Here is a 72,089-nt window from a genome sequence, read left to right as displayed (position 1 = left end):
CTTAATCCTTGCCCTAAGAATTGAGAAAATGTCTCTGAAGGATATCAGATTCTGTATCTTAGTTTCCTTGAACACTGAACTTACCTATGAGACCATTTATGATGAAAGTACATATTTTTTTCTTTTTCTTCAGTAATAACGTAATAACCTAGCCACATGATTATTCCTTTTGGGGGTCTCATTGTCATGCAAGGTGTTTCAGAGGCTAGGGGCTTAATTTTATAAATAATCAGTGTTGTACCAATTTCTGCCCAGAACGATTTTGTGTTCCCTGCTCTTTTAAACTTCCTTCATTTAATTACAGATGAGCACAGTTAGTGCGTACAAATAGCAGAGAAGATAAATATAACCTTAAACATAGCTATCACAACATACAGAAAGGCAGCTTTAAATCAGTAAAAATGAACTGAATAAATAAGCCATTGAATTTATATACCATGTTTAATACTTTCTAGATTATTTCAATAACATTTAAATTTGTTGAATTCTGTGTAATCAAACAAATGTCACTGGATAAATAGAATGACATGATTCCACTTTTCATGGAGTTGCCAGATACCAAATGCTAACCGCTTTTTCCTGTTGGACAGCAGGTATGAATTCTGATTGCCAGTAACTGAATTAGTCCAATTATCTAGTGCCAGATCTTACTGATCCTCACAGAACCTTGTCTGGTTTGGTTTTTTTACGATATATCCTAGAACACAAAGTTTGACTCCAATTCTCCATGTCTATAAAGCAGCTATTCAAAGATTTGCCTTACTGAACACATCCTCCTAAAGCAAGCGAAGTAATATGCTAATATCCATTTGAAAATGTTAATGTAACAATTCTCATCAGCTCTCAAACCACTTTTCAATTGAAGTAATTATCATTTATCCCAATTTTACAGATGAGGAAGCTGAGGTAGCAGGCCAGTGTCAGAGCCACTAATCTAACCAATGTCTTCTGAGTCCCAGTCCAGTGCTCCATTTACTAGGCATCACCATCTCCCTATATGCTATGTAGATTATAGGCTATATGAAATATATAATAGGGCACTTTATACTTAATACTTAAAGTGGTGCTACTAGGTCTACATATAAATAAAATACTGAATGTCTGGTGTTTCCTCAGCAGGACAGTAAACAGACATTGGAGAAATGTGGTCTGAGAAACTGCAACCAGAAAACTTTACAGTACAGAAATGCCATTCTTCTATTTTAACATGAAAGTATATAGAAACATAGTAATTGCTGTAGTGCATTAGATCCATTGGTCCATCTACTCAGGTATCCCCCCACAGCTGTCAGCACCGCCTTCAGAGGAAGATGCAAGATAGCCGCCAATATGCTGCAACAGACCTGTTATACATCATGTCTATTCAACTCTTCTCCTGTGTTTAGCCTGCAGAGGCATAATATGACTGTTTACGTAAGTTGGTCCATACTCGTTCAAGCATTATCTGCATTGTTGATATCTTGCATATTTATTTCCCAGGGCTCTGTGGGTTCCTTCTACTATCCACAAGAGACTGCATATATTAAGCATGTGAGAACATGCAAGAGCAATGACAATTAGTGAGAAGTGGGCACAGCAGTGGCTGGATATCAGCTTTTTTGCAACAGCCAGTATCTGAAATCCCAATTCCCGAATGCATAGCTAAAGTCCCAGCTACTTCCATGTTCACAATGGGGACTGAATTTTTAAAACTCCAAGCATCACCAATTCACCTTTGAAATTATCATGGTTTCCAGAATGTTCAGAGCTGAGGGAATGCACTCTCTAATGTGCTGCCCAGATCTTCCCTTTAAAAACCCACCTGCACCATGGGACACGAAGCATGAAGGGCTCTCATATATTCACCTTCTTCGCCCAGCACAGACACTGGGACTGCTTGAAAGTATAGAGGTAGATGGAAGTCTGTGTATCATAAAACGACACTTGACTACATTTTTCTGATTTTTCTGTTATGTTATTTATCTTCTATGAATTTGAAAATTTGCAAGTTCTGAATCTGATATATTTAACAAGATTAATTTATTATCCACTACTTTTTTATTTGTTGGGGGTGGGGTGTATAAACTAATTAATCCAAATACTTAAAATTTGAGTGGCTTTATGATTCCCAATTGAAGTACCATCATATCCCTGAAAATAAACATTACAAAAATTATTTTATTTTCCTTGCAACACTGGAAGCTAGGGCTTCCCCCAACTATACTCCTTACCCGTATATAGTTGCCTGCTACTATTAATTCCCAGTTGGTATCAGAATTTAAAGGTAGGTTTAATGAGCTGTTGTGGGTTCTGCATTTAATGTTTCTTAATCACTATCTTTCTGTTTCAAACCACATTCAAGGCAGCCCTTACAAACATCTTATCAGCTACATTTTATTGACTTGTTTGATTATAGAACAATATATTTTTGTCCCTCTATTTTTGATGAGTCCGCACAGCTGTTAAACTGGGGAACTGAAGAGAACAGTCACTTAGCCTGCTGGGCTCTCTTATTTATTTTATTTTATAATTTTTACACTTGTGTATATATGGAGAATTCTAAATGACAGTTTTCCTTAACCTGTCTCCGAAAAAGACAATTACATTGCCATGATATATGACACATGTACATGTTTTGCCAGGGTACTATATTGTAGATTGCAGGTTTGATGTATCTTTCAAGCTTTCTATTTTTTTCCCATTGCTAAACTCATTCAGTCAAGACTCTCTTATCGTTTATATGCTTTCATGTTTGAAGTAGTTCGTCTATTTCACTATTCAATTTCAAACTGATTATTTCTTGCTAGCTAACTGTCATTTTGGTCAGCATATGCTTCCCTCCTTCTCCTCAACCCGCCTTTGCTAATCTGAAATCTAAATCTTAAACTGGTTTCATGAATTTGATTATCTGGTCTTAAAATTCAAGTTAGTGGGTTAATACACTCTAGAAATCTGAGATTAGCACTTGGCAATTCTGTTTTAAACTCTCATCTCAGATGTACTCATAAAGCATGGTTAACTAGATGAGGTGAAAATAAATGTCTGAAGAGGAGTAATTGGTGAGTGAACTGTTAACTTTCACTGTGCATTCTTTATTCCTGCTTAAGTCAAGGATAATTGTTATTAGCTTTCTGGGGTACTATAATGCTTCAAAATGTAGAATAATTCTTTTTGACACATACTATCAAATGTCTTTTTATTGATTTAAAAAAAAAAAAATGTTATGCTTAAGAAATTTCTCTGTTAGTTGTGATAGAACAAATATCTGCTCTTGGCACGAAACCCCCACTTGTTGTTCTGCCAGTTGACTCTTGATGTGTGGTTTGAGTCTACAACATATGCCTCCTAGGAATAATCCTGTTGGCATGGCTCAGATACATAATATCTTCATCCATTTCTTATATTTTGAGAAGTAAATACAAGGTTTACAGTCCCATGTTTGAGTTATGTAGTCATATCACATCTGGTATCCTGTCTTTTGATTTATTGCATTCCTACAGTGTATTTATTTCTGGGATCTTCTAGTTAAAGTCAAGACTTGATTTTAAAATATTTTGAAAGGCAATTAATTAATCCAAATAATTCAAATTAAAGGCAATTTAAAGGTTCCTTTAACTGTAAAAAAAAATCTTAATACATGTCCTCACCGGATTTTACACTGGTGTAACTGATGGCAGACTTTCACCTACTTTTTCTTTAAACTTAAAATATTTCCAATCATATTCCCACTCAGACCTCAAGCTGTTCCTGATTTTTTTATAACAAATCTGACTAAAATTAATTCCACCTATTCATCCATAGTTTTAAAGCTAGTATTTAAAATATTAAATAATTAAACAAATTACCAAAAGTATACATATCATTTAATTGAACAGAGCTAAATCTTTAAACCTGATACACATTAGGTAAACATGCTGGGGAACAGCTGCTTATCTATAATGCAACATTTCAACAGTGCATATATTAAAAAGATAAGTTAAAACAGAAATATACTTTTGTGCTTTCCCTTATTTATTTCTCCAACATATCCTCAGGACTGTTAGCCATTGTAGCTCACTCAAACCAAACCAGACCCTGTGTCACCTCCACTTTTACACCCAATCTACCCTACACATGTATATAATCTCTCCTTTTGTCTCAGCAGTCTCCCTCTGACTCATCCTCAGATGAACGGAAATAAACAAACTGCCTAAAGTTTGTCTTCCTCTTCTGAAAGCTCATTTTTATTTCAAGAGCATGGCACTTCATGGAAGAGCATATGAACATAACTAACTATAACAAAGTGATATCAAAGAGGGGTTACAACTGCAATTATTCCATGATGTCTCTGCTTATGCCTTCAGTTAAAGAGGACTTTTAAAATTCTGTTATAGTGTTATATGGTGACTGTCAATAATATTCCACCTTGAATTAGGTGATGTATAATCTGGTACAAGATAACTACATCAACACATCATTATCTGACAATCATTAATTAGTTACTACTAGTAATTTAGTGGTAATGTGAAAAAGAAAATATCTGGGCTCTGAGTTCTGGGGTGGGTTCCTGGCTTAATACTTCTGATCAGCCGCTTCCCCATGTTTCATGTGCCATGTATTGGGTAGTAACATGAGAGAAGTCCATAGTACTTCCTCCAAACTCTTCTCACCTGCAATCTGTACTGTTCCTTTCAAATTCCATGCAAGTTGCTACATCTTTCCCTTTGAGAAAACCTCAACAACAAAAAATGTTAGTTTGCTGATTTGCTGGTTCCAGATGTTACTAATACATTGCCCATCTTAGGGTCATGGCTTTTAAAGCCAGCAAATAGACACATAGACTTTAAGTTCAGAGGGACCATTGTGATCATCTAGTCTGATCTCCTGCACTTTGCAGGCCACAAAACTTCATCCAGGCACTCCTGTAATAGACCACTAATCTCTAACTAAAGTTATCAAATTGTGGTTTTAAAGACCAAGCTTCAGAGAATTCACCATTTACACTAGTTTAAACCTGCAAGTGTCCCAGGCTCCATGCTGCAGAGGAAGGCAACCTGCCCCTTTCCCCCCACTCCAAGCTCTCTGCCAATACGTATCAGGGGAAAATTCCTTCCTGACCCCAAATATGGCAGTCAGTTAGACCCTGAACATGTGGGTCAGAACTTTCAGGCAGATACCTGGGAAAGAATTCTCTGTAGTAACTCCAAGTCCTCTCCATCTAGCGTCCTGTCTCCAGCCATTGGGGATTTTTGCAACTGGCGGTCACCAATGGGTCATGTGCCATTGTAGGCCATCCCATCATACCATCCCCACCATAAATTTATCAAGCTCAGTGTTGAAGCCAGTTAGGTTTTCTTGCCCTCATTGCTCCACTTGAAAGGCTGTTCCAGAAATTCACTCCTCTTGAAACCTTTGCATAATTTCTATCCTAAACTTGATAGCCAGTTCATATCCATTTGTTTGTGTGTCCGCATTGGCTCTTAACTTAAATAACATCTTTCCCTCCCTAGTATTTATCTCTCTGGTGTATTTGTAGAGAGCAGTCATATGTCCTCTCAGCCTTTTTTTGGTTAGACTAAACATGCCAAGCTCTTTGTCTCCTCTCATAAGTCTTCCATTCCTCAGATCATCCTAGTAGTCCTTCTCTGCACCTGTTCCAGTTTGAATTCATCTTGGTTAAACATGGGAGACCAGAACTACACACAGTATTCCAGATGAGGTCTCACCGGTGTCTTGTATAATGGTACTAGAACTTATCTGTCTTTACTAGAAATACCTCACCTTTTGAAACCTAAGACTGCATTTCATCTCTTTTACTGCTGCATCACACTGACAGCTCATAGTCATCCTGTGATCAACCAATACACTTTCTCCTTCTCTGTTGCTTCCAACTGATAAGCCCCAGTTTATAGCAAAAATTCTTGTTGATAGTCCCTAAATGCATGAACTTGCACTTTGCATTATTAAATTTCATCCCATTTCTATTATTCCAGTTACAAGTTCATCCACATCTTCTTGTATGATATTCTTGTCCTCCTCCATATTGGCAATAACTCCCAACTCTGTCATCTGCAAATTTTATTAGCACATTCTCTTTGCGCCAAGATCAGGAACAAAAATGTTAAATAAGATTGGTTCCAAGACTGATCCCTGAGGAACTCCACTAGTAACCTCCCTCCAGCCTGGCAGTTCACTTCTCAGTATGATCCATTGTAGGTCTCCCCTTGAACCAGTTCCTAATCCACCTTTGAATTCTCATATTAATCCCCATCTTTTCAAATTTAATGAATTTCCCATGTGGAACTCTGTCATATGCCTTACTTAAATCCAGATAAATTACATCTACTGCATTTTCTTAGTCTAAAAATCAATTATCTTAAAGAAAGAGGTATAAAGTTGGTTTGGCACGATTTACCTTTTGTTAAACCATGTTGTATTATATCCCAATTACCACTCACCTTTATGTCCCTAACTATTTTCTCTTTCAAAATTTGTTCCAAGAACTTGCATACAATTGCGGTCAAACTAATAGGCCTATAGTTTCCTGGATTACTTTTTTTTTTCCCTTTCTAAAAATTAGGAACTATATTAGCAATTCTCCAGTCGTAGAATATGATGTGCCAATATCATGTGCCAATTCCTTCAATATTCTGGATGGAAATTATCCAGGCCCCTGGATTTAGTTCCATTAAGCTTTTTGAGTTTAACTTCCACCTCCAGATGTGGTAATCTTTCTACCTCCATATCCTTGTTGCCATTGGCCACCTTATCTCTACTCCTAAACTCTTCATTAGCCTAATTAAAAATGGAGACAAAGTATTTGTTTAGGTGTTGGGCTATGCCTAGGTAAACTTTAATCTCCACTCCAGCCTCCGTGCTTAGCGGTCCCACTTCTTCTTTCCTTGTTTTCTTCTTTTATATGGCTATAAACCTTTTAATATTGGTTTTAATTTCTTTTTCATGGTCTAACTCTGCTTGGCTTTTTGGTAGTTCTCATTTATCCCTACACTTTGACCTCCAAGAGGTAGCTTTCCTTGTTGATATCGCACATCTTTCATTCTCTGTAGGCTTTCTGCTTTCTCTTTGTCAACTGTTTTTAGATGCTTGTTCATCTATGACTTTTTCCCCTAGCTTGGGATGCAACTTCAGATAGCCTCATAGAACTCCTAGTATGCTCTTCTTTGAACCAGTTTCCCACTTGTGTTATCGTTGGAGGGGAATTTGCTTCCATCCTCTTTCTGCCATCATTCTGTTGTGTGGCATTGTACTGGTCCTTTGCATTTCTCAGATACCTTCTTCTGACTATGTATAATTATAAATTTGAAGATGTTTAATTAAAGAGCAACAGAGGCTTGTGCATTACTAAAAAACACCACTTATTACTGAATAAGATTTCTCAGCATGTATGCATTTGGATTTAGTATCCACCAACATGGTGTTTTAAAGTGGCATCATTTTATATTCTAAAGAGATTCTTTTTTAGAGTAACACAACATATGTGCTGTAGATCAATGCCTCTAATAATAATATCACCTGGTCTGAAGTATCCTCTGACTTGTCTAGATTTTTGCTTTCTGCTTTAGGGTGTGAAAGTTTTTTTGTTTTGTTTTGTTTTGTTTTGTTTTGTTTAAAAAAAAAAAAAAAAAAAACTAAACAAAAAAAATACAGTAATAACACAGATGGCATGATATTTATCTGCATTGCCCTGAAACTCCTCAGGAGGGTGCATTTTTGAAATACAATACCTGATGTCACTGACTCAGAATCACTCACCCCAGACAGAAGTGTTAAATGTATTTTACCACCACTCTTTTAAACAAACATGAAGTCTGAATCTGTGAAATACCTCCAGTGGTAAGTCAAATTTTTCTCATTTGAAAATCCATGTATGATGAAGTACTGCATACAATGGGAATAACCAGCACAAAAGCATATATGATAAGGTGTGAATTTGTGAGAACAGTAAGAATGCAACTCCAGGCACCTGAGAAATGAGGATGTCTGAGATAATTGCACTCTGAAATTTGCTATTCCACTTCAAAAGTGCTATAGTTCATTTTGAGTGACAACACGGCCTTCCAAAGGGCGAGTAATTTTAATTTGTAGGTTGTTGCCACTTAACCATATAGGCTGACTTCTTAGTTTGATTCTGCCTTCAGATCCATCAGTTTTCTAAATTAATGAATGAGTGGGTCCATCCTGCTATCTGAAATGTGCATTGTGGTTTCAGCTGTGCATCACCTGCATATGAATGTGCATTGACTGTTTTTGTAAATGCAGTACACAGCTATACCAGTACCCCTATACTTCTGATTATCTACTGTTGCTCATCATTGTAGTAGATTAGCACTTCAGAACAAAATCAAGTTCTTCTTTTTTTAAAGCCTTAATGTTTTTTGGGGGTTGGGGTGTCCACCCTCTTTCTTCTTCCTAGATTTTATAGATTCATACCCATTGTTTCATACCAGTAGAATTAGATATAGGCAAAAGTACACAAGTATTGGATAATGAAACATGCAAAAGATAATGTCATTACATCTGAAAAAAATAAAATCAGATTAAATCTCTGTTTGGGCTTTTATAACCTTTTCTAGAGTTAGAATTTTCCTTTAGAATAGCAATCTCTAATTCTCTATTTTGTCAGTATGCAAGCATAATCAATTTTACAGCTTAATCATCTAATATACTAGTGCACCAGAAGAATTTCTTTCAGTGTTTTTGGGGTGCTTTTTAAATTTTGATAATGAAACACTAGATACACCAAAGTCAGGTGCTTTCCACAGCAGCCAGAAAGCAACATTTTTTCTAGCACTGTAAGCTTGACGTATACAGTTATGCACTAAAGATGGAATTTCCCCCCAGTGCAGAGGTCCCACACAAGATTGCATGGGGCTTACTTTGTAGCAGATTATATATATATCTTGTATCTGTTATTTATTTTTCCATTTGCAGGACATTTAAGATGAAATCTCCCTCTCTGCTTGTTGCAATTTGCTTTTTGTTATGTGCTATTAAAGGATATACACTTGCTGTGTGCCCTCCCAGGGAGACTTTACTTATCTTTGTTCTTGTTTTTAGGTTACTCTCAATATAAAAAAGTAGATGTTTCTTTTTTGTAGAAAATATCACATAGGGCCTTGGGTTCACCCTTTCTACAAGAATGAATTTCACCCTTTCACCTGATTTTTGCAATAAATTCATTTTCTATATTGTAAAACAGCTGACAAACTGAACACCTACTGTAAGTGTTGTATTTTATTTTAGCAAGATACAGAGCACAAACATGTATGATAGAATAATGCTCTATACTACACTGTGTAAAATGTAAGCTTGGAAGCAAAATGTAAATAGTGAATAAATTATGCATGTGTAATAGTCTTTCGAGAGGTGATGTACCAAAACAGGATTTGCAATTATGTCTTTGAATAAACTGCAAAACTTCACTCTGCTACAATTTGTTGGTCATATTGTTCATTATTTATATACTTTTGGATGAAAACCAAATATTCATGAAGATATTTGCAACTCTGAGAGATTCAGTGATTTCAGCATGAATGCTTATTCAGCCAAAAATTCATATGAGACATTTGTACTAGTCAGTATATGCCATTCATTATTCATTTTAACGTTTCAATCCAACAATAAGGAAGCAGAAACAATAGCATGAGTCAGTCCTCATTCCCTGTTCTTGCTGCATTTCTGAGGCTGTATAAAGCAGCAAGACCACTGCCATGAGGGCAGCTGAGATTCCCATGAAGGAATCTTTGGATGGCACAATGCCTGTGTAATGGCTTTATGCCCTCTTCCTTGACTTTCTTTCTGATAGGGTGGATCAGAGTGCTTCAGCAGATGTTAGGTCAGGAAAGTGTCTGATTGTGCTCACGTACCTTAGAACAGCTTCACTTGCCTGCATACCTCAAAATCAGTGAATACTTAGTGAACTGTGAATGCCCCACAGGCTGAAAATTATATGCATTCATAGAAATGGATTGATTTTTGCTAATGGAAAACGGACAAATTATTCTAAAGGAATAGTTAAACTAGTTCTTATCACCATCATCTAGTCATGACAATGGCCAAGATCAAGATCTGGGTGAAATCCTAAACATACTGAAATCAATGGGAGTTTCCACTGAGCCAGGATTTTACCCTTGAAAATAACCATTAATCCTGCTGTGTTCAGCCCAAGCAAACAAAGAAGAAACACACTTGTTTAAGGGTGGGCACTGCTATGATCACTCCTTATCTGAGCCTTAAACGAACTTTTTGGAGATTGGTGTTTATAAGTAAGACTGAAAACAACGGACACAATTGTATAGGCTAGATTTTATAGACTTTTTAATGGTGGAACCCCTTCAGACAAATGACCTGTTTATAGTATGAGCCTCTTGAAGATCTCCATGGAAAACAGTTTTCCCATTTCTGGAAAATTTGAGATTTTTCAAAAAATTTCCAATCCCAAATAGAGATGAAAAAAGAATCAGAGTCTTGAGTTTTGGTTTTTTGTTTGTGATTTGAGAGGCCGAAAACTCCCCCAAACAAACAAAAAGCCAAAACCACATTTTGGGTCAATTGAAATGTTTTGATTTGAAATGTAAGCTATAGAAAAAAGTTTTGAAAATATCAAAACAAGTTTTGAACTTTGACAATATTTCATTTTGAAAATGTCAAAAGAAGGCTTGACAACCTTCAGTTTTTTCCAAACATTATTCAAAATGAGAAAAGTGTTGAAACCGACCCTTTTCCATGAACAATTTCAGTTTAAATGACTCAGCATTTTCTAATGATAAAGCATTGCATCAAAAGTTGCTCAACCTGAAGATCTGTCAGCAAAAATCTTGATGGTTCTTAAAACTTGCCTCCAAGTTAAAGTGAGGAAATGATTTAGATAACAATTCTGACCTTTTGTAAAGTGCTGAGAGATATGGATGAAAAGCACTGTATAGGAGCTGATGATGATGATTATATGTAGTAATTCTATACTAGTCTTGGATTTGTTTGTTCAAGCCTTTTACATATTACACACAGTGACTCCTAGTCACTGTCTGAATGCATTCAGAAAAAGGTCACATTTGTTGTACCACATGATCTAATGCTGAATCTATTTGTTTGAAAGGAGGTTAATTAGTTTAAGGTCAGATTGTATTAGGAGAGGAGCAATGTGAGAAGTCAACACCCTAAAACAGTTCATTTCAAAAGAAGTCAACAGTGCCCACACTGTTCTCACTGAAGCTGAAGGATTTTGAAAATCATACCTTTTAATGAGAGAGAACTTTAGGATCTCCAAGAGGCCTTAAAGTTGCAACCCAGTACGCTAATCATTTCAGTTAATTTTTGATTGTATGTACCTGATAGGGCTATTTCACTTTAAACAAATTACCTTGCAGATAACAAGCAGAAATGGACATTTAGCCAAGAGAGATTTTTGGACATGTATCAATGAAGACACATCTACTGGTATGGGTGAATGAGTTTTGCAAACTTGAAAACAGGCATATTTTGGTGGTGAAGTATTTCACTACAAGTGTTTTGCCAAGCCAGCACTACTGTTAAATAAATCACATTACATCTCCGCTACAAAAATGTAAGTCTTAATCTTATGTGATGACAGTTGGCCAGCGTCTTCCCTGGGGTAACTCCGCTGAGATCATTGGAATTATCACAAGTATAAATTAAGGTATTTCTTTTTAAAAAATGCAAAGATGTTAAGTTTTTTCTCAATTTGTTTAGTTTTAATTCATACGTAACCGATAACTTGAAACCCCAAATGTTAAATCTTACACTCAAAATTAGTTTATAAGGTTAAAGTAAAATGAGAAAAAATATACTATTAAATTGTTATGGTGCTCTACTCGCGCCTCCTGGCCATTCTGGGAATTATCTTCCCAAGGTCAATGTCCCTCCCCAAAATTGCATGCCATCTCTCATTGCCTCATTCTCAGGGGCTGCAGCCCCTCTCTTGCTGCATAAGTTACTGCTGCCTTTTTCTGACTCAGCCCTCTGGCCAAGTCCCTATATACATTTCCCCCTTCCAGGATATTAGTCTTCCCATTCATTGCTGCATCCTCAGTGGCTGGCAGGGGAACCTGAGAACACCCTCTGGTCCAGGTTCCGGTTCAAGGACCTTCTAGTCAGCAGTCAATGTCTGTTCCCTTCTAGAGCTTCCCGCCTTTCCCTGAATCCTTTCCTTACCATCTGATACTCCCTTCTCCTGGATTTGCTAGCCTCCCAAGTCCCTCCTTCCAGAGAGGAACTATAAGCTCCCTGTCTCTGCAGCCTCCAAACACTTCTCCCTTCTTTCAGAGAGTGACTGCAGACTTTCCTCAACTACCCCCCTTTGATTCCAATTTCCTGTCTTTATACATCCAGCCCAGCTAGTTCTCACCCGCGGGGCTCCCTCCCTGAGTCAGGGGATTGCTTAGCCATCTGCTTCCTCTTAGCTGTGGCCTGCATGGTTAATTAGCCCCATTTTCACTCTACATTAACCCTCTCACAGCTAGTGTGGGCTGACCAGCTCATTTCATAGGCCTACTTGAATTTACATATCTTCAGAACCATGTATTGTATTTGTGTGTGTTCAGATAAAAGCAGGTAAGAGAAAAATGCTGCTGTACTTTGCCTCCAGCCTTGTAGTGTGTTTATATATTTATTGAAAGTACAATAGGTTAATGTTATAAGCCCAGGAAAACCTATTCTGGGTAAGTTATTAGGAAACACCACTTAACTGAGGCCTCCTGAGGATTACAGAGCTACCCGTAACTACGACAACTCTAGAATGTAATGACAATTTGAGCCTTCTAGCCTTTTGTGTATACCAGCTCCTCATTCACCTTCACTGAAATGCCTAATTATGTCTGAATACTGTAATTTTTAAAGGTTGCAAAATTGTATTGAATGTCCTACAGACACTTCCTCTACCAGCTTTGTTCTGTAAAATACTAAATCCTTATTCCTCTTAAGTTCTGTACGCATACCAGTCCCCAGGCAAATGTTGTTCACTTGTTTCTTAAACTGTTTGGTGACTCATCAGATATGTAGTCCTAGCCAATCCATGTACAATGATCATAAAAGGGGAATTAACTGAAATTTTCCTTGGCGGGAGTGGGATAAACATTCCCACCTTTCCTAGCTTTCATTCACAAAACATATTCTTAACAGGAAAGTGTGAATTAAAGATGAGCCTTCTGAAAAATTATTACAACCAATCCACACTACCTAACTACTGAATTCATAGGCTGTGCGCTTCACGGGCCATGATACCACTTAATGGTTTTCAACTTTCTGCCCTCTGTTCTAATTACATGCCTTTCTTTGGTATCGTCTTTGCTTAAATAGTGAAATATATAGAACTTTGGGAGGGTGTTAAACTAAGACAGGACCTGTAAATCATAATTGGTATCTAAACCTTGAAACTAGACAGGGAAATTAAGGGTGCTGGTGCAAGTCATTAGTAAAGTACTTTAATTAGAACTGCACATGGAAATTTCAATAGCACATGCCCATAGCCACTTGATCACTGATTCTCCAAAGATTTACGCACATGTTTAATTCTACACGTTGTGAGTTTACCAAAAAGCTAGGCATGTGCAGATGTTGCAGGAACAAAGCACTATGAGGATGAAATTTATTTTTTTAAATAATATTAAAGAACTAATCCACTACTTACACAAAACAGAAAGATTGTGAAGAAACTGAAGTACTCGAAGTTAATTCCATTTTCAGCCCTAGAATGTCTTTACTATTAAATATCTAAGCTGTCTTCTAAAATATGAAGAACTAACTGAAATTAAGTAAAGCAAATGGACAATGAATTATAGTTAATCACTGATTTGAAACTATACCAAATTCTGAATTTGTTCATTTAGTAAAACACACTTTCTTACGTAGTCAGTGCATTCTAATCTAATTATGGTCATGGAAACTATTAAACTGTGCACCCTTGCTGTTTACATTTCTGAAGATATTTATTTTGGTATAATTATTAGACTTTTAATATACTGTGAGAAATACTGTCCTAGGATCACATTTAAAACAGTTTTTATTGCAAGCTAATAATTCTGCCTGTGGCACACTCCATAGCACACTCACACCATTGTTTCGATTTGGAGTTACTTAATTGCAATTATTGAGATTAGTTCATAATCCTTCAAGTAAATAGACTGTAAATGCTTTGGAATAGGCATATGGAGTGAAATTCTGGCTCCTTTAAAGTCAATGGCAAAACTCCTTGGGTATGTCTACACTGCAATAAAACATCCACACCTGGACCATGGAGGCTGATTCGGGCTGCAAAGCTATAAAATTGCTATGTATATATCCAGTCTCAGGCTGTGTTTTCCTGATCCTGGATGTCTGCACTGAAATTTTATAGACCCCCGGCCTGAGACCCACAAGCCTGAGCCAGCTGCCATGGACCATCCACGGGTGCTTTATTGTAGTGAAGACATATCATTAATTACTTTAAAGGGGCCAGGATTTCATCCCTTGGGGAAGATCCTCACCACTGAAAATGGACCTATGAAAATGTACACCAGCATGCAAATGCAGTAATATTATTAATTCTTGGTACAGCTGGATAATACATCTATTTAGAAGGGAAAGAAAAACATAAACATACATTTTTAAATAGTTTATATATACAGAAAATTCCAATACAATAACAATGGAACCAAATAAAAAATGCCTGATTTCCATAAAGGCAGACTTTTGCTGTTCATACATTTGTATGCCTATTGCTGGGCACATACAAATCATTTACATGCTTAAATGTCTAGCTAGCCTATGCTATGCTACTAATTGTGAATAGCACAGTGTGTAAATACACAAGCACGTCCCAGAGAGAGGGGGAGAGAGAGAGACTCATACTCCATATGGCATAGAAAATAGTGGTAACACTGTGCTGATACCTTTACTGAAGTAAACTCTAGCTATTTGGAAATGAAACTCCCATCCCACAAAGAGCTGTCCATAACCAATGCAGACCAACCCAGCTAAGAATCCAAAAATTAAGGATCATTTACATGAATAATGGTGCCTTTTAACATGCTAGGCAATTAATAGTAGACACTTGAGCACTTCTGTTTTAAGTGGGAGGATCATTACTTGCATTCAAGTGGGATTCCTTTGGAGTTGGAAAGCAGCTACAATCAAAGAGAGCAACCTACGTGACCTGTGTCCAGAACTACACTGCTAAAACATGCTCAGTTTTTAACATCAATAAGTGGCTTTTTTACCAAGAGATGTGGTAAATAATAGGTAGTTGGAATGGTGTTTTATCGAAAGAGAAGGCACAAAAATCTATCTAGCGTTCTGAACAGGAGAAAGTGCTTGAAGTTTGTGACTTTCCAATTGTGTAGGTGTTTTATCCAATATTTCTATGCAAAAGTGCAAATAATAATATAAGTGGACTGGCAGTGGGAGGGGAGGGGAATAATTTTGTGCTCATGACCACTGGTTTTGTTGTCTAGTAGGATATAAACCAACCTAGGAGCTGGTCATTCCTGACCACTTCAAAATGATGGAAATATTTTATTCAGATGCATTAATTCAATCTTTTTTTAAACATGTTATGTCTTTCTGTTTGGTTTTGTTTGTTGTGAGATCTATGAATCAGGCCTGGTTTGATGATCAGGTGACCTGTTCAACGTCAGGGGTTGAGTTGGGATAAGAACCCCAGTCTCCTAGTTCACAATACCATGTTCTACTCACAAGACAATGCTTTCTCACCATTTAGAGAGATGGTCTAACCTTTTACTGTGGTACTAGATCATCTAAGGAGTCCCACGGAAGGATTCCAAATATGAACATATATTATAAATAAGAGATTAATTCTAAATTAAGAAAAAATCTAATTGAATTCTATTTTTTAAAAAGTCAGAACTCCATTCTTTTTCAAATTCATTAGCTGAAATATATTCAAAGAATCCAATCATTGTTTCAATTCCAAAATTCTTCTTTTCCTTCCTAATATAAAGGAGGAAAAGGGTACTGACAACAAGGAAGTAGAAAGGAGTGAAGATGTGAGGGGGAAAAAGAATCCATATCTTATTCCTGCTGTCTCTCTTCTTTGCTCATATCACCACTCCTTTTTCCTTCTTCTTTTCTGTTCCATTCCCTTTTCTTCTTTCTTCCTTTTCTCTCCTTCCTCAGCACCACTAGTTTCTTTAGTTTTCAAAAGTCTCACTGGTTTAAAATTCTCCATGCTTTCATTGTCATTAGCTCATTGATCATCTCCTGTGCTGAGCTGTTCCATCTGGAGGCAGCACCTCCTGTCATTGACTGACAGGAGCTGTTACTTTCAGTAATTCCGATTCAGTGCACTCAAACAGCAATGCAATCAAAGCATCTTAAGGCCATTGTATAGAATGAATCAAATTTTCAGGACATTTGGAAACATACTCTTTCAATCTATACAATTGTCTGGAATGATAAAGTGACGCTCAAAAGGAGCCAGCTGAAACTTATTTGTGTCATGAAAGGTAGGCAAATGACACAGAAATTAATAATTTATAAATTTAGTTAGGAAGTGATTGCAATATCTTACCTTATCTTATATAGCCCACTCTGATTGTTTTATCTTCCATTTTTTCCTTTTTTGGAAGATTTTTGGGTTTTTTTAAATGTTTCTGAGATTTTTTTGGTGTCCTTTTGCCACCTTCCCACCCACTTGCCCAAATCCAACCTCAGTGAAGGGAGCAGAGGGCAAGAATCTCAAACTCTGCAAAATACTGGGATGCATGAGAAAATCAGGGGCCATCCCTATAGCTTTTGGAGCCTCTTCATGAAGGCTTCCTCCACTATGCTGCTCTTTTGGCTCCTTTCCCCGTGGCAGCATGTCTACAATGCATTGTAAACTCAGATCTGGGGGACTTGGATTTATGGACTCCGTGTTTCTCAGTTGGACTAAGTTGACAATGCATGTAAACATGAGCTTACAATTGCTGCTTTTGTGTCTTTAAGCTGTGCTAATACATTCATACTGCGCTACTCAGACCTTCTGACTTGGGTCTGCAGATTGAGCTGCAAAATGACAGAGCTTGGATATGGGTCAAAGCAGGGCTCAGGCTCTGACCCTGCTTCCCGCCCTCCTGCATGGTCCTTGTACCTGGCTGCTTGCTGACCTGAGTTAAATTGATTTGTGAGTGCATGAAAGGGGCGTGGGTTTGGACTTCACTCAGAACCCGGACTTTGTGTGCAATATAAACGTACCCTTAGAAGCTGTGCTGCTATTGGATCATTGGATGTTTCCCATCCCTGGTTGGGCAATAGAAGTCGCAGAGGGAATTCTACTGTAGTTAATGTTACTGAAAACAACGACTCCTGATTTAACTCTGGTGGGATCATTCATGATTCTTGTAGGATTTCTGTAAAATCTATTCCAACAAATGTGATGCAGATTCACCAGTTTAATCTTCCACACTCCCCTCCTCTGCCCTCCCTCACCCCAGTTATTCACTTTATTCTGAGTTTAAGGTTGGGCTCAATATAAATGTTGGGATTTCAGGGTGCGATATTAAAAAATGCTCAGCATTGATACAACTCTGGACTTACTGACATCAACAGTAAAACTCCTTCTGATTTCAGTGGTAACAGAGTTAGTCCAATGTAGGCAACTTTGAAAAATCCCACCCTCACTGCCTTCATAGAATAATGATGCATTTTAATAGAATTAAGCCGTTCTCATATTTCAGCCCATTGCTATAGAATGGAAGCCAAAATATTTTCATACGTTCAAAGATTTTAAGCAACTCTTCCTCCTGCAGATTTGGAAGTAAAAACCCCTGCAGATATTGTCAAACTCCCCTCTGCTGTCCCTGACAATGATTCACCTCACCATTCCAAGTCTGTCCTTTTCTTCATGTAACCCTTTAATCCAGTTTCTCTTGCAGTAATTGTTACTGTTACAGACATTCTGTTAACAGGGAGCACCTAGTGGGGTCCTGTATAGCAATGTATTGATAAGGCTTATGTTTTGTCATATCATGTAGACAACCTTCAAGATTTTTGTATGCATGTTGACTGTTTTTCTTGTAGCTCAGAGTGAAATTCAGCCCTCTGCAGAGGGCAGCACTAGGCCTGGCACTATTTAAGAACCCAGGAAAGCCCTAGTTTGGTGGTTTAAGAGGGGCGTAGGTCTTGGGCTGGCCCACTGCACAGGTTGAATTTAGTCCAAGGAGAATTACTTTGCAACAAAGAGTGGCTGAATTTTCAAACAGGGAAAAGTATAGCCAGATGGATGAGTGTCTGTAGTAAGCATGAATGCACCATAAACCCATCAGTTTTCAGAAGGAAAATTGTTGAAAATGTTCAGCTGCAAAGAATGTGGGTGATGTCTTAACATTAAGTGCATGCAGAAGAAAATGCATTAGCTGTGCTACATCTGCATTGTAAATAGCTGGTTCCATTGACATTTACAAAAATGCACAGTTGATAGGAGATGATATTCTTGTGAAATTAAAGGCTTCAGTGCCAAGTCACAGGGAAGACACCAGTTTTCTACATCTGTTTGTGAACTGAATCCACCCCAAGAACATCATCTCTATGTCCAGAGGAAGGAGATAGATGTTGTGCCAACAGGATAAAAAGGTAACAGGAATAAAAAAGCACCACTCCACTTGTCAGTCGCTGAGTGCTAAAAAGAAAGGATTCTCTGAAAGTGTCAGGGAGCAATTACCAGCCTTTTAGTCAGTGACCCAAATCCTAAGCTGCCTCCAAGGAGTTCAAGTGCAGGCCAACAACTTTATCCTTTCAACTGTAGTGATCAGTGTACACCAGTTTGTATTTACCAGGGTATCTTCACAAGGTAACAAGCTAAAACTTTTAAAAAGGGAGCAGGCTGAGATTCTTATTTATATTTCTTGTAGGAGGATTGGTTGTGCTTATGTAAACAAATTATTTTAATCATTTTCCAGTGGCATGAAAGATCAGTGTTAAATGTGTTTCCTCAGGATTCTAGTCCTCTATTCAGCTAAATTTTAAAGAGATACTTTATCTTCAAAATGATCAAATGTTATTTTTACATAAACTCAGTTTATTCTGCTAGAAATGGCATTTCCAAATAAAATATTATTTTACATTATCAGGATATATTTTTGGACAGACACTGAATCAGGTAACATAAGTCCTCTGGACTCTAAGTTCAGTCTCCCTTACCTGCTCAAGGAAGCACATTTCTCCAGGAAAGAACAAACACAGAAAATAAGTTTGCTGCCCTGGTATCTCTCCCAGGTCGCCTCCCCCCAATAAAAACCCCTCACATTAAAATACCAAATGAAAAAGCTTGGATTTTTTAGAAAAGTAATAGGAATACAACATTTGGAGTAGATCTCAGTTGTCTGGGCTGCAGGACATTATGGTCCAAATCCTTCTTTCATTGTAGTTAGTGGGAATGTTTCTATCAACTTGAGGGGAGCAAGCTCAGACCCCATATGAGCAATGGCATTTTGATGTATTATCCTCATATATCATCCTATGCAGCTCTTTGATGATGTATTGCACTAGTGCTTTATCAAAGTGTCAGATCTCTGATGAAGGTGTAACACCTTCTGGCAATGGCCCATTATGAAGATTACTATTATTACTCTTAACTTTGGAACCCATGAGATCCTATAATGGCTTAGGTATACTAATGAACCAGTCCAAACCTTAATTCTAAAAGCAGGTAATGGGAAGTGGTCTGCCCTAGGAGATTTACAAGAGTTCACCAGAGATATCCATTTACAACATTGGAAAACTCCCTAGACCTGCCTGCCTTGGTTTACCCTTGAGAGGACACGGATACAGCCCTCTGCTCATGGATCAGAGCTGTCCCTAGGGTATGGCGAATCAGGTGACTACTTCTGGTCGAACGCATTGGGGGGCCCTGCGCCTTATACCAGGACTGGTGGGGAGGTGAGTTGCAGCTGCCTGCCTCCCAGCTGCACGCCAGGGTGGGCAGGAGGCAGGCAGCTGCCGTCAGAGTCCCGGCTTTGCCCCGGGCCCCCCCAGGGACAGCCCTGTCAAGGATTGACAGACAGTAATTTCTTCTAAACCAAAAATCTTTATTAAATACTAATTCTAACACAATTGGACTTTAAATTGAAAATCAACATGGTGTAACATATGAAATAAACTGCTTTAGACAATACAAGACACCAGAAACCATATAACCTAATGTGACACAAAATCAAATATAACACAAACCGTAAAATTACAATGCAATACTCACAATACAATGTAATGTTTCCTTAGCACATACTGCAATGTTATGAATACTTAATTGTGATGCAGCATAATAAACATACAAATGTTGCAACATCTAACAAAGAAATCCTGCATACCTGTGTATGAAGCCTTAATACAATTGGAATACCATACAACTCCTTTATACACCTGTATATGGTAACCTTGTACTAATACATATTCAATACTATTACTACAAACTAACTTTCTATGAATGTTGATCAGGCAATCATAGAATGGGTGGGATGGGAGATAATCCAAGTGCAGGTATCAAGGTTTATTTACAATCACACGCATACATTCCTTATTCTAAGAAAAATCATCCTTCCTTCCTTCCTTGACTGAATCCCTCTGTTTTGTCTATGGTCCTTCTGTTCTGTCACTCTGATGTTCTGCATTCTGCTGCTGTTGCTGATATTCTCTAGATGTTCTCTCCTGCTTTTCTGCTGCTGATGTCTTCTCCTCTGCTCATGATCACATAGACTCAAGCCTGTCAGCTCTCTGCTTATATGTGATTTTCTGACCCTTTTTGATTGATGTCAATCAACAGCGTCTTCCCCACCCAAAGGTGATATACTTTTCCACCAATCATCTGTCCAATATGATAATTAGCTTTCCTTGTTTACTTCAAACTTGGACCTCCTTCCAATCCTCCTTCCTACCTACTGACCCCTTCTTGCAGATATTAGGAGTGATCTTTATTTCACCCTAATCTGCTTTTCTGCTATTGGTCAGTTTCTTAACACGTCCATTTTGTTGCTCTCTCTCAGCATGACATCATTGGTCATCATTTTAGATTTCTAGCTAAACTTGCTTTAAACTATCATTATTTACTACTTATAAAAAGCCTTAAACTTAAAACAAACTATATCTCTATTTATGTCTAATCACTCTGATTCTGTCACCATCTTTATTTAAATCAGAACAGATAAAATCCACAATGTTTTCTTCCCCTCTGCTTGCTTTTCAGCTGTGTGGCTAAACACTGTCTCTGGTGCTGATCTCCTTATATGGACTAGAGCAGCTTTTAAAAAATCTCTTGTATCACTATGTTGTAAGACTTTAAGGAGAAATTCGAGACAAAGAGGAATATATTTCAGAAATAAACTGCAGAAATGAAATACTAGGTGGTAAAAATAAAGAATAATTCAAGAAAAAGTGCTCAGTGGCTTGTAGCTGCAGTGGGCTGCTGAAATGCTAAATCTAAGGACCTACCCTTTCCTTCAATATCTTTCTCTGTTGTTGGTCAGAAAGAAAAACGGTCATGTCCTTACCACAAAATTACATTTATTTGTAAATATATGAGAAGAAATGTTAAAGTTAAGCTAAGAAATAGAAATCTGAAGACTGATGAGGGAGAATGGAGATTTGCTCAATAAAATTGGTTCGTGAGAATGTGAGTGTATGCGATCAATCTGGCAAGATTTATTTTCTTTCCAATTTTTATAATTACTTATAATACAACTAATTGTATGCACAGTTGAAAATGAGTCACATTAGGATTACCAGGTAGGATTTTCAAAAGCAATCACAGTTGGTCTTACTCTGCTCCCATTGAAGTCAAGGTAAAACTCTTTTTGACTTCAGTGAAAACAGAGTTTGGCCAATATTGAGTGCTTTGGAAAATCGCCCTTACAACAATAAATGCAGTTCAACATACAGAAGTAGTGACCTCTTATTTACACAAACAATGGGGAATTTAACAGATGATAAAATAAAGTTCCAGAGCTTTCCAGAAGATCATTTACAGCCTGAGTGTGCTACCCTTAGTCACATTGAGTAGTATCTTATTCTTCTTGCAGTATCATTGATTTCAGTGTGAGTAAGGATGGCATTTATTTGGCAGGTAGGTCTGGGGGGCATTTTTTAAGGTGTAAAGAAAGAATGGCCAGCCTAATTCACAATTGCACTGCCTCTTACCAGATTTTCACATGATAAGGTACTACTGAGTGTAGTTATATTAAGTTGTACTTTGAGAGCGCACAGTGCAGCTTCAGAAGTGGGGGTGCTTGGTGTGGGCCAGTAGGTAAAGAAAATCCTTGGTCTCTTTAGAGATAGTAACCGCCTCCCAACCTTGTTGGCACTCAGCCTCTTTGTGGGGCTTGAGGACTGTATGTGGTTCTTTGGTTGGACAGAAAGGTTCAGCATAAGCCAGTTGGCTCCTGGACCCCCCAAGGGGAAGGGTTATAAAACTTTCTCTTTCCCATTTTGTGCAGGGAAGTAAAGCCCCTTGTGACCTTACGCAGGATACAAGCTGGATCAATGAACAGCTGTGTTCCCTCAGGTCTCCAACCGGGGATGCCTTTTACACTGGTTTGCTATGAAGGGAACTACTCCTAGTCTGCTCTCACACAGCCTCCAGTATGAAAATTACTCCTAGTTATATTGCAAAAGTGATACAGCCAACCACTCTTGAATTACACTGCAGAGCAACACCAGGAATTCCCAGTCTTTCCCATAGAAATGTGTGTCTTGTACTGCCCAACACCCTCCTGAACAATACAAGGTCATATAAAGGCTGTCATTTTATTAATAACGAGAGTCCTGTAGAACCTTAAAGACTAACAAATTTCTGCAGGCAATTTGTTAGTCTTTAAGGTGCGTCAGGGCTCCCGTTGTTTTTGCTGTATACAGACTAACATGGCTACCCCTCTGGAAATTAATTATTCATTTATTATTATTATTATTATTATTATTAATAGAAAATTATATGCACAAACCCTGTTATCCCAAATGGAGCTTCCCAAACACTTCAATCCAAACACATTAGTCTAGGTAAAACAATAAAGCAAGTTTATTAACTATAGAAAGCCATCCACCAGGTGGAATGGATGGGCCTAGTTAAACCACATTGCTGGTATCTTGTCTTATTCACTGTGGTGCCTGGGACAATGGCAGGAAATAATGAATTGTCTTTAAATGGCCTAACACTTAAGATTTCCTGTTAGAGCTACCTTTCAGGTTATATCCTTTCCTCTGCTGATCTCTTTGACAAGAAACACTTATTATTTCTCACGCAACTCTTGCTGCTTGCAAAGAAGCATTTACAATCTATTTTAAGGTATTCTCTTAAAATAAGCTTACTAAATCAAATTAGCAACATAATTTTATGTGTTGAGTGATGTTAATATGAATGGGCACTTTTACTGATGATGAACTAACACTAGGCTTTTGTTTATTAATGGAGGAGTTTAGTGGTATTTGGTATGGTACTGTATGCTATGAATATTATTTTATACAGTTTATATGTACACTAATGAATGAAAGCTCTAATTTTGCCTGGATCACTGGAATTTATTTTAATTTATTTTTTTTATTTCTGAACTTATAATTTGATAGTATTTGGTATGGCTTGCTTCAAAATATCATACATTTCATATGTATTCTAATGGATTACAGAATTAGCCTAGCTTTGTCTCAGCTTGTGTTATTTATTTGTTTTGTTTGTTACAATGTGATGGCTTAATGATATTTGTTATGACGGACTTCAAATATTATACAATGGATTCCAATGAACAATAGATGTAGCCTAATTTTCTTAGAGCTGTTGGAATTTATTTTAGTAGTTCTCTTTTATGTGTTGTTTTCAAGTAATTTTGAAAGAAATTTTCAACATTCAGCTAGCAAAATGAAAAGCCAAGAATGAGAGTTACAGTATTATCCGCAACAGGTTGGGATTGTAGAAGAGATTATTTTTATTTTGGTTCTATATAGCCAGCTGATACAGAGGATAAAACAGATTAGCCTGAAAATATTGGGCCATATTCCGATGCCATACTCCTCGAGCTGTCCTACTGTAATCAATGGAGCTACTCCCAAAATAAACTGCTACTCAAGTTGAGTAAGGGTGTGAGGTCTGAGAGGTGCTGAGCATACTCACCTCCCTTTGAAGCCAGTGGGGACTGAGAGTGCCCAACTCCTTGTAGGATTGAGTCAGATGGGAGAAGACTCTAGTCCATGAGAGTTACATACCTATTTCTGGAAATAATGTATATTATGAATATTTTTCACTTCTGGGGTAAGGAGAATTTGCCTGTATTCTTTAATAGATTCAGAGGTTGTTTTCAAACTATAAATGCATTAAGAAAATAATAGAAATAAGTAATTCATACATATTTTCATTTGGCACAATGTATTTTAATATAAATGTATTTAATAGTGCCAACAGACAGATTAATGCTTCTTTCTATTGTTTCTGGTGATGCATGCAAATCCATGCCAGGTTCTTGTGTAATGTAAATATTATAACAATGTAATAACTGTTTTCGTCCTGATTGTGTTCACTTTTGTGATTTTGTGTGTTGTGATACCCCAACATTTTAGGTCCCATTCTCCCCCAGATAAACACATGCATAATTTCTTCTGAAGTTAGTGGAGAATCATATGCCTGTATCTGATGGCACCATTGGTCCTTTCATCCATTATGTTTTCTCAGGTGATTAATATGTTAATTGCATAAAACTGGATGTCTGTTAGCAATATGCCCTCCCCAGCTGTTGCAAGTTAATTACCTTCATTTTAAATGACTGCTTATGTTTTTGTTTTGCTTTGTTTTTTTCTTTTGTTTTAAATTTAAGCTATTTGTTTATTACTTAATTACCCAACATAATTTATTTCTAACATATTTGATACCAGGAAACTGTATAATTTTGGTGTTGTTTTATGATCAGTGTACAGAGGTAGACAAATACAAAATGAAAGACCATTTAAAAGGTATTCAGTGGTAGAAAAATGCCTCATTAACCAAAAGTTTTAATGAATGTAAACTAATTTGGCACTGTTTAGTAACAGGTGGTTTTTACTTTTAAAGCAAGGCAACTTTCTGAATTTTGAAGTCCTTCTAACCCATTATTGTTCTTTATTATTTGTCTTGGAATGGTGCCCAGATTTCCCACTGAGGATGAAGGCCACTGACAATGAACAAAGTAAAATATAGTCCTTTCCCAAGAAGATGCATGGTTGAAACCCTGGTAAAAGTAGGTATAACAAATTTTGAAATGGGCACAATGCCCCTTGACAGACAAAGAATTGGCATATACATCAATTTGAATTTCAGAAACTTCTTTGTCTTCAGGGTTGTCAAATGACAAGCCAGTCTGGTAGAGCTTCTGTTTAGGGGATATATCATTCCAGGTCAGACATGAAAATGTCAAAATAGTTTCCATGGTATTTTACAAAACAAACAGATTTTGGCACTGGTGAGCTAGAAATCATGTAGTTTTGAACATGGTTAGAAAGCATTAGGAAGAATTTATACCACCTCTTGTACCACATTTGCATGATGGGGAAAATCTAGATTACAGTAGAAATGATTCCATGACAAATCAGATACTGGCTATATTGCTTCTTAAGACGGAAAAGACAAATGACATCTATGTGCTTGTGCCTCAAAAGCTTTTTATTCTGAACTGAGCTCTTGTGCAATACACCTTTATGAAATATGTATAAATATATTCATCAACTTTAAGTATTAAGTATACTGAAAAACAATGCTTCATTTTGCCTGAAATAGCTTAATAGCAATTTTGACAGCAGTAGGTGGACATATCCCACAATACCAGTGTATGTTTCATTAGCTCCCTGTCCCTTTTATAAATAGCATGCAGTGAAAAGAAAAATAAATAAATAACATTCATCACAGACTCCATTAAGTTCAAATGTATGCTACCACAGTGCACTGCAATTCCTTATTTTTGGAAAATCAATTCCCTTTTTCACTAAAAAGTATCCACTAAATGGCATTATGGTTCAGCAAACTGCAGCATTCATTAATTTTTCCTTGATATTCGAAGCAAACAAACCCACAAAGGTTCAATTCACATCATAGGTTTGGTTAAAAATTTCTGATTGCACCTTCTATCCATTACATTAGTTTATGTTTGTCTTTTTCAGTCTATTAAAGGTCTAATCATAGCAGGCTGAAAAGAGGACTTTCCTATATTAATGCAGCTGCAACATCAACTTACACTTTTTTTTTCTTTTTTTTTAATCAAGCTGGGGTATTAGGCCTTAGGAACTGTAGGCCATATGGTGTATAAGCATTTGTTTTGATATATTTTAGTATTGAATAAAAGGAAAGGTGAAACAATCATGTTCCCTCCTCCTAACCACCCTTCTCCTTTTGTCTCTCTCTGACTTGTATGAAAATTCTCTCATTCCTGAGTATTATTTTCTGTTTTCACTGTGCCACAGATAGAGATGATGCTTTACAGAAATTAAAGCTTTTCCCCTTTCATTTTTCCCTATATCATATTTCCTGGTCCTGAGCCTTAAAAGTTACTAATCTGGGTCATGGGGTTTATCTGCTATCAAGTCCTTTTGACTTACTAGGTACTCTGTCGTTCAAGTCTAATATTTACGGTATGTAGTTTGCCTTAGTAGGAATATTTTAAAGTCTTCAGTTCTCTCAAAAGGAAAGAGGGAAAACAATCATTTATCTTTGGAAGTCTGTGCATTACTTTTTTGGTGTGTTTTCCATCTATAATTTTGCAGACATATGTAAGTGGAATTGGATTGCAGAGATGAGGTGGTGTACAGACTAAGTAAGCTTGTTTAAAATGAGGCAATGCACATATTTATGCACATTCCAAACTTGATAGACAGATAGTTCCATTGATTCCACTTTGAGCTGAGTTAGACCAATGCTGAGCACTTTTCAGAATACCTCTCATAGTGTCTTTGAGTCACTGGGCTGCAGGCTCATCCAGATCTACTATCCCTTTAATAATTTATAGAATAACCTTTAAATAAAACAATTTAATGAAACCAAACTGTGATTAATGCTACTTTAATTCCAGAAAAAGTAAAGTTTTACTCTCTTAAATGAATTGAGATGTTAGGTATTTTAGTGATTAAAAACGAGTTTTAATCTTAAATTCTTTATTTTCCTTGGCTGAAAGAATTATTTATTTATTTATTTTAAAATCACAATTGTTTTTTTCCTTTGACTAGCATTAGTATTTATTCTTGCTCAGTCAGTTCCTTTGTTTATTTCAGTTTGGAAAGTGTCTTCCAAAAACAGACTATACTGATCCAATAATGACAAGTTTGTAAAGTATTTTTGAATTCAGGAAACAAAATTTATTGAAAAACATTTCAACTGTTCCTGAGCTTTGTACAATTTTTTTCAAAAATTTATAAAAGTACTGAGTTAACACACGTCTCAAAGCTCTGCCATCCGCAAACAACATCATGACATCATGGTAAAGCTATATCATGTCTTCATTTTTTATATATTGAGGCTATGAACAACAATCTGCAATGTTTAATTTATATCACATTATACACATCATACTGACACTTTAATTATTATTTCTAAAATCTGGGTTTTTTTATTGGATAGATTTTAAGGGAGAAATTTACAAAAGGTTGCTTTAATCTGCCTGCAATATTCGCAAATGAATCAGTTTGCACATGCAGAACTTGGTATTTGCCTGTCCAGGTGAGTATTTTGCACACCTAGGAGTCCTATCTTGCAAGATTTATTCATGTTGATTATTCATACGTCCAAGACTATGTAAGACTGGGCTTATGCATGCTGATTTGTACTCATTTGTGAGATCAGATGAAAGTGTTTGCTTGGAGATACTGTAGGCATCAAAAGAGCTCTTTGAAAATGTGACCCTGTATAAGTTGCTTTTTTATTAATTAAACAACAGTATTTGTTGTTCATGAAATTTTTCAACATTGTTGCTTATGAAATAAACTCTTCATTCAAATTTTTGCTATGAGGCAAGGAACCTTGGTTTTATTCTGAAGGGTTTGACTCCTTTCTAAAAATGACTTTTATTTTCCATTTGAACTTTCAATGATAAGAGATGCAAATCTTTAAAGCTGCAACTTATCAACCTAGACAATGATTAGCCTATGTCAGCTAACCTTGGGAAATTTAGCAACAACTATTTTTCAGCATACAGACTGCATTTTGGAAATTGCAATGTCATTTATAAATGCAACAACAGTCAAGAAGTTAATTTTGAAGCACTTGTGACTGATATTGCAACTGTATGCAGTAACTTTGCAGACAATATTCTATTTAGTTTATGGTTTATGTATCATTGTGGGCAAATGTTAATTGTGTGCAACTCCATAGGAAGAGGGTTATCACTGTTTCTGGGAACTAAAAACAATGGTGATGGAGGGTGATTAAAGTAAATCTCTCTGCTGTAAACACCTCCAGAGAGACTACGCCATGGAGATTTGCATATGCTGGTTCGGGCTGAGTTTTCCAGAGACCAACAGAAAAAGAAAGGGTTGTTGATATAAAAAAGCTGAGTTTAAACTAATAGAGGGCCTTTTTTTTGACTCAGCGAATGCAAAGGACCTTCTGTCCAAGGAGAAGGGGGGAGCAATCTTTGCGGAAGGGTTGGAAAGACTTTGGCTTACTAAGGCCCTATAAGACTGATGGGTGACCTCTGGTAAACTTATAGCATGTTTTCGGAAATTTTATTGTTTTTATGTGTTTCCTCTGTAATACCTTTACTCTAAGAAGAATATATTTTGTTTTGTGAAGGCTGGTTAGTTACTGCTATACAATGTTGTAGCCCTTGGAGAAAGCTTAGCCACAGATGCTGGTGGACCCCGGTCAGACTTGATACAGAAATCACAGTGAAGCACAGAGGGGGACTGCAAACCTAAACCCTCAGTCTGGAGGGAGATAGAAGCAGGTCTCTGTCCAAGAGAGGTGACTGCTTGGAAGCCTGAAATCTCTAAGTGGGTGCATTGGCAAATGAGTGGGGTGGAGGGTGAGCAAAGGTGTAGTTAAACCTGTAATTATGACAGGACGGTATAGTAATGGCCTGATTTTCAGTGATGCTGAATGTCACCTTTTATATGGACTTGGCATTTGCCTCTCAACCTCAAAATAGTGCCTTTGCCACGTACCAAACACCACAAACAAACACGGCATCATCCCACATGGGGAATATGCCAGGTGTTTCTCCTAAAACTGATGCATAGGAGTTATCCACTCCAGGAGAACCAGTCTTGTCTAAGACATAGGAGATAAGAAACCCTATCACTTCCCCACAATTGTCCTAGAAAGGTCCATCCTGCAAGCTTTACTCATGTGGATTATTCATATGTCTAAGACTAGGTAAGACTGGACTCATGCATGCTGCTTTGTACTCATTTGTGAGATAAGATGAAAGTGTTTGCAAACAGATTTGCTTGCAGATACTGTAGGCATCAAAAGGGCTCTTTGAAAATGTGACCCTTGTATAAACTGTTTCAAGAGGTTATGCCTAGGGTGTGAACGGCAAAAAGGGTTGTCAATATGGAGATGTGAATAGCCAAGTAACACATTTTAGTCTAAAATACTAATCCTGAAACACACACAGGAGAATGAAGTCAGGTTCTGCTCTGCATCTGTGCTTTCAAACAACAAATATAAACTTCACCTTCCTGGGTTATTAAATTATTTCTTCCAGTTGTTAAATCAGCAGGGAAACCCTATCCGATTTTTTGGTGTTGGGCTCCCATATTGCTGGTATTGCAAATGAATCACTGGAATGTTGCAAAGTCGGACTCTTGGTTCTCTTGTAGAAGAAGAGGAACTGGCAGTTGGAGACTGAAGCACTTTGTGTACCACCTTGGGTTATATGACAATGAATCATGGTTATATGGCAGTTCCAAATTTTTAGCTTCCTAGTCAGCTTCAGAATATCAACCCTCAGGCTTGAGATAAAAGCACAGGGATTCGTTATGAGAACAAGTCTTCTGGGAAAAAGAACTACAGGCAACTTATTCCCATTTTTAAAAGCACATTTTGCAATAGAGCTCTTCTCTTTAATTTGTTCTCCCATTGTGTGTCTAGTGGCAACTCCCATAGCTTTAGAATTTGGAGGGAAGATAACTCCAACCCTCAAGTATGATGTACAGTCAATCTCAAGAGGAAGAAGTATAAGAGATCCTTTTGTCCCTGTCGCTGCTTTAATTTTGCAATTCACAGCTTCTGTTTGTAACAACCTCTGGCTAATGTTCACTCTTCTGTAGAGAGATATCTCTGTAGCTTTAAAGTTTCCAAGAGTGAGAATCAATTTCTACTGATGCCCTCAGAGAAGACAAAATTACTTCCTGTAAATATTACTCTCTGAAGGTTAAGTTGTTATGGGTTGACAACGACCCCACATTCCCACCTGAGCTCGAAGCTATATATTTGCATATTTTAATTCTTTTACTTTCAGCTTGAAAAAGCTGGACAGTAAGAGTTCCATCAGAGTGTGGGAAATTGTATATATTAAATATATATAATATTTTCTTATGGGGTCCCATATGGCTGGTATAAAAAATTATGACAACTACTGGAGGTAGGCTCTGAAATGTCAGTCATTTATTTATTTATCTTTATACACTCTCTCTCTCTCTCTCTCACACACTCTCACTCACACACACACACACACACACATATAATATAAAGCATCTGTCTATACACACTAGGTACCATTGCCATAACTTGAAACTACAAGAAAATTAATACCCAACCATAAATAAAGTGCAATAATACAACTTAGTATAACTCACTACAAGCAAATCAGGGAACTCAAAGAGCTCAGTTTAAAAAAACAACAACTTTATTTTTAAATATAATACAATACTTGGTGAGATCTGCTTTTTAAGCTATGAAATCCAGTGTCCTTTGCAATGCTTTCATACTGTATTTGAACTCATGAAACTTAGTGGAGTAGGTTGTAAAATGCATTTCAATGAAAAATAGAAACAAATGTTAATGAATGTTTTCCATTTTGAACCTAGCTCTGCTACATAATATAAAATCCTTCTGCATTAAGATCTATCTTAATTAGACAATAAAATATTAGTTAATATTTACCAATATATAGGGTTACATCATTATCTTTGATTCGCTGGCAAACTAGGAGAACATATGTAGAGGGTCTATAAGGGATCTGTCCTGGGTCCAGGCTTCAATATTTTTATTAATGACTTGGATAATGTAAGGGAGAAACCTATAAAATTTTCAGATAACACCATACTGGGTGGTGGTGTCCTTTTGAGGACAAGATTAGAATTCAAAAAGACTTTGATAAATTGAAGAAGTGGTCTGAAATCCACAAGATGAAATTCAATAAAGACAAGTGCAAAGTACTACACTTCCAAAGGAAAAATCAAATGCACAACTACAAAATGGTGAACAACTAGCTAGGCAATAGTACTATGAAAAAGATCTGGGGATTATAGTGGATTATTTAATATAATATAATATTTAATATAGTGGATTATTTAATATGAGCCAACAATATGATCAAGTTACAAAAAAGGCTAATATCATTCTGGGGTGTATTAACAAAACTGTTCTATATAAGACACAAGAGATAATTGTTCTGATTTATTGGGACAGGTCAGGCCTCAGCTAGAGTACTGGGTGCCACATTTTAAGAAAGAAGTGGATAAACTGGAGAGAGCCCAGAGGACAGGGACACAAATGATAAAAGGTCTAGAAGACTTGACTTATGATGAAAAATTAAAAAACTAGATATGTTTAATCTGAGAAAAAAGACCAAAGGGAGACCTGATAAGTCTTAAATGTATTAAGAATGGTTATAAGGAGGACAGCAATCAATTGTTCGCTATGTGCACTGGAGGTAGAACAAGAAGTAAGCATCTTAGGCCTGGTCTACACTAGAGAGTTTTGTCAACAAAAGTCAACTTTTGTCAACAAGACAATGCTGGTGTACATGCTAGTCACACCCCCCGCCCCCCCGCTGACAAAACTGCCCTGTTTTTTCAATAAAATTAAACAACCTTGATGAGAGGTGTAGGGCTTTTGTCGGCAAAGTTAGGGTGACACAGTGTCAGTGTAGATACTGAGTCCCCTTATAGCATTGGAGGGGCTGTCATACTTGTCAATTTCATCGCTCCACTAGAGTGGTGAAATTGACAAGAAAGCTGGTGCAAACTTCCGACTGGGCACCAGGTGAGATGCCCTGGTTCTTGCAAGCTGCGAGCTGGAACTGGGAGGGACGTGAAAGCTGCCACCCGGCTCCCAGCTGTGAGCCCAGACCCGAGTGGCTGCAGCCTGGCTCCCTGCTGCAAGCTGGGAGCCAGGTGGGATGCAGCAATGAGAGGCTGCCACCTACTACAAGCCAGGATGCAAGCAGCTGGAAGATGACATAACATATGTTGACAAAATTTTCCAGTGTAGACATGGTCTTAGTTATATCTACAGTGGAGAACTTATAACTGTATAGTGTCCCAATCACACCTGCACTGTAGCTTCTGTCAGTAAAACTTATGTCAGTCGGGGTGTGTTTTTTCACACACCTGACTGACAAAAGTTTTACCAACAAAAGTACTAGTGTAGACATAGCCTTAACTTAGGCTGGGTATTTATATAATTTAGGTAGTTGCACACTGGAATAGGCTGCAAAGAGATGTTGTGGACTCCCTGTCATTGGATTTTTTCAAGAATAGGTAAGAAAAATACCAGTCAGAGATGGTCTAGGTATTCATGTTCCTGCTTTTGTGTTTGTGTGTGTGTGTTGGAGGTAATGCGGAAGTTACCTAGATGATCTTTGAGGTCCGTTCCAGCCCTACATTTCTATTATTCTGTGGTTAGGGCCATGGTTCAAAACTGTGTGCACAGGATGCAATCCCAAAATACATATGCACCTTAGGCACACGAAGGATCTTCAAAGAGTGAGTGTGTGAGTATGCTGAGGGAGGGCTGAAAGAAGATCAATATACATAGAGCACGGCTTCTCTAACCATTCAAAAAATGGCTGTTAGAAAATTACAAGGACCCAATCCTGCACCTGGTTGTTTCCCCAGTGGAACTTCTGCATAGCTCTTGACCTTCTTGAATTGTCAAATGAAATTGGATCAACCTGAGCCTGTCCCTGAATCAATGCACTGAGAAGAAGGGTCTGGGTTAGGAGCATGCATTTTCCTTCCCTCCCTTCCACCATGTGTTTGAAAATCTTGTCACTTTGTGCTGAGTAAATTCCTTTCCACCCCTCCACCCCCGCCTCACTCCATCTTCAAGAAGTCTTGGGGGCAACTTCTGGCAAAGGAGCCTCTGATAACATTGTTCCCAGTGGAGCCCAGTTGCTAGCGAACTGTGAATGCTGCAGTCCAGATACTAGCTTGAAGTCACAAGGCCTTTTTTCCTTCAGGGGATTCCATTATCATTTTCACAGATGTCAGGAATCATCAGTGATGAATGGAAAGACCTGCTACCGCTTCTATTGAGAGGTGCCCTACCCCACCTATGCAGGAAAATAGAGGCAATGACATGAGGGAAAATTCACTGTTTTACTCATCCCAAATCTCTCCCCAGTGACTGGCTTTGCAGCTCCAGGGATGCTTCAACTCTTTGGGGCTTCAGTTAGAAATAAGGATGCTCAGCACCTCACAGGAGGTACTATGGCCCAGATCAAGCCATATGTTTTCTTGCAGAAATGAGTTAGCATAAAATGTGTTACCTGATCTTAATTTTTATGGTGTATAAGAATAAATTAAGATCCCTTGAAATAGTTTGCGACCCTCTGGTGGGACTCACTGTGTTCTATTTTTGCAGAAGCTGCCTGAAACCAGTCAGAGTAGCAGTACTATGTATGTAGGCCCTGCATATTTTTCTGTATTTAATAAATAGTTATTTGGAACCCAACTACGGCTCTGTAGTTTATATGTTTTGTTGTTGTTGTGTAAGGAGCAATAGACACAGGTATAAACCTAATTGTCCAGTCTTATTTATTCCAAAGGGAATTATTCCAATTTTACTAATGCAAATTTAATTTTGCTATTTTGTAAAAGTATAAACAGTGATAATTGATACATTATTACTTATATTGTAAGAATAAGGTATTACAATTATACAATTATTGCTATTGTATGTGGGCAGTGTAAGATTTATGATGTCTTAACTATCCATTTGCTTGCTTAAAGGGTTTCAGTTCTCTAAGGGATGTGACAAGTAACTACACTATTGTCACTTAGCAAATTTTCTTGGGTTTTGGAATATTAAATACCCCCAAGTTAACCTGAATTTAAATCATTGCAAGAAAAAGGTACTAAGTATCTACCCAATTAGAAATGTTAACTCATTTTTCCCCGATAAGACTTAGACCACATTATAGAATATAATATTTAATTAAACAAAGTGTGCACAAGCTGAGATGTTTTTCCAAATGTAGCCTTCAGGAGAATGTTTATGGTTAAATAATAAACTCTTGAAAATAGGGTTATAATGAAACTGCTAGCAAAGTTAAAGCAACATTCATACCAAAGAAGCACAAATGTGTCTGTGTAAAGCGCACAGACAATAAAGATAAGTCCCGTTTTCATTGATAAATTCTCCCTTTCATCTTTGAGGAATTTAAATACCAGGAAAACTTAAAAGGTAGAGAAACGTAATCTGACAATGAAAATAAATGTGTTGTGTTTTTTTATCTCCCATCCACCCCCCCAGCAAAAAAGAGCCATTGGATATAACAATAATAAAGTGAGAAATGAAACATCTAGGAACATATAGGACTAAGGCTATGTGTACACTGACTGCAGCAAAGTCACTGCCATCAGATCGACTTATCTGGATCGACTGAGTGGCCAGTGAAGACCCGCTTAGTTGATCCAGAAGTCGACGTACTAACATCACCTCCACAAGTGGTGTAGCGCTGCGTCGACGGGAACGTAGTTCCCGTCGGCGCAGTGCAGTGAAGACGGCGTGCAGAAGAGAAGCACAGAAGTCAACAGGAGTTACGCATGTTCTTTGCATACTTTGCGTAACTTCCATCGACTGCCACCAAATCCCTGAGGTAAGTGTAGACCAAGCCTAAATTGGTATGGGGAGTGATGTCGAAGAGCCAATGATTTTTGTTAAAGACATCTGCAGTATATATATGCCTATTTAATTACTGCCCTACAAAATGTGAAATTATTTAATGTTAATGTTATCTTACTGAAAAAAATTCATGAATGAAATTTTAAGGAAATGAATTATTCGTAACTTGATCTGTTGATCACAATGACATTGACATTAACAAACACATTTAAAGTACATTTTAAAAAAACTGATTCAAAGGCTAAGGAGAGAAAGTGTTCACTTGTCTCAATTAAAACATGCAAATCTAGGCAGAAATGACAAAACCATCCACAAAGTCTTATTTGATGAGCTCTCCTAATAGAAATGTGTGAACTAAAAAACCTAATACCAAGGATATCTAGGTAATAGATACGACCATTGTAATTCTACAATTCTAGCCTTTAGAATCATAACAACTTTGCTTTACCCAATAGGAGTAAGCAGCACAGTGGCTATAAACATCACATTACAATATGTCTCCACTGCAATCCAAGATGTGATTGCAGCACAGGAAGATATACTCATGATAACACAGCTAAAAATAGCTGTGCAAATGTGGTGGTGTGGGCTTCAGTGCTGGCTCTACAACCATGCCAGGGACTGTAGCAATAAGTATTTAAAGATGTGTATACTAGCATTGCTAGCCTGCACTGAGGTCTTGTTGCATCTACACTGCTATTTTTAGCTGTGATCGAGTGGGTAAAGCTAGTGCAGGTATGTCTTCCCGTGCTGAAATCATATTGCAGCATAGAGGAAAAACAGACTACTAGGTAGATCTTTTGGTGTCTCGGAAAAAGAATTATTGATGGGAAAGTCAATGAAATTATGCCTTTTACATCAACTGGCCCAAATAATGAAAATATTCAGTGAACTTTTTAGGAACCATTCCAATTCCCACAGAAGACTCTGATAGTCTTTCTATGGTCTTCAGTGGGAGTTGGCATAGGCCAATAAAGAAGAAAATAATAATGGCCTCAGTCAACCACAGTTATTTCTCAATCTGAAATGGTGTTTCAGGGTAGTGATACATATTTTAGATTGTAAGCCCTCCAGGAGATTATATCTCCTTTTCCAGTAGCCTACAAAATACTTAACAGCTAATTTGCTTGTGTGCTTCGACCACAGACTATCACGATGGCTAATATAATATAATTGTTTCCTTGTACTCCTCAATTGCTCTGTCTGTACCCATCAGTTGTCTCTTGCCATATATTTTAAATTCTTTGGAGAAGGAACTATCTTTTTTTGTTCTGTGTGTACAGTGTCTAGCACAGTAGGGTTCCCATCTCCTCAGTGCTATGATAATACAAGTAATAATAATCTGTTTGTACAGTTCCCATTACAATAGGTCCTCTATTTCGAATGGGACCTTTGGAAATGACCGTAATATAAATTATATAATAATTTCATTCTTGCCACTTTTCTGAACATCATCGAAGTCAAAAGTTCAGAAAAATGTCAGGACAGAATGTACTTTCTATTAGTGAAGTGGGATTTTTATTTAATATTAACTGTAGGAATAAATCCTACAGGTGACTCATAGGAAAGGGAATAACTTTCCCAACAAGCAGGTTCTATTTCTGTATAATAAAATAATATTTTAAAAGTCCCTCTAAAGCTAGGATCCTAAAGAGAACTTAATTCAACTTCTTATTTTATAATATAACTGTTCATTACTAACGTGAGAGAGGACAGAATTATAAGTGGTTCATCCTGACATTGCCTGCATTGTAGATGTGTCCAGATATCCAGATTCCCAACCTCAGATGATACGCAGATTTATTTATTTAAAAAATATAAACATTTTATCACCTTCTGTCTTCTAGCCCATTCTGCTTTTACCCCAGTTTGCAGTGTGCCTGGAAAGGGCTGACTTTTTATATTAAGCAACCCTGTCAACCTTTCACTGCTAATTATGCTTCCCCACATGACCAAAGTGTAGGATTCACTGCTGATTTCTGCACAAATGAACAAGGTGAACATAGAGTGGTAGTGGGGATAGGAAGGCTTTCTCTCCAGAGTTTTAATCTCTGTTGAATATCTCCATGCAGCTCTCATTGATAAACAGATGGTACATAAAAGAAATCTGCAGTGATTAATCCCAATACCTTAGATGAATATTTAGTAAATAAATAAATAGGTCCTTGTCACTGTTTTAATATCTCTATGGATATCTCTGTGGAGTAGGATTCCAAATAAGTGGTTAGTGGGCTAACATGAAGAAAAATTATGAAATAAGCAAACAGCTAATGTACGGGGACTATTAGCCCCTTACTAAAACTTAGTGGGTCTTTTTGGTTGGCCATGTCTCAACACCAAAGAACAGGGGAAGGGTTGATGAGAAATCAGGACCCTAAGATGGCCAATGGGGAGAAGCCAATGGTCCAGGTCAGCCTGATTGACAGGGCGGGCAGGCAAATGAGGGAGCCAGGAAGCCGGAGGGGTCCCATCCTCTGTGTGAGCTGGAGTTGCCTGGACAGAGAGTGGGATCAAGCTAAGGACAAAGCAGCCAGCGGCTGGGAGGCCAGAGAAGAAGCCCAGGGAGCTGAGCTGAGTGGAGCAGACCCACAGCAGCAGAACCAGAGGGGCCCAAGGAGCATCCCAGAGAGACAAGCCACAGCCACACTGAAGCATGAGTGGAATGGGAGCTGGAGCTAACTGGAGACGAGTGAGGTGAGCAGCTGGGAAGAACGAGGGGGATCCTGGGCAGGGCCCAGCGCAGGGAAACACCACCAGCCAAGGGGCTATGCAGGCTACACTTGGAGGGGAATTGTGACCCTGATGGGGGGAGGGGCGGGCAATGCTGGGGAGAAGGGTCCTGTCATCTAAAGCCTGGGGGCATGTGGCCACTACCATAGCAAGCATCTAACTCTCTGCATCCCTGCAGTACAGACCTGTGACGTGTGAGAAACGTACACCTCAGAGACGCTGTGTGTGGTGTCTCCGTGCCAGGGGTTGGTGTTAGCTATTTTCCGTTAACCTTTCTCATCTTTTCTTTTCTTTTTTTTTAATTGATTGCTGTTTAATAAGTTGTATTGCTTTGAACTATATGCTTTGCTAAGTGGGTCAGAGAAGTGTCCAGTGCAGAGAGAGTACCCGGAATAGGTACACCTTAGCCCCTGTCCTAAGTAACCACAACAATGTTGGGATTTGTAGCCCCCCAGAGATCCTGGGCCCAGCCTTGTCGGGATTACAGGGAATCTGCCACACAGGAGAGTGGAAGGGGGGTCCTCAAGGTTAGGGAGACCTCTGAGTAAAGGGAGCGTGAGCAAGGACTCCGATTCTTTTGCTAACCAATTCCACCGGGGTAGTGTATAAACCAGGAAAATTCCCCACAATAGCGGAACAATTCCCCCACTTACACTAAGACACCTTAGTTTCTAACTTGAATATAAAACATAATTCAACCTTGTATCAAGTTACAGAGTAAAAAACTCAGTATATCTATGGAGATAGAAGACCAACAGCACATTAATTAACATGTGGGTTCCCCAGCTTACTCAAAAATGGCTGATCTGACCCTCCAGTTGAGGAAGTGTGTCCCATAATCGCAGGGAATCAGTAAAATAGAAGGTCAAACTCACTTTGTTGGTACTTACTTTTCAACAGAGTTAGAGGAGGCTGTGAAATGTAGACAGACTACAGTGATAGGGATTTAATTTATGAGAAAACTGAGTAATCCTCAGCACTCATCACTTTTCTCCCACTCCTTGGTTTAAATAATCAGCCAAAGCCTTGTCAATTTTCTGTTTTCATGTCAGTTACATGCAGCACACTCCTTCTCAGGTTTCTCCATTATATCCAGTTTGGTTCACAAATTTTTCCAGTCAATTTGGACTCAAGGAAATATACCCCAGGAGTACATGAATGTACCGCAGGAGTGTATCATTCACTTGGACAAGTGGAAAGGCAACAGATAATCCCGGAACAACTATTGGGCTTCCCTTGTTGTCAATAGCTGGCAAAATCTCACTAGAATTCTGCTGAATCCCCTGTTGCAACACATTGAATAAGGGCTTCTGCCTGAGAGGCAGTGGGGTTTCAGGAAAGGTCATGGGACCACCGACATGGTGCTTGCAGCTCATCAACTTCAGAAGAAATGCCTGGAACAGAACTCCAACCCGCATATGACTTTTATTGTCTTGACAAAAGCATTTGATACACCAGTTGGGAAGGTCTTTGGAAGATCATGGTAAAATGTGGTTGCCTAGAGAAATTCATCTCAATAGTTCAGCTATTCCATGATGGCATGCTCTCTCGTGTTATGGATGACTGTGAGTCATCTGAACCATTCCCAGTCACCAGTGGAGTCAAGCAGTTCTGTGTATTGGCCCCAGCCCTTTCAGTAGGATGTTTTCTGCCATGATTACAGGTGTCTTTTGTGACTGAGACACTGGGATTGGCATTAGATACTGGACTGATGGCAAGCTTTTCAATCTGAGGAGACTACAGGCAAAGACAAAGGTTCGGGAAGTGATTGTGATCTTTTGTTTGCTGATGACTTTTCCCTGAATGCCAAATCTGAGTCTGACGTGCAGTGGAGTATGGACTATTTCTCTTCAGCTTGTGACAATTTTGATCTCACAATCAACGTCAAGAAGACAGAAGTGATGAAGTAGTTGCACCATGGAAGCATTATGTAAAAGCTACTATCACAATGAATGGCCAAATCCTCCAGGCAGTGGACAATTTCACATACTTCTGCACGTGTAGTTCACGTTGATGATGAAACCAATGCTAGAACTGCCAAAGCAAGTGTGGCCTTTGACAGACTACATGCAAATGTGTGGGAGCGCAGAGGCATTAGTAAAAAAAACAAAACTGAAGGTCTACAAAGTTATTGTGTTGCCAACTTTGATATATGCATATGAAACCTAGCTGGTGTACAGATGCCATGTTATGAAGCTGAATGATTTCCACATGGGCTGTCTGAGGAAACTGATGAGCATAAGATGGCAAAAGAAGGGAGTTCCAAATACCGAGGTTTTCATACGGGCAGGTATTCCAAACATCCATACTCTGTTGATGAAATAACAGATGAGACAAGCAGGCCATATCACCAGAATGTGAGATGAGCAACTGCTAAAGAAGATATTTTACAGTGAGTGAAAAGAGGGAAAGCGCTCTCAGAGAGGCTAGAAGAAACATTTCAAGGACTCCCTCAAGTTATCCTTGATGCGTTTCAACATCGATTCATAGTTTTGGGAAGATCTAGTTCAGGAGCGTTCTACCAGGTAAAATCTCATCCATACTGATAAGCATTATGGATGAGATTTCACCTGGTAGAGTAATCCTGAACTAGAGCAGCCACAGTCTATGAGCAGAAGGGAACTACTGAGGCAGAGCAGAAGCACCAGCAGCATAAATCTCATAACAGCAGCATGTTCGCTGTTAATCAAGTAACCCATAGCGGCATCTCTTGTCCAGTGTGCCAAAGACAGTTCAAAGCCTAAACTGACCTGACCAGCCACTCGCAGGTTCACAGAAATCAAACCAATCAGTGATGTCATGGTAATCTTCGAACTCGGATGAACAACAACAAGGTAACGAGGTAGTAAGCATGTGGGGCTGGGGAGGGGAATGACTAACTAATAGCTTGTTTATTATTATTGTTGTTTAGACTTTTAAACTTTGGCCATTGAAAAATAAGTGATTTTTTATGGTGAATTTTAATGAGGAGGGTGTGGTAGCTTGGCTGTGAGCAGCAGTTAACCTGCCTTGTAATTTATTCTGCAATATACAATGTGGTAGAAGAGGAAGATGCGGTCTATAGCTGCATGTTCCTTAACTTCCTTCCACTTCTAGTTACTTATGACCTTTTATCCAGCCTCAAAATTCACTGCATAGCACTAGCACAAACAGCTATCGAGATGGCTAAGACACAGGCTAAAACTATTCAGTCCAAGCTACCTTAAACTAGATTCATTAAAATACCCGTACTATTAACTTAATTGTGTTGCCTAATTTCCGAGGTGATGAAAATGTTGACCTTATTAAAAACTACAAACTCCCATAGCCCTCTTCCTATGTCATCTCCACATAGACTCCTCGTTCCAGTTTTGCTCCCCGGTGTCCCATCTAAAGAAGAAGAGCATATAACGTTTGAAGTGAAGCAGATAACACATTAAGATATCAACTGGAATTAGCAAAAAGCCACCAAGAGAAAAACATCACTGATGAAACACACAAATAGGCAGAAGCATGGAATTTAATAGACTTTCTCTTGCTGTATATTCTTCACTCTGAGTCTGTTGTGACAGCACAATCATTTCCACAGCAACCAATTATGATATCACAATAAAGGATTATAACTTCATCTAGGAAACAAGCAGTAAGTGAAGATCAACTCTTGGGAAACAAAGATCTGGCTTTCATGCAAAACTGCTTAGTGCTATAATAAAAATGGGGAAGAAAAATTCAGACTATACATAAGCAGGGTTGTCTCTAAATTGCATGTTTTTTTCCAAGTTTTCTATGTCTTCAGCTGGTAAATTGCTCCTTTCAGCCTTTTACTGGGTAATTTTAAAGAAAACAATGTATCTTTCTGTTACCATAAAGAGCACAAAATAACTGTCTATATACAGAAAAATCTAAGCTTGGCCATGCCTTGTTAAACACAGTGAATAATTTCATCGAATTTACTGCTCTGGCACCTATAACTGGACATTGCAAAGAAATCTGAGGATTTTAGGTGTGTAGAATAATTTGCCAAATATTCTAAATAGTGCAGAAATAAATTATTATTTATGGACTGACTGGCTATTGTCTCACTACTTTGAGAGCTAGGCTGCTGCAGCCTGAAATTTTATTTGCTATTCTTATCTCTCAAACTTTATCCCTTTAGAGAAAAGACTGACTCTAATTAGGGAGTTCTTTAAGAAACCACTTATAACATTTCAATTTGATACACTACCGGCTGAAATGTTTTTATGTGAGAATGTTCAGAGAGATGATATTGTCCCAGGAAACTATTCTAAGAAGGACTTTCTATAACATATTCTATATAAAATAGATATGCAAATGGCTGCATTTTATTAGCCTAATTTTGAGCTTTCTGTTTGTAGGTATTGTATGTAAGTTCTACCACGCAAAGCATCCCTCTTGAATGAATATTTAGGGCCATGGCTTAGTAGTTGCATGGAATGCTATGCTAATAATTTTTTAAAAGCAAACCTATATTTATAATTTCAAGCTGGTAAAGACTTGTGTTATTCTAAATATTAGCTGTATAATAATATCTCTGAAACACTGTGGGCAAAATGAAAACATTTGCACTATCCCTGTGTTAATAGTGGTAAGGTTGATGAGTCTTAGGAGAATTAAATGCAAACTTTTGCTTTCATTTAGTGTTCCTTAACACAGTTGATACTTGTAAATCATGATTAATTCATCTCCTCATGGATTCAGTATTTTTAAGTTTGGCCATACTGTATTACACTAGAGGATTATCAGGTTTCCAAAGTGAAAAACTGCTGTGACCTCACTAGCTCTCTGTTAGTCTTGCCTCAATGCTAGCCCTGTTCCTGTCCTTGTCTCAGTTTGATTGGCAATTCCATTTTTAGAGTTCCATTGGTATTGCCATTTACCATTTATCTACACTTTAGGCTGGTGTCACACAGAGTAGAGGGGAGTATTTGGAAGGAATTATAGTAAGCTACAATGTCTACTTGTAAATTTATCTCTTCTGTCACCTTTAAGGACATGGGGTAACAGTTTCAAAAGTTCATTAGAGAGTTAAGAGCCTAAGTCAGACTGAAAACCAATGGAAGTTAGGCGCCTAAATCACTAAGGCACTATGTACTTCATTTTGAGTGGCCTGTTTCTTTATTGGTTTTCATTGGGGGTACCAGTGAAGCAAGTGCAAGGATGTAAAGAGTTGGGTAGAGATTATAAAGAGTTGTTTAAAGGTACTGTGTAAGTGTAATTCAAAAATAGTATCCCATCTGAGAAGAAAAAAACAAACAGAATGGTAACTAAAATTCATCAACTAATTTCATACAGGACTATCTAGGTGGCAAACCTTCAGATAACACCCATTAAGTTTACATTTTTAAGTTTACAGTGAGTTTTGATAGCATTCATGTTATTGAGTATTTAAGGATTCTTGAAAACTTGTAAGTAAGTTGTAATTTAATGCAATTTTAGTTACACTCAGCTGTGTAGTTACATTTTCATTAAAGTCATTATTAGAGTAAATGTAATCACAAGCTGAAGTTGTTGGTTATTTTCCTTCTATTTATTTTGAGTTAAGGATCAGTTGGCTTTATTACTAGCTTTCACTTGGATAAACATCACAGATAATGGCGTTACTATATGGGATTTTCTTACATGTTTATTATTTAGGGAAGAAAACATATAATCAATTAAACATCCGTTCTTTACACTGTACTCAATAAAATGCTATTGTGTTTCAGATTGGCTTGCACACCCAAACTCCTAAAAGAAAAGTTCTGCTGAACTGATTATCATTTGTGTGGACTAGATAGTTATGCATGTTAAACAATTTTCTACAAATTACACAGAATTGGGACATTGCTGTGGCAATTTCCTCTTCTGCCTTGTTGCAGCTTAGTATGACCCTCTTCAACAGGAATTTGTTTGATACATATGTTTTAAGTAATTCGGTTTTATTTAAACATTATTTTATGTGAACAGTGCACAATCTTATCCTGAAAACATATGGTGGAGTTTACAAGGAAAAAGTTCTGCTTTAAGTTCAATGGCTGATGATAACATATTTATTAGGGCCTTAGAACTGAGAAGGAGTGTGAAGGCATTTGGCAAAAGAATCTATTTTGAACATGGGGATATTTTTCAGAAATATATGTCCCAGCCCTGCAACTTCCTGCTACTATGTTCCATTGAAGTCAATGGTGTGGCTATGTGGATCTAGTCATTTGGAACTAGTTGCAGGATTCAGACTATATATTAAAATTCACCTTAACAAAAATATCCATGAACTAGCACACTAGAGACTTTTAAACATAGTTCTTCTTCATGCTGTCTAGTAAACAGTCTTAAATAGGATCTCTTCCATTGCCATAAAACAGAAATCCAACAATACTACTGCTTACCCCACACCATCAGTTTAATGTTCATTTCTGTCAACAAACTTCTCAACAATTTGCATTTAGCCCAAACTGTCAGTTCTGACTGCCCATATTTAATAGCATCAGGTGATTGTAGTACCTCTTCAGAGTAATGGTGTTAGAGTAAATTTTCACAAACAGCATGGATGTCTCAGGGTAGCAACGTGTGTGTGTGTGTGTGTGTGTGTGTGTGTGTGTATAGCTTTAAGTTTAAAAAAATGTAAAATAAGTTATATTGACTAATGTTTGGACTTTAATTTTTTTATGTTTGTAACAAAATATTAATATTTTATTTTCATTATGCAAAATCAACATTTTTCTTTTTCTTTTACAGTCCCCACCCCCCCATGTTAGATGTGATTACTTTTCTTATTACTTTACAGCTCTTGCTTGTGTAACAACCCCGCCACAGGTTGTCTCATCAGGGTTTGAATCTGGTAACTTCACCACTAAAGCATAGTACTCTACCTTTCCAGCTGAAGAGTAACTCCATTAACTGATAGCAGCAGTGAACTGTTATCCTAAGGAGGGCTCTCAATGTACATATTTTACAAGTTTCACAAGCACAAACAGAGTCAGTTTCACCTCCCAGAGCTCTGCCAATAGACATTAAAGGACTAGGTTTGACTCTGCTGTAGTAATTACACTCATACATAGATCTCATTCTGGCCTAGAGGGATACTTTGCTTAACTGTTAAAGCAGTGTTAGTGTCTCTGACCATCCATTAGTAGGCATCACCTCTTATTTTAATTTTCCATATGTTTTACTTGTTCCCTCCTTTTCAGTGACAGAAATGGGAATCTATGAGATCATGCAGCTTCCAAAAAACTCATCAGAAAGCTTTTTGTGCCGTAATAACATTATTTCATTGAATTGTTAATAGTCTCCCCACTGTTGATTTCAGCAATAATGAAGTCATTGTCTCATTTTCAGTGCCATGAGGTAATGAGGCTTTCTGCATATTGCATGGAGAAACCACTGTTTAGTAGGAAAGGAAATCAATGACCTGGTACTCAACAGAAGTATTTTATTAGTGGTACCAGAGCTGGGCCATTTATCTCTTTCATTATAAAGAAGCAGATTAAAATTGATAAGATTCTGTTCTCCTGTTATCAATGTATCTGCAATGTCTATTATTGGTGTCTGGATTTAAAGTTGACATATACATTTGACATATACAGTAAGTCATGCCTGGACATATTTGGTTCTATAATGAAGTTTCAAATTGACAAACTTAAATGGTTTTATAATATATTTAAATACATTCTCCCATTCTTGTTCTATTTATCATCTGTTGTCTGATGTAATGTAAGGATTCCAAAATTAGCTTGACAGAATTGGCGATACCATTTAAATATCCAGATTCATAAAGACAAGGAAATGAGGATATATATATTTTTAAATTACCAAATGATACTCCATTTTTCAAAAACAAAATTAAATGCTCATGAAAGGTGCTGGATTGACAGGTCTGGAAAGTGAAATTATCATTTTATTTTTAAAAAAATTGGACAGGCATGGGCAGCATCATTGCAAAGTTTCTGAGTACGATCCTACCAATGTATCTCAAACTTGACTTACAGAGGCCCATTTCTGGGGGGAAAGGTAGTGCATACTCCATTTCCATCACTGACCTTTCTACTAACATTGTCAACATAGATGTCCATTAGGTCCCACTGTAGGACTTTTTGGTTATGAGATCTGGGACTCCAATCTCTGTCCCACTAGTTTAAATCTGAAATGACTCCATTGGCTTCAGTGATGTTATTCCATGTTAATGCTATGTATCAGAGATGAGAATCTTGTTCATGGACTCATAATTTATTAAAAGAAATAACCTGAAAGTATTCTGTCACATGAGGTGATGGTGAATGTTGGTGATGTTGCAGTTATTCATAATATGAATAAATATTGATGCAGTGCCATAGCTTTCCAGAGTGCTTTTTGGAAATTAAAAAAGGGGTATGGCCTCTGTTTCTTGAGTTACAGGCTAAACTACACAGCTAGAGCAGAAAGCTAGCCTAAAAAATGGTATAAGGAAAAGTTAAAAACAAATCAAAATAGTGCAAATCTCATTATACATTGAGCTGATTTACATGCTCTGCTATTTTGAAATATTGACTAGCATAAATTCATAGATTCTAAGGCCAGAAGGGACCATCTAATCTGACTTTCTACATATCATAGACAATAGAATGTCCCCAAAAATAATTCCTAGAGCATATATTTTAGAAAAAATCCAATTTTCATATAAAACTGTTAGTGATGAAGAATTCACGATGACCCTATGGTTAATAACTCTCTCTGTTAAAAAAATTAAGATTTATTTCCAATCTGAATTTGTCTTGTGTCAACTTCTAGCCATTGGATCATGTTATACCATTCTCTGCTAGACTGAAGAACCCATAACATTTGTTCCCCATGTAGGTATTTATAGACTGCATTCAAGTCACCCCTTAATCTTCTATTTGTTAGATTGAGCTCCTTGAGTCTAGGTAAGACAGGAGCAGTACACAGTCCAACAATCAAATCCATGAGTTCTCATGATGTTGTTAGAAGACAAGTGTATGGATGTTTGATGTATTGGAAGTGGGTTAGCACTTTAGGCAACATTTCCAGCTGTGGAACAACTTGAAAAAAATGCATGAAGGTGAGTCTGATGACAAAAAAGAGAGCAAAAAGCAGAGGCAGCAAAGTGGAAAGCAATGGGAGATGAGACATGAAAAATAACCCAGGGCTGTTAGAACGGAGTGAAAAACTCTCAGATTGGTTCGGTTTGGTATACGGGGGGTCGGCGAGGCAGTGATGATTCTCAAGTTTTGTTTAATCAATAAACTTTGTATTCTATAATAAACATGATAGCAAAAGGTAGGGGAACTCCGTGTGCGAAAGGACAAAGTGCGCCACCCAAGACTTCTGCGTTCGTGATCTCTCCGGATCAACGCATGGCTGCCAGGGTGTGACACTAGGGTGCCCGGTTTTGGAGTTTCCTGAAGGAGTTACAGCACAAACACAATAGAGAACGGTTACTCAATACTCACAAACACCATGTTGATCAAATTCAGTTTGCCGTTTGCTTTAAATCCTGCAGATGGGAGAGAGCCGCTCCGAATGATCTGGGAAGATGCGTCAGCCCGCTGAACCGACACAACCAGGAGATTCGCAGGGTGCCAGGTAAATCCAATTCCTCTCTGGCCTCTGCTACCTGACTTTAAACTTTTATAGTTTCCCATGTGTAACAGAGACTAAGCCCCATTGGTTGCTATTTGCTGCATGACCAGGTGCTTTCATTTTTCCCAGGTAGTCGCTGACAACTCACCGGCAAGGTGAGGTCGCTCCATCCCCTTATAAGGTGGCAGGTACGTGTGGGTCGTGCAGTTCGTGCTGCTGAGTCAACCTTCCCTAGGCTGCTTCTTTATTCGCGTGTGTGGGGGGTGCGGTGCTCGTGGCGCTGCGGACTCCACTATGCAATTTTGTCTCCACAAAGGTAAAACGTTACAGGTGGCTCAATGAGGAAGATATCTATAACTCAAAGAATGCCCACAATATTCTTTTGCTCATCTGGTGTTTGCCACTGTCAGAGATGCAGTGCTGGACTAGATGAAACTTGGGTCTGATCTAGTACTGAAGTTCCTAATTTTCCTCTGATTTCTTTCTGGCTATTCCCTTTTTCTTTGTTATACTATCTGCTGCACCTCTCAGTGGCATAGACTTCTCCAAAATGTCTCTGCAAATGGAGGATCATGCTAGCACACACACACTGCATTGCTGTTGTGGTTGTGGAGGCTGTGGCTTTAAAAGGGCTGAGCTTCCTAGACATAGTCTGGGAGGGGTGCTGTGAAGCTTTCATTGTTATACATACCACATACAGAACAAAGCAGAGCTCTTGCAAGCACTGAGTGATCACTGAACACCACAGCTACCATTGTATGTAGTCAGGTTTAAAGCAAGGGTATGGTGTAAAGTGGCCTTAATTTAGCCAAGAATCTGACCTAGTGTTTTTGCTTTTCAGTTGTGGTGCCCTACATCAGAAGCATGATTGGCAGGGAGATGACTTCTTTCTTCTTCAGAGCTCTGAATAGTTAGAGAGTTGACAAGAAATCTCAGGTATGAATCTTCGCTGCCAATTCTCTTCCCATTGGAGAAAGAGAGTGTCACTTAGAAAGGACTACATGGTGTGGGCTGGATGCAGTAGTTATATACTGCAGCTGTTGCTGCAGAAAATCCAGAAAGTCCATACAGAACGGGAGCTCATGGAGATAGGGAGATAGGTCTAGGGAGAAGCCTATGTGTATTGACATTATGAGTCTGCACTACATGCAAGAACTGGCTTTTATCCCAAAGGCAAGAAAGTACACTAGTCTTGATACTAATGAACGAGGCTGGAGGGGCATGTGGACTTTGTTTACTGATGGTATTAGAGTACCTTTGTTAAATGCATGTGATGTGGTACATTGTATTCACCTTAATCGTTCCTTTTAATGTCATCATGATTCAGATCCAGAGTAAAACTCTTAGAGTGAGGCTCAGCTCTGGGTCCTCAAATCTAGGTACTGTCAAAATCCAAAAAGTTTTAGGATTTGGGCCCAATTCTGCTTTCTATAGGCGTTTCCGCCACATGTTTTAATGTTTCTCAATGATTCTATGTTTTAGTAAGAGCAAAGATTAAATCAACTTCTTTGTTACCAAAACCTGTTTGTGAAACAGCGCAAACCTTCCAAGTTCCATTGGAGATTTTTAGGGAATTTGTAGCATAGCAAAGTATATTATATGATATCATTTTACCAGACTAAGCCTTTGGCCAGTACAAAAACTTCCCTGTTTTGTAATAGTGTCACAATAGATAGTTAGTACTGCCATTCTTAACTTATTCTGATTCTCAGGATGACCTTTCTAAACTAAGATTCTTCTAAATGCAGCCAGCTTACTTATCTAAATAGAAATATCTCTCAGTGAGGATTTGAAACTAATGTGTACAGAAAAATTGCATGGAAAGCCTAAGGAAAAGAAATGAGAATCTGCTGCTGCTGCTGATTAAATCTATCATAGCCTGTTTCAAAGTAGGATATTCAACAGGACCCACATAAACCTGTTTTGTCTGACAGAACTTTTGTACAATTATTTTGAATCGAGGGAATTTAGACCCCTTATATTTCTAATTTGTTTGCTTAATTAAAACATGCCAGCAGGATTGCTTTTGGGGATGAGCCTTACTTTTCTTTCTAAGTTCACTTAACATTATTCATATGACTTTTATAGTATAGCCAGGAAGAGATTAGAATTTTCTGCCTGATGTTATAAAGAATTTACCTTCGTTTTGTGGCATTTAAGGCATGAAATGTTCCAAACTGTCAAGCCCAGTTATAGTTGCATGTTGAAGAATGCAATATAATATGACAGCCAACATAACCAGGTGTGACATGTCATCCCCATAATACATCGAGTTTAAAAGAGCTCTTATTTTAGACTTATAAAATAATGAAAAGGGTGTTTGTTTTTTTTATCATTTTATCATTTATCCTACTGGATATATTTGTAAGCAGCTACAGAGAATAAGAGTTATGCTAATAATGACATGCCTCGGGCTTGTGTTAAGGCACATGGCTAAATTCAAGTCCCTTCAAACCACTGAAAAATGTGGTCTTCTAGTCTAACCTACTTCATCCTTGGAATATAAATTACTTTTAAAAAGTACCTGAACATATTCACAACAGGCTAATGAGTTCCAATCCATGCATTTAGTTATACATGGCATGCACACAACCAAAGTCTTCATCACTCCATCGTGATTATTACCTGTTATTGTTATTGTATAGCACCAAAAGTACTTTAGAAGACAAGCTCCATAATCCACAATCAGATTGTTTTTGGATAGTGTTCATGATATGCAAGTATCAGATTACATATGTAATATTTTATATGTAGATAGGGCAAGATTTTCAAACTTGGTTTTCTAAAGCTAAGCAGCTAAATTAATATTTAGGCACTAAATAAAAGTGGCCTGATTATCTGATATTTCCATGAAACTTCCACCAACGCATCTGACACTGGCCATTACTGGAATCAGGGTATTGGGCTAGATGGACCATTGGTCTAACCCAGTATGACATTTCTTGTGTTCATAAATATTGGTAAAAATAGAGCATAAGATCTTAGAAATTTTCAAACTCAATCAAATCAATTGTCCATGCTGTCAAGTATGAATGTAAATACTGAAAATAAAGAGAGCAATACTGCTAAAAATAGCTTCCTTTAAATGTTTCACTTTAAGTAACAAATATCTCTGGCTGTGTGAACAATAGAGTTTAATCTCTGTTGGAGCTTCTTGCCCAAATGACTACAATTTTAATAAACAAGTGCAAAAGATATGTTCCCTCAAGTTGGATCCAGCCCACTCAATTTACATCCATTTTACTTATAAATGTCAATGTGATAATGCAAGACAACTTCTGGCCAGTCACTGCTGCTCTACTCTTTACATTGAAACTGCATTGGAGGAGAAAAAACAGTGGAAGAGCTAGTATTAGGTTTAGAGCTGCCTTTTATTTCTTCCACCCACTGCTGGGGAAACCCCAAATGCTGACCACCAGTTGCTCCTGCTAATGCTTCAGAGAGAGAGAGAGAGAGAGAGAATTACTGGCATTCCTGCCATGTGTCGCTCAACTGGAGTGACAGTCATCCATTTGCCCTAGCTGTCATTCATCCCTGCTGCAATATAACTCATAATCAAAACTGCAGGGAGTAAGTGAGGTTTCCCCTGAAGGTCCATATCCCATCTACTAAGGAGATGGGACACTAGATGGGGAGGGTTCTGAGTTACTACAGAGAGTTCTTTCCCAGGTGTCTGGTTGATGGGTCTCATGCACATGTTCATGATCTAGCTGATTGCCATGTTTGGGATCAGGAAGGAGTTTTACCTCAGGTAAGATTGGAAGAAACCGTTGTGGGGGGCAGGAGGAGTTGCTTTCCTCTGCAGCATGGGCCACAGGTCACTTGCTGGTTTGGACAAGAGTAAATGATGGATTCTCTGTAACATAAGGGTAAGAGAGCCTTTCAGGGGAAGAAAGGACCAGATGACTGGTTGAGAGAAATAAGGGTAATAGCAGAGGAAAATTAAAAAAAGATAAGGAGATAGATTAGTACTGAAAGAGAAAAAAGGCAAGAAACAATGAAGTTGAAAATCATAAGAAGGTGATTTTATGGCTAACGCACTGGAATTGGCACCAGGATTCCTGAGTTCTTTTCTTAAGATTTACTGCATGGGAAACCAGGGTGTGAATCTACAGAGCATTAAATCTACATTTGTTGGTGTGGGTACGACACTAAAAATATAATGTAGCCGTGGCAGTGTGAGCTGTGGAATAGGTTAGCTGTCCCCAGGATATGACTAGGACCTCTTAGGAGCACATTCTCAGGAAGGCTAGCCTGTCCTGTCACTCATTTTTTAGCACACTACTTCGATGACAGCTAGTGTGAGTGTGTCTATCTGAGGTGAAATCACACCCCCAGCTCCCACCGTAGACATATCCTAGCTTGCTGCACAGTAAAGTTCTATGTGGACCTGGCTCCCATGCATTAAGTCAAAGTGCACTTCAGGACTTGGAGGGTATGGCTACACAGGAGCTGGAAGGTATGATTCCCAGTGCTTATAGACACACTTGCACTAGCTCAGCTCAAGCTGAAGTGCTAAAAATAACAGTGTGGACCTTGTGGTGGTTCAGGCCACTCGCCTGAGCATGAACAAGGGGGTTGGGTGAGCTTAGATTTGGGTGGCTAGCCCAAGCCACAGCCAGTGGCGCAAGTCCACACTGCTATTTTTAGAATGCTAACTTGAGCTGAGCTTGCGCAAGTCTGTCTATCTGTGTTGGTAATCACATCTTCCAGCTTCAGAATACATATACCTTGAGTGTGGCAGTGTCTACATGGGATGTTCCTGTGTGGCAATCTGATGTGCTTTAGATTTGCACCCTAGATTGCTGCACAATAATATCCCATATGGACAAACCCCTAGTTCTACAGAGTCACCATATGACCTTGAGCAAATGACTTAACACACAACTTCATCTTTCCCCTCATTCCCCCTCTCCCTCTTTCTGTTATACCTCTGTTCAATCTCCACTCTTCCACTTTGTCTATCACATGCCTGCCAACTTATATGAAATTCCTCAAAAGACATTATTGCCTGATTTTTTTTTAACCTCCGTGCTTTAGGTTCCCCACCTGTAAAATGGGGAAAATGACATTTACCACTTCATATGTAGGAGGAAGCTTCTTAAGAGCCTCAGATAGGAGATGTTAAGAAATTGCCAAAATGTCTTTTGAGGAGTTTCACAGACCTTAGCGGATATGTGATAGATGAAGTGAAGGAATGGAGAATGGACCGAGGTATAACAGAGAGAGGGAGAGGAGGAATGAGAGTGGGGTCAGAGGAATTTGTGTGTTAATGGTGAGGGAGGGAGAATGGAAATACTGAATGAGGAAAATGGGTGAATGGAAGAGAGAAAATGAGTAGGAAATAGTTGTATATTAATTGCCCTTAATTGATAGCTTGTACATCCAGGCTACTGATCACAATTTAAAAGGCTATTTGCCCTCTCTACAAAATGAGTTTGGAAGAAACATGGTGGTTAGCCTTCTAAGTTTCAGTCAACTGATTATTACTGGAAAACTATAACCTTCATAAATGAAATATTAAAACTGCCCTGAATCCCAAACTTAATTATAGCAAAAAGGATAGTTCAATGGTTAGGGCACTGGCCTAGGACATGGGAGGCCTGGTTTCAATTCCCTTTTCTTCCTGTGAAACCTTGAGCAAGTCACTTAGCCACTCTGTACCTCAGATTTCAATTTGCAAAGTGGGGATAATGATGCTTCCCTATTTCACAGGCGTGTTGTGAGGATAAATACATTAAAGATTATGAAGTATTTTAAGATCTACTGATTAAAACTACTATATAAAAATAGATGTTTTATTATTATTAGTTACTAAAGTTGCAACTTCTCTTTCTATTAAAAATTCTACTCTTTTATACAATTGGAACTCCTAAGGAGCTCATTGGGAGTACAAGTGCTTATTTAGGGCAAGAAGTTGATCTTCTTTCGATCTTGTTCTTTCAAGAAATAGAAAATTGGGGAAGTTTGTCTAAGCAGCACATAGGGCTATATTTCAGTTTTATACCTGCCGTGACAATATACAAGTTATAAAATATTGAGCCAGGAAAGATGTCTTCCTACAGTGATTGAAAAGATTGTCATGAAAGATCACACTATAAATAGTGTATTTTGTATAAGCTCTTTTGTATAAAAGCAAAATCTTGTCCTTCTCCAGTTTAATAGGCTCAGTTTTCTTGCAGCTGATCAGACTATTATACAAGTCCAGGTATTAGAATATTGTCCTCTGCTAACAGATTACTCAACACACTAATGAATCAAAATATCTTATGAAGGGGGTTTTCAACATTAAACACTAGTGCAGGGAAAAAGAAGAAAAAACCTTCTTACAACTGTCTTTGGGTAGTTTTTGCTAATATTTAAAGATATTTTCACTGCTAGTTTTTTTCTCTTGAAATATTCCATTTCTTAAAGTGTCAGCTGAGTTTTGATTATGCTATTAATATGCAACTTTCCTACCTGAAACATTTTACACAAGCAATATACAGCATCTGGACCTTGTAATTGAATTTTTTTGAAGTTTGTTGTGTTTTTGGAGTCATGTATGGGTCAGTAATCAGAATCCAGACACCGTCATTTACAGTGCACACACAATTAATCAAGTCATTAATTATGGAAAAGTCACTGCAAAAGCTAAACCATGGATCACCTATTTCTAAAACACACATTTTGCCCTTGAGTTGCAGAAGTAGCAGCTCCATTAGTTTCTTATATCCTCCTGCATTTGTTTCTTTCCTAACTTCTATAGAGAGCTGTGAAAACAGAGCTCAAAATGAGAGTCAATTTAAAAATCTTTGAGATACAAAGACCCATCATAAACATCCTTAAGTAACATCAAGTCACAAGCAAAGAATTAAATTGCTTTGAAATGAAATCACTGCTAACACTAGTAATGGATCTTTATAGTTCAAAGCAAATGTCAGTAGCACTGTTTGCAGTTTAATTAGTTCAGTCAGCTGTGAGAGCTTGCCATCCCCTTCCCTGCCTGTTCATTTGCTAGGTTGTGAGGATGCCAGTGATAATTGAGAAAATGGGAAATAATCCTGTTGTTCAGTAAATTGAGAGATTTGAATGCAAAGTCCAAAAGCATGTTTAAGAAGACAAGTACTTCTTATGGAAGTGTTTTTCCTGGGATCACTTTCTTCCCTAGATGGCCCAAATTGGTATTATACACCCCACCTACTGATTGGCGGTATCAGCTCTGTCAATAGGCAATCAAGGGGAGAAAGCTACCACTGGCACTCCCGTGACTGTTTGTTTTTCTATTTCATGTTTAATTCAGTTAAAAATGACAAAAATAAAGAACCAACCCTCTTCTTTTGAATTTACTTGAATCTGCCATTGTATTTCAGGTTGTTGTGCTAGAGTGGCATGCAAGCCTTCCACGAAAAGCCTTGCTACAGAATTTATGTCCAGCTTCACCATGGGGCTCATGTGTGTGAAAATTTTCAAACATTTTAGTGATTTTTGTCCAGTTTCTACCAGCTATTATGTGAATGAGAATCCAGTCCTCCGAAGCCTCACTAATGAGAATAGTCCTCGTTGACTTTAACTGGACTACTCACATGACTATGCACAAGAGCAAGGCTTTGGAGGATTAAACTCTATATCTGTGGTTTTATTTTGTGATTCACAGGAAATTTTGCCTCCTCCTGGACATCTGAAGTACAACATAAAAACTTTTTTAATAGTATGAGAGTAAAAAATAAATTCTCTTCCTTTGAGAAGCTTTGTTTTATGTTTGTTCTCTTCGCATCCATAAGTAAAGTTGACATTACTGATATTTCAAGTTTACTTTACCGACTTCTATATTCCTGGGGGTAAGGATAGGGGGTGGAAAATCACACACAACTATGTGCAACAAGACTAAAGGCTGAAAATAATAAATCCGTTAGCAACAATATCAAATTGCAGAATTGAAGCAGTAGGACTTGAATGGTAAACATTTAACTACTCTCCTTCTGTCCTCTCCTCATAAATATGAAACTAATTACTTTATCTTAGTAAAGGAGAAAGTATTTCCCTCAGGTCTTCCTCAATGTAAAATCAGATTATCTGTCTCTCTTTATAATCTCTACTGGAGTTTCTGCAGATTTAATCTGATACTGACTATTCAGTTATCAGGTAGAAAGCAAATAAAAAAAAACACTTTTCATAAAACTAGTGTCATCTATATTACTTAGATTTTTAAATATGGTGATTCTAGAATTCTTGACTTCAATGGAGCTATGCTAATTTACATCACCTGATGATCTGTAAAAGTTCAGGAATCCTTATACATTTTTTCTTTCTTAGGAAATAACATTTAGACTTTTCTCTTTTGCTCTGAGATATTATGAATTATGGACTTTGCTAACACCTACCCTCCCTATAGTTGTTCCTTACCCTGTATGTGTATATATACCCTCTATCTGATTTCTATTTCTTGCATCTGACGAAGTGAGTTGCAGCCCACGAAAGCTTATGCCTGCAGAAATTAGATTTGTTAGTCTTTAAAGTGCTACAGGACTCTCTCTCTCTCTTTTTTTTTTATGAATAACATACTATACCTTCATGGATACCTGGATCAATTTCTTTGTTGTAAACTTAATTTCTTTACAAATCCTTTAAAATTAAAAATATGTGCAGTCATGCAACTGCTTATGCCTTTTGAAAAGAATATATTTTGTTCTTACTTTAAATGAAGGCGATGATACTCAAGAAAGTGAATAACAGGATCAAATTGATCTGATCTCATTCCTGTCTGGCATAATTCCAGCTGTTATGTGCAGCAGAAGAAAAAAATGCAAGTATATTATTTCTTTTCCCCCGACTTAGAAAGTACCACAAGAGGATTTAAAATTTCCAAGGCAAACTTTCTTCCATTAATTAAGAGATTGGTTCAACAGATAAAGGGAAATACAGATACTTTCAAGCAAGGATTTATCTGCCTCTTTAAAGGTAAATTAACCATCTTTGCCCTTATTCAGCAAAATACTTAGGTACTTACATCATTTTAAACACATGGATAGTCTCATTGTCCCACATTTCCCTTAATCTGTTTGACTTTATTGGGACTACTCCCATGTTTAAAGTTTAAAGTATGTTCTGCAGTACTTCGCTGAATCAGAGCCGTTATGGGTAAGAAGTAAACCTGTTCTTATAAATGGCTCAAACTACCTTTCTTTCTCCAAATCAAATTGTACTCGCATCTTTACCAATCAATATACCAGTTGATTAAGTTAAGTAAACTACCCTACCTCACCCTCATAGCATCAAAAAATAATTCCTCTGGTTTTCTCCAGGAGACTCCTCCCACCTTCCAGCTGCTTCCCCACAAATGGCCTATGCCTAAGCTTGACTAGCCCTAGTCTTCATCTAAACATGTGCAAATAAAGTACCTGATTCTGCCTTACCTTTATGTGAGTTCATAGGCATGTTTGTTTGTAGGCAGAGTGTGAGGAGTCATGTCCTGCACAACACACACATACTGGGCCATGGAGAGGGAGGGGTACGTCAGTGGGTTTAGTTCAAATTGAACTAACCAAGAACTAACCCTATTAATATGTTGTCCAGAAGTGCTGTATATTGTGGCACAATAACTGTACACACTGAAAGTAGGAAAGAGGTTTTAGTATTGATAATAGATGTAACAATTAATGTATCATCTACTTAGCAATATGCATTGGATTTGACAATGTCAAAGGAAAACAAGAGTAAAACAAATGGAAGGTGAAATCTGGGCCTCATTAAAGTAAATAGCAAAACTCCCATTGATTTTATTGGAGCCAGGATTTCACCCACAGAGTTCATAAACCCTAGGGATAAAATAAAGGGGACAAGAGGACACAGGACAAAAGGCTAAAGAGCTTGCATTTGTTAATGGGGAGACTTGATTTTTTGGAGGTTGAAACTAATATGATTATTTAAACAACATTGTGAATAGTTATTAGCAGACAGTGAAAATAGATATGAAATTGCATATACTATAGCCACTGTCTGTCATGCTTTGATTGGAGAATATTCGGTGTCTAATCACAGTCAAAATATTCCTGGTGACCTGTTGTTTAAAGTTATGAAGGGACTGATCATTCCTTTCCTATAAAGTTCCACAGCACAGGGTGCTGAGAGAAGGGAAAATCAGCAGGATTCACCTTGCTGAGTTTCCTCAGACTTAATTCGATACTGTGGTACTGGGGGAAGACAGGGCAGTACAGCTTGCACATCTTTTGGCTGGAAGAGCAAAGAGAGATCACGGGGATTTGCTACCAGGTGGAATGGGCCATTGACATAGATGTTCTATCACTTCTACACTAGCTCTGAAGCATTTTGAAAGAAAAGTTCAAAACAAATGTTCTTTCCATACTCTGCTGAAAGCCTTCCACAAGGTCCAGGAATTAGGGATGTTGCTGTGGAGAGGCAGTTGTACTCACTCTTCAGCACAACGTGTCTGGGGGAAATGAACAAAGATGTATGTGGACCTGGAAAAAAAAATGTGGTACTGTTGGACACTCAGGGTATGTCCACACAAGAGCAATTAAACATAGCTGGCCCTTTTCAGCTGACTAGGGCTCACAGGGTTTGAGCTGTGGGACTGTAAAATTGTGGTCCATTTTTAATTATTTGTGTACCAAGGTACTAAACATGCTGAGGGCTCTACATACCAACCCTGAACCTAGTATAGACCTGTTACTGTTGGACAGTCACTGGGTCATGTTGTCCTTTGACTTTTGGATGTTTCATCAAAACTAATACAATAGAACTTCAGAAATCTCTGTTGGATGGACAAGGGCCCAGATCCTGCAAACACTTATTATGTGTTTAACTTTACTACTCCCAGTGTTCACAGGATAAGGGTCTAAGTGTTTTGTCTGCAAAGTAAAATGATCCACAGTTTGAGATACTTGGAACAAGGTTGCCAGATGGGGATCTTTAATTGAATGGGGAGCCATTGGAGTTACAAGAGATCCAAAGAGGTATGGTCCCACTTCTGTGTAGGCAGCTGCATTTTTTCACATGCTGGAGTCTGGGGAGTTGAAAGTTGGAACAATAGAAATATAGGTACTTTGTTCTGTTTGCACAAAAACTCTGTCTCCTCTTCTGAATAGAATATCAGGCTACTATTTGGACACATTCAGCTAGATTCACAAAACTTGAATTTTTAGGTGCTCTGTTGCCTAGGGGAATTCACCACCCAAGATTAGGCACCCAGGCTCTGTATACAATGGATGTGGAGGGTTAGGTACCTAAGAAAGAGATTCAAAGAAGCCAGCTCACTGAGAGGATAGCTGCCTAACTGGTCAATAGCAAAGTCAAAGAGAGGGGTGAGGCCCAAGCCCTGCACTTCAAATGTAGCTAGATACCTAAATCTGAGCCAGACCACTCTACTCAAGATTCACAACTGTGAATCCTCTCCTGGAGTTAGGCACCCAAGCCAGGTCTGCCCTTTCTCAGGATAATTTGGAGCATGGTTCTGAACCCAGGTCCCCCTCCTGAGTGCCTTAAACCTTGGGGTAAAGGGTTTTCTAGGATAGGGTGCTCTCAATCTCTTCTATTGAAGCGATTCCACTTTGTATGAAATACTTCAATATTAATGGGAGCAGGGACCAATACCCAGGTCTCCTTTCTCCCCGGTGGGAATTGTAAGCACTGGGCTATTTAGTATAAGGGTGGACTATCTCAATAACATGCACTTTGGCTGTCTTTTGTGGTGGGGTTAGGCTTGCTCTGAGCATGGATCAGGCCTCTGGGTGAGATAGGCTGGGAAACTCCTGATTTGTGAATCTCATTGGGACTTAGGCATGAGTTAGATGCCAAGAGACTGAGCAAAGTAAGTTCTTAGGCTACTGTATTCATGCCCACCCATGGAAATTTTCATGCCTGAGACTATAAGCACCCCCAAGGTTAATTAACACCTGAGCAATGGTTTTGTGAATGCCAGGAGAGCCTAAATATTGGACTAATGGGGCAGTTAAATGCCTAAATTCTCCTTCTGAATCTGTCTCCTTGGTTTTAATACCTGCTCTAAATTTTCCCCACTCTTTCAATGTGTCATTATTACCAGGGCAGTAAAAATCTTAATGCAGTTGCTGCAGTTATTTGAAATGAATTTGGCAACTTTCACAGCATTTCTTTTGAGTATAATCAAGGAATCAAATTATATCAATGATATATGTGATTTCAAACTAGTTTTCCTATGTGTTCCTCAACCTTCAGGTTCACAGACATGTTTCTTCCAGTTTTCTAGTCCTGTGAAAGCAGCTTCTGTTTTTTTTCTGAAAATCATTTGACTTTTTGTTGACAGCTAAACATCTGCAGAGGTAGATCAGCTGCCATCATGTTTCACAAGAGGAGAGCCCAAAAAACACTGGAAGCTAACTTGCTTGAATATACCTACTATCTGAATCTTGATTTTTCCTCTATCCTTGAATCCTCTTTGCAAAACTGTTTGAGAACATGGTTTGATTTGGATGGAGAAGTTTGCAACCAGAGATTTGCTAATCAGTTCTTCCACAGTTTTGCCACTTTTGTCATTAGTCACTACAACCCTGTCAGGTCCAGGGGCAGTCTCCATAGTTTTGTTCAGAATCACTGATGCCTGACTCATATTCAGTTCCTCTTTTTTCACTTTCTTTGAAAGAAGCAGAATATTTGATTAAGATGAACACTGCATCTTCATTAATATGCAGGCAGCATTCACAGAAAACTGCCTAGCGGTGACACCTTGGATTTGATACAGAATGCTTTTCCCATCAAGTCACATCATTGTAATAACTATCAATTAAGGAACAGCTATCCCTTGTTTCTGTCTGCTGGGAGAAGAATATATAACCTAAGCCTAATAGCTACTGTTCAACAAAACATCAAACAGATTTGAGAGGCAGGAAGGACTGCATTTAAAATGAGAGAGCGTTAACCTAAATCCCCAATGATCTTCACTGTGTGTGGTCACTTACTCTCAGGGAAAGTGAGTGCCCTGTAAGACTAATTTTAATTTAGTAGCATTTTTTACATCTACTTTAAACGTACATAAACACACTGTGTAAGGCAGCAGAGAATCAGGCCCTATGATGCGTCTGGGCAACAGAGCATTTTGAAAATGCATGTACCCAGGAGAGCTGGTAAAAAATCAAAATGTCGATCTCCTGGGAAATTTTGATATTTTGAGTTTTATTTTCTTCCCACTGCATGCAAGTCCCACCAGGCCTTAGAATCAGGGGAAATGTTGAATGGAAATGGTTCAAACAGCAATTGTGTCTGTATTCAAAATCCAAACGGGCAAATAAAGTGGAGGATGAGCAAAAAGATTGTTCTGCTCTTAACAATGGCAGGCAGAGAAGTGCTAGTTGTATACAATGCATTCCATACAGATGGTAGTGAGGAAAAGAGGAACATTTTTCAGAAATAATGAAAATGTTTGACGATCATTGTGTCCTTAGAAAAAAATTTTACTTATGAGAGAGAGATATACAGAATGAGAACACAGAATGAAGCAGAAATAATAGAAGAGTTTGTCACAGACTGGAAACTAAAAAGTCAGTGCTGTGAATATGGAAGTCCTACTAAAGACCAGCTTGTCCTGGCAGACATGTAATAATAAAAGAAGTCCATGAAAAGTTACTAAGAGAGCTGGATCTGATGCTTGAAAGGATAATATGGATATTCAAGCTGCAGAACTAAGAGAAACGAACAAAAAGCCTAGAGAAAGCCACAGAGCACATGATTATCAGTACGACAGTTAAACCAAGAAAGGAAATGTTCACAAAAATTAAACCAGTCAATTACAGAAACATAGAAAACAGGACACAATGCCAATAATGTAATAACAAGGATGAATATAAGGAAATGCCCAGCGTTCAGGCAAGTATATAGAAACAGTACTAACCACAACCATTATGCTAAAATGTGCATAGAAAGTAGGAAAGTGCAGAAAAATATTAATCAAGTGAAGAGGAAGAGTTGTTCATAAGCACACAAATATAGAAGGCACACAATTCAAAATATTGGCTAATTAAAATCAGCAAAAAATGGCACTGATGTAATATATAAGGTAGATATTGGGGATAAAGTAAATGTAATAACAGAAGTAGAAATAAATTGTAACAAGCACCTAAAAATGGAAGAGTAAAAAGTCTCTGTGAAAGACTATAATGGAGAAACAATTCCAGAGTTGGGAGAGTGCATACTGACATTTAAATACAAAGAGAAAACAATAAGACTTTTGTGATGGTACACAGAGGGAAACAACCTGCCTTGTGCCTATACATGTGAGGTGCTTGCTCTCATTTACGGGATGTATATCACAAAGACAGAGAAAGACAACAAAGAACCAGATATGTAAGTATTAATAGTGCTCTATCAAGATGTAGCCAGAGGAAATGAGTGCCTCCCAGTAACATACAAGAAAAAGTTAAGAGAAGAACCTGTGATACATTCTACATGAAAAGTTCTATAGCTTTAAGAAAGAGACTAGATGAAGAGCTTCAAATCATGACAGTAAATGGGATTGTTCAGAGAATAGAAAAGCCAGCAAATTGGGTTCACTCATTAGTAATTGTAGAAAAAATGAGTGTATAGGAATATAAGCTAAGATTAGATTTGTGTGAACTGCGGTTTTAAATTGAGTTGGGCTATTAGCATGAATAATAGGCTCAAAACATGGAACCAAAATGAATGAAATCATGAGAAAGAAGTGTTGTTGTGTTAAACTTGTAGTGATCCTTCAAAATACCAGTGTTATCTTATTAAAGGTTTGGGGTCAAGTAATAGGAATAAAACATGGTTTACTGAGTACCAGGTGCAGTAAATCATTGGCTATATGAGAAATTCCTTCAATTGGCCTTAGCTAAGTTCCACTAATTGGTAATGACAGCACTTGTTTATTAAGGGTATAAAAAAGTAAACTCTTGAAATGTTCGTTGATAATACCTGCCTGACCAAGTTTGGGCCAATCAATATGGATCTAAGCACTCCTTGCTTTAGGCCATTTATAAGTATTTTGATCAAATGTTTATAAATGTGTTGTTATAGTTTGGATGTAGTAAATTGCATATTATTTAGGCATTTAGGACATGTTTAGAGCTGTTGTATAAATATCATTTGGTCTTGGGATTTAATAAAGGAATTTATGGTTAAATTGGTGTTGTGTTATTACCCTATGTAAATAATAATAAGTCCAACAAGAGGTAGTATGGCTGTGTATGGACCCCAATGGTCTGAACAAAAACATAAAAAGAGAAATTTCTACTTGCCCAAAAGAAGTGAACTGTTGTCTGATGGCAGGAGCCAAATTCTTCAGCTAATTAGATATAATGGCTGAATTTTAGCATATCCGCTGGGGTACACAGAGCTCCAAGATTTGCACTTTCCACACACCATTTAGCAGATTCGGCTTCCTAAGACTGGCTTTCCAAATATGTTTGGCTCCAGAAGTATTTCACTGTACAGTGAGACAGATGCTAGAGGTTCTAGCAGGTGTGAAAGTGTACATTGATGACATAATTTGGGGCAGCACTGTCTTTGAACATTAGGTATGACTGAGGAGAGTACTGAAATTGTGAGAGCTAATAACCGTAAACTGAATAAGGCCATATGTCAATTTCAAAGAACGGAAATAATATATTTGGAAGAGAGAGTGACCTTCAAGGGAATCCTGCCCAATGAATCAAAGATTCAAGCAATACTGAACATGCTGAGACCTGAAGATAAAAAGAAAATTCAAAAACTGCTAGGCACATTGAATTATGGCAACAAGTTCATACCTAGCTATATACCTCACACAACTCACCTGAGACATTTCCACAAGGGCACCAATTGTGTGGATGCCAGAGCATGAAAAAACATTCAATGATTAAAAGCACATTCTGACATCAGCTCCAATGCTGCAATTTTGACCCAGGGAAACACATCAAATTCTCCACAGGTGCCTCAGAAAAGGGATTGGTATTATTACATGGTCGTAGTCTTGTATGTATCTGTTTTAGACAGCCACAGAGAAGATGTACATACAAACTGAAAAAGAGACATGAAGTCTGGGGTATGGACATACAAGATTTCATGACTTTTTCTATGGCCACAGCTTCAGAGCAGAAACTGATAACAAACTGATTTACAATACACAAAAAGGGGCCTGGACAAGGACCACCAAGAATACAGTGACTACTGTTGAAAATACCGTAACAGAAGTGTAATGCGACTCTGGAGTTCCAACCTGGATGTCACTTAGGAATGGCAGATACACTTTCCAGTGTATATGCTCCATATGACAATACACAGTCTGATGATCTGAAACAAGCAGGAAATATACATGTGAACATGATAAAAGTGTCACATGCTGCATCTCTGGACATATGGGATGAATTGGAGACAGAAACAGCTAAAGATGAAATGCTGCAGGCAGTGATACAAGTGAAAAGTACAAGAGAAAAAAAAATCAACACTTCCCACATGCATATGTCTACTATAAAAATGAGTTTTCAGTGAACTCAGGAGTCCTCTAGAATGTAAAACAGATCATAGGTCCCACAATGATGACAATGAAGACAATACTGGAATGAATACACAAAGCTGCTATCTGTGTTACTATGCTAAAGTTCTATTTTAGTGTGCTAGCTCAACGAGAGAGAATGAAAGTCTCAAGTATGTTTACTTAAGATGGGACTCACAGCACTGAGCTTTAAATGTGGATGTAGCCATACTCAGTGATCGCTGACGAAGGCAAAATCTTATAAAGGAATCATAAACATCTGCTCAAGATACCTGACAACTTGACTGGGACAACTGAGGTGAGAACATACAAGTTGGAAACAATTCACAAATTGACTCTGTTATCGATCATGACACTGACCAGTTTGTTCCAGACAATTATTTGACAAAAGAAACATTTACAATACTGCAGAAAGGGAAGATTGCTGAAATGCCCTAAAAGTCTGATCAAGGCATGTTAGTATTGTGTTTAAGCAACCTGAAGACTTAAATCAGTTAGTGTATTTGTAATAGTTTGATAATTTAATTTAAAAATATTTTAGTTCAATCAAGAAATTGTGAAAAGGGATGTAAAAAAGGTGATATTCTATAGAGTAAGTCCTCTAGGAAGTGTAGAGATGTCATATTTCCTGTGCACTCTAGATGAAACCTTTGGTTTCCTGTGACAAATTTCCTGCTGGATGCAGAAACAAAACAGTCAAGAACAGGGCAGTTGCAGGCTGCGGCCACACAGAATAGTATACTGTTTTGTTAATCATTACTGTACATAGTTCCTGTTCATAATAAAGGGTTTATCTTGAAATTGTTCTGCTTATCATAAAAATACTACAGTCCAGCTAGGGAGCCTAGCCCGTAGAGCAGGGGTGGGGAACGTCCGGCCCGCAGGCCGTATAAGGCCCACAAAATCATTTGGTCTGGCCCTGGCAAGGCAACCGCAGGGGGGAATTCGGCGGCGGCGCGGTTCTGGGGGGGGGCAGTGCCCGCCGCCGAAACCCTGCCGCCGTTTGCCCCTTTTCGGCGGCGGGGGGAATTTGGCGGCGGACACTCAGCCGTCTTCCGCATACCACCATCAGGCTAATTTTTAAGTTGATAATTTTGTATGGCCTGCGAATGATATTATAAATATCTAAATGGCCCTTGGCAGAAAAAAGGTTCCCCACCCCTGCCATAGAGCATAACATGGGCATGAAGCACCCATAGTACAGCTCCAACAAGGCACTGCGGCAACTCTGGCAGCTGTGCGCAGATTAATGTTGAACTGACTTGAAACTAAACCTATTCTGTTTTCTCAATGGAAAACTGGGTGGTCTGGCTTTTACTAGGGGCATTGCCATTGGGTCCATGAACAGCACAGATCCACTAATCCAAAATCTTGTATAGTATAGTTTGGGACCTTGTCTAGTTTTCTTGCCTGTTAGTAGTGGTTATAGCTTGTGTAGAAAGCATGGATTCTTCTCTTCAGCTGTCAATAGAATGGCTTTGTCATCTGAGTATAGTCCAATTATTAGCTCTTTGCCCCAGAATTTGGCTTGATCTGTGTGCAGCATTCCTGTTGACTTCTGCTTACATATCTGATGACTTAAATGGAAGCTGTGTATTAGAGCTGGGTGAAATTGTTCATGCAGATATTTTTGCACTGAAAAATGAAGTTTCTGGTCAACCAAAGCTATTTGTGTATTTGATGAATAGTTTTGGAGAAAAAACATTTTTTCCCCAGAAATGTCAGAATGTTTTATTTTGACATTTCTGAAATGAAACATTTTATCACTTTTCATTCTGGAAAGATGTTTCAATTCAGAATTTACCAATTTTTGTAATAAAAATGTTTTAAAAATTCTCCAAAACATAACACAATTAAAAAAAATCATTATGGATCAAGCAAATGGTTCATTTGATCCAAAACTTTCTTTTTTTGTTCTTGTTTTGACCACCAAACAAAAAAAATGCTTATTCATCTAGTTCAACTGTGTAGAATTTTGAGCATCTATATCTGCAGAAGCATATGTTAATGTCTTGCTCTTTTTCCCTCTAGGATAAAATGAAAAACTCTGGAGGTTAAGATCTACACTTGCCTCTGCAGAAAAATTGGCTCAGATCCAAGTTTACAGAAACCTACAAGTAAAATTATGTTTGGTGGCCTCATTTTAGCCTGCATTTGTGGGTTAGAACTAGAATTACAGGGATGATGCGGCATCACTGGATTTGAGATAAATTGACAGAAATCTGTAGAACAAGAAGTTTGCCTAAAACCTAATAGGAGTATCCCCTCTTGGAGAAAGCTCTATTAATCTCACATTCATGGCCACAACTTCACTTTTAAAAAAGTAACTTTAGGCTGATAATTTATACAAATGATATGGAATTGATTCTGTAACAGCAGATTATGATTATGAGAAAATGAAAATTGTTCAAGGACCCAAATAAGTGTTGAGAAACAACACAAAGAGCTTGTGTACTATACTGACATATTATGGATGCAGTTTTGGTAAGGAATCCAGCCATTGGATATAATTATTTAAAACTCCCCTTAAATGTATGTGAAGAGTTAACACTATTATCTTTGTATATGTAATTAAAAATAAATACATAAGGAAATCCAATCATAAAGGAGGATAGTCTAGGTGGACTTTAGTTTGCAGATCGTCCACAGATTTTCTGTAGGAAATTTCCTTAATTTCTTTGTCTCTGTTCCAGCAGTAAAATCGGGATATATTATTTTACCCCACCTTTTGTCTGTCTTGTTTGTTCAGATTGTAATTCTTCAGGACAGAGGCTGTGTCTTTCTATGTATATGTACAGTGCCCACTAAAACTGCAACAGGACCCTGATCTTCGTTGGGGCCCACAAGTGCTATTGTAATACTGGCTATCTCCATGATCACTAACTAGTGATTACTCAGCTGCCTAGTACTGCCTAGCACTTCCAAGGGCTATGAATCACTAATGTGGCCTCTCTGATCAAGCTCAGCACTTAGGTTTTAGATCAAAATACTATATTAACCAAAATAGTATGGTAGAGAATTTCATATATTGCTCTTCTATGTTATCTTAGAAACAGCAGTGGAAATATACAATATGCAACATTGCTTGCATGCATAATCCAATTGAGTGTGTAAGAATTTGAAGAAATGGGGCCTAAATTATTATAGCTGAATTTTCATTAAAGGAATGTGAAAAAGCTGCAAAGAAATGTAAAAATTAATGTGAAAGAGAGGGTTTTTAATATTTAATTGAACATTTGAAAATGGCTTTGTTTTCAAATAGAACACTTTGCCTTTTTCACATGATTTAGATGCAAAAATAGTGATTGTGTTGAAATTTCAAATTAAGGGGAACTTGGTGCTTGTAAAGTGGGGCAAAATGAATTGGGAAAATGTCAGTACAAAATTCCATAAAACAAACATTTTGAATTTCTTACAGATCTAATTATAGTGAATATTCATAACTAAGAATATTTCCATATTTTAATCTCTGGATTTTTTTTTTTTTTAATATGATACTGCATGAGTTCACTTACTAAGCACTTCGATCTTGGAACTTGATGTTAATACATCTAGTCTAAGTAGCAGTCACTACCCTTTGTAGTAAGTATTTGCAGGGTGAGGCCTGGAGGGGTGAGCTTGTTATTCGTATGCACCAATCCTGCAAGCACTTGCTTACTTAATAGAACTGCTCATGGCAGTAAAGTTAAGTACATGAGTGTTAGGGCTCCTCTGCCCTGTCTCTCTCTGCGAACATATCTGGGAACTGAGAGAGCAAGTAGCAGGTCAGAGTTCAAACTGCAAGCAATGCAATGTTTATTGGGCCTAAACAAGCAAGCATAAAACCATAGTCCTTCACACCAGTCAGGCTTCCTTTCCCATAACTGTAGGTCTATATACCGATACAGTTTCCTTCCCCCTCCCCGTAACTATAGTTCTATATGCCAATAGAGCTCCCTCTCCCCCTTCTTCTTGGTAGGTTTAATTATACCTGTAGTGCCCTCTCTCACCTCCCTGGTACCACCCCTTCCAATTTATGGTCATGCTCCATTTTGGGGGTCTTAAGTTTGGGGGCTTTGGCACCACCTCTTTTGTACCCCTAGGGGAAGGGTAGGAAGTGAGATTACATTTTGGCCATGGTCACTTTATAGCCCTTCAGTGTTTCTTTCTTGAGCCTCCCAACCGGTTGCTCAACCTTGCTCTCGCGTCTATCCTGAAGAGAAGTCAGAGCTTTCCTTCATTTGCATGTTCATATATCAAATCCCCATTATATCTTGAAACATTTTAACTACATCCCTTATCTCTTCTCATAGTAATAAAGAAAACCCATCTGGTTGTGGGCAGGCAAGAGTAACACACACTGTCTTTGGTCTTTGTTTACATATGTATCTTGAACATCTTAACATTCAGGCAGGCAAGCAAGCCCAAAAGCAGACCCAGAATGCCTCTCAGGCAGATACACAGGCCTAAATAATTATACAAACCTAAATTGTATACTACTAATCCTAACAATGAGTAACTGTTTGCAGGATCAGAATCTAAAGTGGGGAATTCATTAATTCATGCAAGTAGATTCATATGGTGTTTCCAAAGACTGCTAAAGAGCTTAATAGGAAGACATTTATGAGATGTATGTGTATAATTGAAGGTAGCTTAATTTAAATAAGCATGGAAATAGAATAGGACATGAGGCCAACTTCTATTCTAACTCCACTAACAGTGGTGTAAATGAGAGAAGAGTTTGTTCAATAGTGTACATGCTATTTTTGCATTACTTTTTATTCAGTTGTTATATTTTCATGTTTTTCTTATCTGCTGCTAATCACAGCCACTACTGCTGTTCTGTACAAATTGTGTGTTTAAAGACTATTTAAGGGAGCTTTTTATATTATACATTTAATCAAAATTATGAAATTGCTTTAAGAAGTGTGACTTTGCAAATTAAATTATATAGATTATATAGATTTTACTCCGAGATGAATATTTCTTTATATAAAAATGAGTAGCTACCAGTTTATTTCAGTGGAAAATTATTATTATGGAGTACTGAAACAGCAAAAAATAATGTAGACTAGGGGAAATTAATCAAAACCATATGTTCATTGTATGGTATTCCCGGAAGAAATCCTTTATGGCTCATAATAATACGTTTTAAAAAATATTACATGTTTCACCCAGGGAACATAATCAAGATTAATTGAACTCAGCAAACCTGAGTTTATAGTATGCATTAGTTTGATTTAAATCAAAATTTCACAGGAGCTTCCTCCATTGTATTCAAGATTATATCCAAAGGAAAGAAAAGGCCTGGATAATTAGCGATACCAAATGAACTGTCACAAAATGTATGTATATTTATTTAGGCTGAAATTCACCAAAGGCTGAGAACGTTTATGAGGCACTTTGTACTCCTAATGCCTGAACTATGGGTATAGGAAGCCTGCAGTGCAGCCATGCAAGGGGGTCTCTACAATTCCTGAACACCACACTGAGACTCCTTGCTTGACCTGAATAGACTGACAAGCCAGATCCTTTAGAAATGGGACAGATCATTGGGTGTGAATCTGTTGTCACAAAAATCTCTACTCAGTGTGCACAGAAGATCTGCATCTGTTGTTTTCAGTGAATGGACTGAATCAGTGACTGTGTAGGGCAGTGGTACCAATTCAGATATTTATTGGAGAAAAGGAAGTAAATTTTGGGTCCCCCATCATTTCCTCCATCTCCCCCTTCCAAGTCCAGTCCTCACTTGTCCTCTCCCCTTCCTCCTGTAGGGAGCCCAGGTCTACCTCAGTCTTCCCTCTCTCTCAGCCACACAGTGCATGCACTGGGGCAAACAGGAGTTTCTGTGGAAACAGAGGTAAAATGAGAAAAGATACATGCATGGAATTAAGTGGCAGGAGAAAACTTGTATTAAACTTTAACACAGGGGAGGGGCACTACCCACCCATCATCCATACTCTTCTCTACCAGCCATTGAATTGGTTTCAGTGCAAGGTTACAGAGCTCCTTACCATATGACTCTTAACTAGTAACAGGATTACTTACCACATAATCAATAACATGGTGTAGGGTGTCCTCAGCCTATTCTCTGGGATTCAGTTCTCACCGTCACCCCCCATGGTGGGAGTGGGTGAGGCATGCATTAGGGTGGGGATCTTGGCCTGTGAGGTCCACAGGGTAAGACCTTGGCCCATCACCAAAATCTCAAGTCTTTTATCTCTGTGAGTTTCTCATTTTATTTTCTTAACCACTAGAAACTGGCTGAAATTTGCAATCAATAAAAAAGTCCACTCCGGTACCTCAGTTAAGTACTAAGCTTGTTCCTATTTCACTCTTTGATTTGAAGATTCTGTGGGAAAAGCAAAAAACACCTTGGTTCTCCATCGATTGGCTGATGGTAGAAAAAATACTTTCCTGACTCCCAAAATGGCAATAGGCTAGACCCGCAGCATCTGTCAGGCCGGGTTCCCATTCTTAGTTTGGGTGGGTAGGATGGGCTGCTGGAAAGGTGCTGAAAGAGGATCCACATTATCTCCATGCCGGGTAAATCCTGGGAACTGGGGAATGCTGGCTAATCAGAACCCCTCTCCTCCACCTGGCCAATGGATGCCAGAGACTCCCAGGAGCAGGGGCTACCTTTTGTCCCTTAAGGAGTGTCTCCCTCTCTTGCTACTGGGACTGTCCTCCTTTCACCACTGGCCCCATCAAGTTCCCCCAATCATTGATACGGTTGGGTGGCATTTCAGTTCTCAGCGGACTTCCCTGCACTACACCACACAGGTACAGACTCCCTGTGTGCCAGGTTACAACATCACTTGGACCAGCCACCCCTCCCTCTGGAATGAGGGGTGGCCTGGTCAAATTTGAGTGGCATTGTTACCTGGTGTGCCAGGCTGTAACACAACTCACTGAAATTTCAATTTTTAGTGACGTTGGGACCATGCAACTGGAACAATGCTCCGGATGCTCTGGCAGCAGTCGTAATGATTAAAAGGGATCAGGCCATGTCCCCCAGCCCCTGCCCAGCTTTGTGTCTTATGGAGCTTTGAACAATTTCAAAAACTTTTGGGGTGGGCATTCACCCTCCATCCCTGCCTAGATGGCTCTGTTGCCACAGGCCCTAAGCAGTAGCAATGAGACTTGTCCATTGGATGAATGAGGTGGTAGAATTCTTGCCTGTGCAGAGTTTATTGCACAAAGCCCCATCACTTGATCTTTGTGGAAGCAGGAAGGGGGAGGATAAATGTCACCTGTAAACATCAGGGGCCAGGTTGTTACTCTACAGCCCAGTCCAGGTTGCAGAGAAAGTGAGAGCCTGAAACATGAAGTTTAGTATAACAGGCCTGGTGTGAGGCCTGAGCTAAAGTAGTTGGGTTCTGCTGTTATAAGGCAAAGCTAGCACGACCCTGCTGGCAGTTCACAGAAACTGGCAAGAACAGAGTTGGTATTGCAAATACACACATTCCTAAGAAGTGCTAGGCACAGAACACTTAAGAAAATACATTCCAGACAGATGGTACCAGAAAACCACCATATCTGGGATGGCACAAACACTCCCCAAAGATAACAAGAACAGGTTGTCTCCTCCAAAATGTAAGGTCAGGATGACATGGTGATCGATAGAGATGTTTTGACTGAACCAACATGTACAAGGTAAAGGGTAGTAGCTAACCACATCAGAGGGGGGGCAACACGTAACTTGTTTGTATCAGTGTATAAAAAAGGGTATCAGAGTTTTGTCTTTGGCTGTCCCATCGTTCTCTGAGCTCGTCCATTGTAATGAGCATACGTGTGTTAGTGGTCCAGTAGAGTCTGCGGGATACTAGGACTGTGCTTTGTCCACAGTAAACCTGGCCGGGTGCCTTCGCTATTTTATCTGGGTTTGTGTGTATTTACTGGGCAATTCAATGGAGGTCTGCTGTGTCAGCTATCTGAACATAGCTGGGATAGCATGCTGAAAGAGCACACATATGCAGCCAACATCTGACAACACAAATACATACATAGTTGTACTGTTCCAGGAGCAAAGCAGAAACCAGACTGTGACTCACAGAGCTCTCGCTTCCCCTTTATTGCAGGGAGGAAATAAATTACACTAGCTTTTTTGCTGGTGCAGATTATTTCCCTCTCTGCACCAGCTCTGGTCATGGGCCAGAGAAGTGGAGGGTGGAATCAAAAGTCTACCACTTTCTTCCCAGCTGCACAGGATGTGGGGAGATGATGGCTACTCTCCCTCCCCTCATGCAGGCTCCAGCAATGCAGGTGTCCGGCACAAAGGTGTGAGAGGTCTTCTAATGGTCTCTTACTCACACAGCACATAACTGAGCCCAAAATGAATTGCTTCTGCAGAATATGGACATCTGCAAACCTGTGGGGGTTGCTTGC

General features: G+C 38.3%; 1 long non-coding RNA gene across 1 annotated transcript; it reads left to right on the top strand.

Annotated features, from left to right (window-relative positions):
* The first annotated feature begins 47,382 nt into the window (after positions 1-47,382).
* Positions 47,383-54,964, top strand: LOC137149164 (uncharacterized). The gene is made up of 3 exons (XR_010918690.1): positions 47,383-47,445; positions 48,099-48,193; positions 54,610-54,964. It is a non-coding gene; the product is annotated as an uncharacterized lncRNA (long non-coding RNA).
* The last annotated feature ends 17,125 nt before the right edge of the window (positions 54,965-72,089 follow it).

Source organism: Emydura macquarii, unplaced genomic scaffold, assembly GCF_026122565.2.
Source record: "Emydura macquarii macquarii isolate MOO-44397 ecotype Brisbane River unplaced genomic scaffold, CSIRO-AGI_Emac_v2 contig_712, whole genome shotgun sequence".
NCBI classification, from domain to species: domain Eukaryota; kingdom Metazoa; phylum Chordata; order Testudines; family Chelidae; genus Emydura; species Emydura macquarii.
This window is presented reverse-complemented; position numbering and strand designations above follow the sequence as displayed.